Raw genomic sequence first — 72,089 nt, 5'->3', positions numbered from 1 at the left:
CTCCAAAGCATCAAATTTATGTACAATTTAATTAAATTGAGATATTAGTACACATTATTATTGAGATTAAATGTATGAATAACTCTCAACCTAACATTAAAACTTAACAAAAATAATACCAAAAAAACTTACTTAAAAAATAAGAAGATATAGTTTAAACTTACACTCATTTCAAGACAATGTTGGATTAGGGAGAAGTCCGTGACATAATTGAAAGGAATCAAATTCCCACAGGGGAAGCGTATGATCGCTAGTGTCAATGAATTTGTTTTGGAACTTGTTTAAACAGAGAAAATACAAAGAACGAGAGGATAAACATTCATCACCTAAGCATGCTCTTCTACTTAATATAGAGAGAAAACGGAAATAGATACAACTAATCCTTGAAAAACTTTTCTTCTTATTTTCCTCTCCGGCAAGATCACAAACTCTTTTGTGAAAAATCGAACTCCACGAACAACAAAACTCCCACGAACTCAGCAACTCAGAACTTCTTGGACACCATCAATAATGTCTTCTTGACTATCCTCGAGGTGAGATTCCAGGCAGAGTGGTGAGCTTGCCTTAGATTTTCGTGAGGAGATTGTTCTTGAGAGAAAAGTTACAGAGGAAGGGGATTGCCTTAGATTTTCGCAGAGAGAAGTTTTTTTTTTTTAAAAAAAAAAAACTCAAACATCGGTATCGATCTCCTACAATCTTCTCTGCCATCTGCCAATATGAAAGATGAGGGAGTTATCTGATAACTCCCTCTTAATAACGAGAAATAATTCCTAAGGAGTTATTTTTCAAATTTTAAATTAAATGTAATTATATAACATCAATATAATTAAATACAACCTTATATTATATCATATATAATATATAACTTATAGTTTATGTTATATCACATATAATATAATTTATAGTTTATATTCTCTCATATAACCTACAGTTTATAAATCATATTTACATTAATTTTATCCTATAGTTTATATATGAATTACATTTATATAATTAATAATTGAATCATACTCAAATATTTACTTCTTCTATTAAACTTTATATTATAATGTATCATATACGTTATATTAATTATATCTCATACAATTCAATCTCTTTAATTAATTTAAACAATTCAAATTAATCCAAAAATTAATAGATTCTCATTAATTCCTTATTGAGCTAGCAAGAGGACCTTATAGACCTACAGATTAGAAACTCAAATGATACGAGATTAATTAATTAAACTCTTTAATTAAATTAATCAATATTTATCAATTGTCGATCACTGTACTAAAGACCGACAGCTGCACTCTTCGCATTGTAGATATAGTTCTATGTCCATTAAATACAACCAATCAACAATGCGTTGACTCTTCATAAATTGCTCGTAAGTACAGTTGAGTCAAAATTACCGTTTTACCCTTGTAGTTACATCTAACTCCTTAAGTACCACTGATCCCTCTAATGAATAATTAGTCATAGTCCAACTATGACTAGACCCCTCTCTGGCCAGTGAGAGGGTGAGGGCTCTCATTGTTCAAGACTCGGAATTAGCCCTTAAAAGAGCAATCTACTTACCCCAATAAAAGGAAGTAGTGAATTTAATCTTGTGTAATTGAGTTCCCAGCTCCCCAATCAGATGAATCCCCAAATTGGTAGGCATATTGAGTCGGCAAAACTGGTCATTCTCGCCCATGCAGATCAAAGGACCACCACATAGGTAGGAGTTCACAACTCACCCAGGTTTAAGATCAAGTCACCTATGATCATCCTAGTGAAATGTAAGTCTCTTCAAGCAACAATATTATAAAGAGAGATTAATCATTTCGTGGTCTGGTCTTATACAAACTCTTTGTATAGGATACCTCCACTCACATGTCTCTATATGAATGATCAAGATTAGAACATTTGTAACACTTTACAACAATTGTATGGATCGTATCTGTAGTGTCATCAAGATAAGGCACCCAACCTTATCCATTTACTTCAGACCATTTAGGCTATTACTTAAACATGATCCACTTGTATGTCACCACATATATGTTTAAGTTACATAAAATAACTTAGGATCTTAATTTATTGGATTGAGTTAATGCACATATAAAATAACATTTATTTTATTAATTACAATTTGTTTATACAAGTTTGCAAACTAGAGAATAAAGAGATTTAGGACGCCAATCCCAAAAATCTCCCACTTGTCCTAAAGTTAATGGAGTAGTGTACAATACAAATAAAGTATACAATACAATAATCTAGGACATTTATACTCAGTAACATCTCCCACTTGCCCTAGATAATGTGTTGCATATCGCATAGACCTAGACTTCTAGATGACCCTCGAACACTTTAACCGTGAGAGCCTTCATAAACGAATTAACAGTTATGCTCCGAAGCTATCTTCATGACTATCACATCCCCTCGTTGCACAATCTCTCAGATCAAGTGATATTTCGTCTCAATGTGTTTTCCTCTTTTATGACTCTTAGGTTCCTTTGGATTTGCCATAGTACCACTATTATTATAATAAAGTATGATGAGCAAAGAAATTTTTAGAACGACTTCCAAATCAATAAGGAACTTCCTCAGCCAAATAACTTTCATAGCAACTTCCATTATAGAGTCAACAATGCACCTTTATTTGATGCTTCGTTAGACAAAAGCTCCTCCATTAAGAGTGAACACTGATCCTGATGTGGATTTCCTAGAATCCTTATCAATCTAAAAATCAAAGTTCGTATATCCTGTAAGGATAAAATCCTTAGCTTCATACACAAGCATATAATCCTTCGTTCTCCGTAGATACTTAAGGATTGTCTTGACCGTTGTCTAGTGATCTAATCCTGGATTGAATTGATACCTACTAACAATCCCTGCTGCATAGAAAATGTTAGGTTTAGTACATAACATTGCATACATAAGGCTACTAACAGTCGATGCATGAAAATTTGTCTCATTTCCTCAATTTCTTAATGAGTCTTAAGACACTATTCCTTATACAAGAAAATTCCATGCTTGGAAGGCAATAATCCCTTCTTGGAATTTTCCATCGAATATCTAACGAGCATCTTGACAATATACAATGCTTAAGACAATTTCAGGTTTTGTTCTTAAGATGCCTGATGATATGGATCCCTATAACAAACTGCGTCTCACCCAAATCTTTCATTTGGAACTGGACGGCTAGTTATTTCTTTTCATCTATCATACATCTGAGTAGGATATTATCTATATATAACACAAGGAAAGCTACTGAGTTGCTGATGATTTTCTTGTAAACACAAGATTCATCAACATTCTGATCAAAGTTATAAGATTTGTTCGCATCCTATATTTCAAGATCGAGATGCTTGTTTCAATCTATATATGGACCGATTAAGCTTGTAAACCTTTTGCTTTTGATCTTGCTCAATGAATCCCCCTGGTTGTTTCATGTAGATGGTTTTTTCAAGATTACCATTCAAAAAGACAGTTTTGAAGTCCATTTTCCATATCTCATATGTGGCTATCGACAAGAGAATTCAGATAGACTTTAGCATGACAATAGGTGAGAAAGTTTATCCATAGTCCATTCCCTCAACCTGGGTATAACCCTTTACCACTAGTCTAGCTTTAAAGGTTTGTACCTTTCCATCTACACCATTTTTTCTCTTGTAAATCCATTTACAACATATAGGTTTTACCCCATCAGATTGATCTATAAGCTTCAAGAGAAATTGAAATACATAGCCTTCATTTCTTGATTCATGGCTTTAATCTATTCATCCTTGTCAACATCTTTCATTGCTCACTTGTAAGACAATGGTGTTGGAAGGTACCAATGTGCAGCGGAAGAAAACAGGATCCATAAGCACTCTAATTCATTAATTTTGGCAGAAAAGAAAACATACCTCAACAGGAAAAAATGAGTTTCATGACATACGTTTGAAGAACTTCCTCTAAGCTTCGATTCAGCTGTAAATCTTCACAAGATCTTATTGTAGACCACCTCAAGATCTTCTCCACTATCCTTTTGGAGCTCAAGATTGAGTAGTGGGACTCAAAATAAGTTTGAATTAAGGGAATTTGGAGAAGCTCACAGCAGCAACCATGTAGAAGAACACCCTTCTTTTCTCAAATTTTTCTCAAAATTTTTGTTCGGTTGCTTTCCTACAAAACACTCCAAAATCTTCTACATATTGTAAACATTCATGCAAGGAAGCTTGCTGCATGAGATGCATCTCATGCTTGGAGTTAATGAAGAGTTAAAATGGATTGTTGGTGAGCTAGTTCATGAAGTAAATGGAAAATCAATTTTTCCAACTTTGTGTTTTTCTTTTCTTTTTCAAATTTATCAAAACTGGTTTCAAAAATCAATTTTATTTAATAAAATTGAAAATATTATTAATTTTACAAAATTAATTTCATAAATTAATTTTCTTTAATAAAATTAATAAATAATTATTTAAACAATTTAAATAATTCTAATTAATTTAATATCAAATATTAAATTAATTTTTTAACACAATTCCATCTTTAAATATTTAAATCATATTTCTCTAAATTCATTTAATTCTAATTTGAACACTTCAAAATAACTTATCACGTTATTCTAGAGCTTATCCATTTATGAGCTAGTAGGGGGACCTCGCAAACCTACAGATCATGGGCTCCAACGATCTGAGATTAATCGGCTAAACTCATTAGACCGATCTAACCCCCATTCGTTAACTAATGGGTGATTCCACTAAAGCCTATAGCTTAACTCCCCTCACTGTAGATATATTATGTCCACTCGATATAACCATGATTAGTAAGTTAACCCTTCACAGGTTACTCGTAATAATGGCTGGGTCAAATCTCTGTTTTACCCCCAAAATTAACTTTTGTTCCTTAAGTTCCATTGATTCCTTAATGAACAATTGATTTGTGATCCAATCAACAAATTGAATCCCTCTCAGGCCAATGAGAGGGTGAGGCCCCTTGTTCAAGACCCAGAATCAGCACTTAAAGGGAACAACCTCTCTATTAATCCTAATCGGATAGGAGTGAATTCTCTCTTGCACCTTATGTTCCCAACTATTCATCCGGTCTTATCCCCAAAATGGTAAGCTTATTGAGCAGAGGAAATTGGTCTACTCTCACCGTTTGCAGATCAAAAGGATAATCCCGAACAAACAGAAGTTCATAGTTAGCTTAGGATTAAGGTTAAGTTACCTAGGTCATCGCTTTGAAATAGTCAGTCTTAAACACTAAACAATGTTATAAAGTAAGAGTGACAAGTTTCGTAGTCCGATCTTGCACAAAACTCATTTGCACAGGACACCCTCACTCCTCATGTCTCAACATGCACGAATCAGAATCACTTCGTATGTATCACTTTACAACTCTTTGTAACAACTATAGAGTAGGCCGCATCCAATAGTGTTACCAGAATAAGGTACCCAATCTTATTTATATACTATAGATCATTTTGACTATTTACTCGAACCTGATCCACTTGTATGTCTCCATATAAAGTTCAAGTACACATATAATAGTCAAGGAACTTAGGTTTATTGGATTTCTAAAATATATTCAACAACAACTTTATTGAATTCTCAGAATAAGTTCTAATGTTTACAAACCACGAGTTTTAGGACATAAAACCCAACAAATGGATCCTCCCCATCATCAAATATTATGTCTTGGACTTTTGTTAAACCTATGTAGCAAACAGGTGGGTTCATAACCCTCCTACTACGTCGAGGCAATCTCAACTCTTGATATGGGTGTGCTTGACTAGATAGATCGCTTGTTGATGTACTAGCCTCTTTAACAACCCCTTGTTAAAATCTCAGTAGTTTCATTGAAAATTTTACTTAATACTATTTTACTTCGTGGTTTGTGGTCCCTCATGTGGTATTTTTCCAAAAAGGTAGTATTTGTCGATACAAATACTTTATTCTCTTTAGGATCAAAGAAATATCCACATCTCGTTTCCTTGGGATAGCCTACAAATAGGCATACTCTTGAATGAGGTTCCAACTTTTTGGGATTTGTCATTAGCACTTGTGCCAGACATCCCCAAATCTTGAAGTGGCGTAAACTACCTCTACGACCTCTCTATAGCTCAAAAGGTGTTTCAGAAACACTCTTTGACATTCTTGCATTCTTTTTTTTCAACCACTATAAGATAAGACAATTAGAAAAGCCTAAAGTGCTTTTGGAGAACAATTTTAAGCAATTTTTTGAAATAATTAGATAAGACTCATTTGCAAGCATTAAATTTTTGAAAGAAACTTCCATGAACCATTTATAGATTTTCAATTACTAAATCAAAGTAGATCTATCACTTTCTAAATCTAAGAATCACAGCTCAACAAACTTGAACATAAGAAAAATAGGAAAACCCTAACCTAAATCATACGAAAAATTAAAATGAAGAGAAACTTACCTCTAGACGATCGGATTTGGCTGAAATGAAGAGGCGAAGACGATAGGGAGCTGCGTTAGCCAGAGACAGAGAGAACGGAGACGAGATCGACAGAGAGGTAGCGCACAGTCGTTACCCTAAGTATTCAATGTCACAGGTCTGCAAACTGATTGTAGAACTAAGATTGGGGATTTTAAAACCCATCTCCCACGGGCCATCGAGACCCGTTAGGAAATATGTCAAACTCCTGACGATCTCATTAATGCATCGAGAGTTTGGTCACGTCTCTTGCACCTATTTACTATCTGTCGAAAGTTGTTCATAACTCCCGACGAGGGCTATACGACGTCGAGAGTTAGTGAATACTCTCGACGCTCACTTTATAGAGTGGGAAAGATCTTCTTTCTCTCGACTGTTCATCTCCCAACGATTTTTTTGGGCATTCGGAGATTTTGTTTTTCTTGTAGTGTCGTAGTGGAACGTACTATTTTGGATTTCTTCCGGTGCAAGGTGTGTAGGTAGAAATCTTTTAAATCCCATATTTTAGACTTCTACCAACATAAAGTTGGTCAACAAATAGGCATTTAAAAACCCTACTCCACTTTCTTTTTTCCCCCTCTTTTTCAATTTCCCTCTCACTCCCCCTATTTTCGATTTCCTTCTTACCGTTCCCTTATTTTTCAATTTTCACTCATACTCACACTCTCACTCTTAGTCGCACGTTGCTTATGACCACCAAACACAACTGCATCATCGATATGCTCGCTTGTCACCGCCTCACGCACTCGCTCATCGCGATCGTTGTTACACGTGTTTTGCAAGCGGTCGCATGCTCTCAGCCTCTCTTTGCCATCGGTTCTCAAGCAATGGTTGGAGTTTGGGTGAGTTCTCTTTAGACCTTTCTTGATTGATTCACGAATGCCCACTTTCCATTTGGTCTAAATTTACATATAGTTTGAAGCAACATAATTTAAAACTCTCCCTTTTTTCAAAGGTTTTCCTTTTCTTTTCTTTCCTATTTTGGCTAATGAGATAAACAATAATTTATCGAGATCTATACTCAAGATCTATTTTCTTATTGGGTTTGGAATTTTCACTACAAGAAATTTGGGCTTTAATGTCGGTTGGAAAAATTAAAAACGGATGTATAATGTCGGTTTTAAAATAAAACCGACATTAAAGATTTGTTTTAATTAGGCCACAATGTCGGTGGATACCAATTTATTTTTTTTCCATTAGTAAAAGATCCCTTCTTTCATTTCTCCATCTTTTTTCTCTCTTCTCTCTCACTTCTCTTCTCCAAACCCGAACCTTTGACTATCATCATCGTTCATCATCGTCATTCGTCGTGCAGATCTCTTCGCCATCATTCATTATTGCTCGTGCAGGAACCTCGTTGTCAACTCATTCGTCAGCTTGTGGAGGTGCAGCTTGTGCAGGTTCGTTCGCTCGTGCAGGTCAGATCTGTAGCATCGGTCAACTCGTTGTCTTGTGTAGGTTCGTTCACCGTTCAGCTCGTCGTGTAGGTTGGTTTGCCATTCAATTCATTGTCGTTGTTGGATCTACAGATCTGGTCATGGATTTTTCAGATCCGGTCATCTATTTGTCCGATCTACTCGTGGGTCTTCCGATCTAGTCGTTGGCGTGATGATTCTTGAAATTTTTTACACGATTCTTTCGATCCGATGGTTGTGGGTTTTTCAGATCCGGTCGTTCAACTCGTCATGCAGGTTTGTTGCCATCACTCACTTATAACTCGCAATTACTACAAACTGTCTTCTGTAGAATCCCTTGTAGTGATTGGTAGACTTTCACTTCATTGAATTTATTGATATAAGAGACTTTTACAATTGCAGAATCTTTGAGAGAGATTTGTTTGTGAGTATATATATTTGTGAAGGAAGACAATGGAATGGTTATCGTAATTTGCTTTAATGCTTATATTGATATCTCTTTTCACTTCATTGTTTTATTTAATTGAATTCTAAACTCCAAAAGAAAAAAGAAAAAAAAACATTTTGTTATGTCCAAATCTGGCCGTAGATAGAATTTGTTTTTTTCTTCTTTTTGAAAAATATCATTTTATATATATGAAGTTTTGCATTTTGTTTAGGAAAATCTTGTGTGAAATTTAAAATTATATCAATTAAACTCCTAAACTTAAATTGATTTTTTCTTGTGGATGTGAGTAACTGGATGTTGTTTTCCAATTTTGGATTTGGGGTTTGTTGGTTTATGTTGAATTTGTTTTTCTCGTTAAGGCCAAGTCGTTGTCTTTGTTGAGTCATGGTGAGAAGAAGAAGGAGGAGAAGAAGAAGGAGGAACATGTGATTGTTTTTTTATGTGTTGCGTTTACAATGATTTTAGATTATCGAAATTTCTTTGATTTACAGGCATTTCATTAGATTTTTTTTGTTCTTGGAATTTTGTTTGGCGAATCTAAGAGAAAAAATGCCTAGACTTATGGATCTATTTGGGGTTTTTTCCAGGTTCTCTTTATCTTAAGGTAATTGATTCTTTCAAATTAAGTGACTTAATTTGAATCACAGGGTTGTCCACCATCCTCGTTATTATATACTTCTTGAATATCTTTTTTGCATAGTAAAAATCTAAGGTTGAAGCATCATTCACTATCTTAATACAATTGTCATCTTAATCATAAGGTAGTATGGTGCTTTTTTTTTTCTCGCTTGATTAATTTCACTCCTAACTCGAATTTCATAAATTCTCTTGTGTGGGGTAGGTTGAATTCTTATTATGTGTTGTTTGTCCATTTTTCTCTGCTTGCAAGAAGTTCTACTTTGGATTTGGATATTTGTGGTGGATGGTGAAGATAACATAACGAATGAGCAATTGAAAGATTATTTTTGAAAAACACTATATAAAGACAACAAGTGTGTGTGTGCTTTTTTTTTTTTTTTTGAGGGTAGTGTATATTTACAAAGTTTTAGTTTGTATTTTGTATCTTAAAAGTAAGTTCTTCCTCTTTTTCTTTATACTCTTTTTCTTTATACACTAATAAAAGTTGTTTGTATCTAACAAAATTTTAATTTCGCTATGTAACCCTTATGAATTTTAGTAATTTGTCGATTACCTTGGTTTTAAAGTTAAATTATCATCCAATTCCTCTTTTGTGACTTATCATCAAGGATTTGTGAAAGAAATTATTTTTTTGCGACTTATGTAGAGTAGTAAAGAATATAATTTTTACATTTAATTTTTTCAGTGACAAAACAATGACAGACATTTGTTATCAAACAATCACTAATAAAAAGTAAGTGAAAAACTGACATTGAAGATAATGTTCAATGTCGGTTGAAAACGGACTTTAACTGGCATTGAAATCTTAGTCATCTATAATGTCGATTTAAAACCGATATTAAGGATCTTTTATAATACAATCTTTGATGTCTGTTTTCAACCAATATTGTATCCCTATAATGTCAGTTTTAAAGCGACATTAAAGCTCAGTTTTATAGCAGTATTCATTGCCAATATCTAGTATGAGATTTTTGTAAATGTGAAAATTACAAAGATAAAGAAAACATTATTATGAGTGGCTTCACTTCACTTTACTTCATTTCCAAACTTACCAAACCAATCTCGATTTATTTACTCGTAAAAATTTACAACAAAGATGCCATAGTAAAGGGGATATAAAGACAGCTGCGGTTAAGAACAGACTTGAGAATTGAAAGGAACATCGATAAAAAGAAATAGTCATAAATTTTGCTGTCTAAAACACCAAATGTTAAGGTTACGTTAGAAGTGAAAATTCGTTCGTCTTTTTTTCTTTATTTTTTATTTGTTAGAGACTTTTATATTAGAAAGGGAATTAGCGAAATGAAGAAATTCTCAATCCAGATAGGTTACTTATTCTTATCATTTTCTGACAAAAAAAAAAAAAAATTCTTAATCAAGTTGTTTTAAGAGTTCGAATGTCATTTGGACATTTTTTAATAACTTTTTAAGTTGGTTTTGAAAATGAAAGTAACATTTAATTATTTTAAAGTTATTTTCAGAATTAAAATATCACTTATACACCTTTTAAAAAAAATTTAATTGATTTTGAGAATCAAAGTGATTCTCAAAAACTACTTAAATTGTTTTGAAGATCAAAATGTCATTTAGACACTCAGATATTTATATTTAAGAACTTTTTATATTGATTTTGAGAGTAAAAAGGATATTTAGACATTTTAAAATTATATTGAAAGTTAAATTTTCACTTACATATTTTTTAAAAACTTTTTTGATTTTTTAAGAATTAAAATATCACTTTAAACACATTTTTAGAAACTTCTTAGGTTCTCAAAGAAAAGAAATTTTCCTAATTAATTAGACTTGAGGTTTTGGCAAGAATGTGATTTTTCTTACTCTCTATATCATTAATTGCAATGGATTAGTTGCTAAACAAATTTCACGCCCAATTCTTTCATTTCAAGATTGCCAAGATGCCATTATTTTCCTTCTCAAAGAGTACTGTTATTCTTAGTCCTCAACATTACATAAAGTACCATCTTAATTTACATATACACAATACATTAACAACAAGAAAATTGATCCCTCTCACTCATAGTCTCACAGCTCCTGCCTGGCCCCGCCGGACTTGTTCAGCTCGCCGGCCGGCGGTTGTTCATCCAAAATGCCGACCACTCTCGGACCCTTAATCTTCTCCGGCGAAAGCTTCGACAAAGTGACCTTAAGAACCCCATTCGAAAGCTGAGCTTTAACAGACTCCATATCCGCATTAACGGGCAGCCGAAATTGCCTCCAGAATTTTCCATAGCTTCGTTCCATTCTATGCCAATGATCACTCTGTTTTTCCTCTTCCCTTTTCCTCTCTCCGATCACTTTCAAAATCCTGTTCTCCTCGTCCAATTCGATCTTCAGTTCCTCCTTGTTCATTCCCGGTACATCCAGCATGATCTGGTGACTCTCCGGCGTCTCTTTCCAGTCAACTCTCGCCGGTGGGAGTGGCTGCATCTGCTGCTGTTGTAAAGCATCTCTGTTTTCGTTTTCGAGTAACCCAAATGGGGTTTGTTCAAGAATCCCAAATGGGTCGATAAATGGAAGAAGGGAAGGTTGGGATGAGGTAACAAGAAAAGAAAAGATGAAGATTATTGAGAATAATGCTTGTATCGCCTTTGATTCTGCCATTTTTGGTGGTATTTGAGATCGGTGAAATCAGGGGATTGCGGAGTAATTTATAAGTGAAAAAGAGGGAAGAGGGGAATAGGATTTATAGCTTTTTTTTGTTGGTTTCTGGGGAATTCTAGGGAAGAAGAAGATGGAAGGTTCGGGATTTAGTTCGAAATTTGAACAGAGAGAGTGCGTGGCCGATTCCCTAAGGCCGTGAGTTCTCCGGTTTCTTCTGGACATTTCTGATCCTATTTCTTGCATTGTAGAGGACAAAAAGCAAACATATCAAGAAAACATATTTTTTAAATAACACTTTCATCCTACTTTAAATTTTATTTTATATTTTCACCCAAAAAAATATTTGCTTGCTCGTTGTATTTATCTTTGGTATCCCATCAAATTATTTACTACATGTCAAATTCTTTTTACCTCTTTTTTTTTATTATTATTTTTTGTATGTGATAAAAGTGTAATACATAAAAATGTGTGCATCTTGACATTTCTAATTTTATTAAAAATTAAAACACTTTTAAATTGACTTGAAAAAGGTGTTTTTTCTAAGTATTTTCTATTTAAACATTTTTTTTATAAAATATGTTTAAAATAAAAATATTAATGTGTTTGGTTATACTTATTTTTATATACAAATTTGTTTGATTTGCTATATATTATGCTTTTATTAATCCCAAATTATCTAAATTTACACAAATTCTCAAGGTGCAAGTAAAGTAATTTATTATCGAAGACCCTTCATGGTGATGTTATTGGCTAAGATTTTGTTTGAGATTATTGTAGTTTTAAAAATAATTACTATCAAGTGTATTTTAAGAAAAATTAATTGTGAAAGAAAGTAATATAATGTTTGATAAATTTTAATTTTAAATTAAAATATTAGTTACGGTGTTTGATAAATTAATATTAAATTGGTGTAATTTAGTTATATAAACCAAAATACGCTCATTGCTTTGATTATTTTCATATTGATAGTTACTTTATAATTTATTATAATATAAATTTTATGATTTCAATTTCAACTAATTTTGTTCGATCTGAATTATTTGATAAAAATTTGAGAAAAATAACTATTACAAAAAATCAAATTAGTTAATATTTGAAAATATACGTGACAGTATATATTAATATAGAAGGATATTATTATAATATATTTATTTAAACCATTAACAAAGTAACAAATTTTTAGAAAAGGATATGAGCTTTTATGTGTTAATTAAAATTTTAAAGTGATTCTAGAAGACTAATTAATAATTTGATTTACCAAATAAGTTAAGGAATGCAATTCTAGACAATACCTAAATAACTGATTTTAAAAAGGTATGAAATAAACGTTTGATTTAGAAGTGATTTTAATGGATTTAATCAGAATTTATTTTACCAAACAAAAACTGGTTAAAATTCTTTTATAATTATTTCTATTTCTCCCAAAATCAATCTCAAGCACAATCTAAGTGGCAGAGAAGAAAGAGTGATTTAACCTAATTTACTACCTTTATAGTTTTTATTCTCTTTCACACACCAATTCACCTATTGATCTTTAACATATTGAAAAGAATGAAGAAGAAAAAAAAAATTGTAACTCTATTCATTTACACAAAACGATAGACGACGTAAGTAAGATGGTTAGTTCCCATTTGGTAATCGTTTATTTTTTATTTTTATTTTTAAAAATTAAGCCTATGGACAATACTTTCACCTTCAAATTTCTTTCTTTGGTATCTACTTTTTACCAATTATTTAAAAAATTAAGCCAATTTTTTAGAAATAAAAAAAATAGCTTTCAAAAAGTTATTTTTGTTTTTGAAATTTGGCTAAGAATTTAACATTGTACTTAAGAAAGATGTAAATCATTGTAAGAAATGTGAATGAAATAGACTTAATTTTTAAAAACAAAAAAAAAACCAAATGATTACGAAACGTAGCCTAAGTTTTTAGGATAACTAAACAAATCGCTAAATTTAAACATAGGTTTTGAAAAATAGACGATCAGTCTTTTCTTTTTTAAATAGCAAACCAAATAACCAATCGTTTTTTTTAAGTGCAAAATATACAAAAAAATACCTCAAATTAAAAGGAGAAAAAACAAAGAGTACAGTATATTTGAAAAAAAAAATAGATAACTCATTTCATGAAAGTAAATAATACGCAAACTGTGATGACATAAGAAAAATATGAACAACAAAATAACAATAAAAGCAAGGCAAGAGAGAAAACTAGAAGAGAGGAAGTAGATAACTAATATTGAACTCAATTGTGGTGTCCTCTACAAAAGCATCTTACAGCCCTATTTATAGAGCATGATGGAGTATATGTTACAAGGTAAAAGTTAATGGGGGAGGTTATGAGATTGGATAACCTATGAAGGTTATGAGTTTGTTGAGCATAAATATGTTACGGATATCTACAATATTATATTTACAATACTCCACCTTAGATATCTAGTATGTAAAATAAATGTCTCGTTAAAACCTTACTAGGAAATACCCAATGAGATAAAAACCTAGTGAAGGAAAAAGAGTATATCATTCATATACTTTAATAATTGTCTCCTTAAAAACCTTGCTAGGAAAACCCAATGGGACAAAACCATAGTCAAGGAAAAAAAGTGCAGCACATTTACTTCCCTCATGAAAACATCACTTGATATTATTGGTTGTCACATATAAATTTCGTGTGTTAGCTTCTCAAATGTTATTGCTGGTAACACTTTCGTCAATAAGTCTCCTAGGTCGTCTTTTTTGAAGAAATTCGTTGAATAGTGATGTTGGTAATTTATGCTTTATCATCTCTTCATATAATAACACTATTGGCTAGCCTTGTACATCATCAAGATTTTAACATGATTAACATAGTTGTTATGATCTGCTTCATAAACTATCATAATACAAAAAATTTTCTCTATGTACTAAGTAACCTTTTTAATATCTATTTCTTATAGGTTAGATAAGTAACTTACATATTCACAATCAACTAGATCACAGTTAGATTTATGAGAATTCATATAAACTTATTCTCAAATAAAAACATAACATATTTTTAACTCTACTTCAATATCTTTCTTTAAAGGAATATTATATTTATGCTACAACAAGTAGCATATAAATTAGTCAAGATATAAATGCACTTATTTCCCCAAAATTATGATTCTTTGGGACCTAAAGTTCATTATTTTTCTGACATCAGATGATATAAATATTTCATACCAAGTGAATGGACCATCATAGGAATGTTCAATAGTGGATAGTCCATATAAGATCTTATATGTATATATTGATGTAATTCTATTTGCTTTATGCCTTATTTGTAAGCTAAGACAAAACTTATCATCTCAATTTATTTCTTAAGAAATTCTGTTTGCGTTTGAAATCTCTTCAGGAGTTTATACTTAAATTATCAACATATATATAAATAATATGTACATAATAAATCTTAGGTTGTGATTTCTTTACAAAAGCATATGGACAAATAGAGGTTACTTTTATACCCTCATATCAACAAATATTTAATAAAATGATTATACCACATTCTCCAGGAATGTTTTATATATAATTCTTTAATATTTGAATTATATGAATTTGGTACCTCTAATCCTTAAAGGATATAATTATTAAGAGATTCATATAAATGTATAATGACTATATCCATAAGATGTATATTAAGCTTTTCATACACAACCAGATAAATTTGATATCTCATGGTATTGTATCCTCTATAAGAGAATATGTATCATTATAATTAATACTATTTCTTTGCAAGAATTATTGTGGAACTTGTCTTGCATTATATAATGTAACCTCAATCTATTTATTTTTTTACAAATATTTACTTGTATCCCACATGTTTGGCATTCTCTAATGTTTGTACTAGTTCTCATGATTTGACAAATAATTCCTATTAGTTCGTTTTTTTCCACATAAGTCAATCATTTCTACGTCATAATTTTTTTTTTCAATATACCTGAGTATATAATACTCGTTTTCATAAATAATATGGTGAGCAACATTGTATGCAAAAATGTTATCGACTTATTTAAGTATGGTTCATCCTTTTCTTGTCATGATATAAAATTTATCGAGAACACGACACCATGATAAGTTCAATTTCAATTTTAGTTAGAGAGAGTTTGATAATTAATCTCTAGAGAACACGACACCATGATAATTTATTAGATGGAAGAATCTTCTAGTTCTTCAATGAATGTCAATGTATATTTTCAATAATTATTTTCACTATTGGCCCAAAATGACTCATCATGTCAAAGGAAAATATATTTGGATCAAAGAACTTCAGGTTCATTGTTACATATATTTCAACTACACAAATATGTGTAAATCGAATTTAGAAGGAAAAATTAACTTTTCTATATGCACTTCCCATAGAAGACAATAGATATAGTATATAAATACAATATATTATTCTTATTATTAATCTTCTTAGATGCTATCTATTACAACGTATACCTTCCAAGTTTAATAAACTTCTCCTTGATTTACAAGAGAATAAAGTATATCAATTGTCAATTTTGGCAAAATATTATTTTCTTTTCTAAAATCTTTAATCAAGTCTAAGGACTTAATTTCATATTTGATTTTTTGCTTCAAGTATTTGAATTTTGGAAAACATAAGTATAATATGTAGAGATGTACTATATGTAAAACATAAATATTATTTGTTCTTATTTTCTTTAAGAAATTTAATAGAAATCCAAATATCTCACATACAAATGGGTCAAAAACAATAATCATCTCTCCAAGAATTCTAAGAAATTTGTAAAATCCAAATAATATCATATTTAGGGTTAAAAAGATAAGTTATAATCTCTTCAAGATATTCAAATGAACATGCTTATTAGTTTATAAGCATTTATTAATTTAAAATATGTCCAATTTCAGGTGGAAGACAAAAACAATGAGCATTAATTGATTTAAGCAACTTCAGGTGTATTAAATCAAAATTAGCTTTAAGAAGAATAATTAGCTATTATGCATAACTTTCAAACTCCGCCATAAAGAAATTCAGTCAATTATATATATATTATCACTAGAGGTGTTCATGGGTTGAGTTGGGTTAAAAGACTTTTTAGATCCAATCTAATTATTCGGATTGTAAATTTTTTCAACCAAAATAACTCTTATTAAAAAATGAACCCAACCCAACCCAACCATGAAATATTTGGGTTAGGTTGGTTCGGGTTAATCGGGTCATTTATTTAAAATTTTATTCTAAAAAGAAGCAAAACGTAAATATGTAAGAATCTAATTTATTTATTTTCCTATATTGAATACTCAATTTAAAACCACTTTAAAGAGTTGTTGAAGAATAAATTATTCAAAAATATTTGAATTAAATAAAATTGAAATCGATATATGTATAAATAATTGTGTTATAAGTAATAAAAAATATATGTTTTAAAGTTAATAATAAATTCGAGTTGATTCGAGTTGGTTTGGGTTATATTAGGTGAACCTATGAACCAACCCGACCCATAAAATCTTCATTTATTTGAACCCAACCCAACCCAAATGAGTTGATAACCCAACCCAAACCGCATGGGTTGGGTTGAGTGTATCGGTTTTTTCGGATCATCGGTTTTTTGAAAACCCCTAATTATCACTATATATAAATTTCAAAAGCTCATAACTTTATCCATATGAAAATAATTTAAATATTCAACAATCAAATAAATTTCAATTCTAGTATAGCAAACAAAAATTGACTAATTCAACTCCCATGTTAGTTCCCAGATAGAGGTATTCCCTCACAGTTAGATTAAATATCTCAGTCTGGCCGAACAATCCTTGGACAGAGTTCTCTTAATCAATTTTTATTTCTAATTCATTGATCTTCTAATTAAGAGTTAATTAATAGATTAATGAATCTAAGTGCATTGTTAATTTTATTAAAACAAATTCACTTTAAGAAATAATCTTTAATGTTTTGAATTTTTGCAAATAAAATTAAAGATAATTTTAAATATTTACTCATATTTGAAAGATAAAATAATATTATTAGAAGATAATTTTAATGAATAAAATATAATATTATTATGAGAGAATTTTACCTTTATTTAAAAGAAACTCAAATCTTATTAAGAAATTGCAATCCAATTAAGGAAACAAATATCCTAATTTAATTTTTCAAAAATAACAATTATATTTTAACATATAGAAAATATAAACTAATTAGAAAAATATCTCAAACAAATCTTTCAAATATAAGAAAATTAAGATTCATGATTTGCAATCTATAATAGAATTTACATACATTACACAAAAAAATTGATGCATGATTTATAATCGGTTGCAACATCTATTATATCATAAACAGGATAAGAACAAATAAAAGAATCTACCTTCTAGCAAAGGAATAAATCTATAACAAATTACACATGTTGAATCCTACCCCAACAAAAGCATTGATAAAATATTGATATACACGTCATCGACAAAACTATGATATCAAATGGCTAACAAAAGTGCTACATATGCCTCTTGGAGTATTTATAAAAAATCAAATTGAATTTTAAAAGATGGAGATTGAAAATACGATGAGAATGTCAATAATTATATATATACAAACAGTTGGTAAAGTAACAAACTGAGTTGAGGATAAAATTCAGCGTATTTCGAACTGCATTATGTGCACGTGATATAGATTAAAAAGAGATTTGCACAACAACTCATAAGTTTTGTTTAGATCTCTTACTTACAAAATCACATCTCCTTTAATTTCCTAACTCAATTGCAAAACAAGCAACTAAAGATTAATTATAATCTCAAAGTGGAAAAAAAAAAGTTGAAAAACTCGCAAGTACTTTAAGACACATAATACTTATATCAAGTTTACAATTTGATCTAATCAAATGTAAAATTTAATATCAAATATATCTTAACAATCAATTCACAAACATATAAATCACATATATGGTTTAAATAGAGTACTCGCCTTCTTTAAACTTTAGCTTTAAATACCTCAATAATATGTAGGGTCTTATCGTTCTTGGTATTCCAATTAATCAACTCTAATCTCCACAAAATCTCCCAAGTGGTAGAGACTCATGCAGTGAGATGAAATAGGAAGAATATGAATAATAAATAATAATGAAAGCAAGAGAAGAGATAAAAGTAGAAGAAATGAAATAGGAGCTAATATTGAACTCAATTGTAGTGGCCTCTACAAAGGCACCTTACAACCCTCACTACTACAAGTACCCCTTTTAATAACATTTGAGGATAGTTGTTTATAAAAATCGCTATTGAAAACAGGAAAAGAAAATCGGGAAGTAAATTTAATTCGCCCGCCCAAATAACTATCCTTTTCTCTAATTACATATTTCCCTCTATCATACGTTTCAAGAACCAAATTTCTCCAATGTCATGCGATCGACTTCTCTCCCTCTCTCTATTTCTCTCATTCGTTCATTCTCTTCTCTTTCTCATTTACAAGCTTCAGTTTGTTTCAACATCTCTATAGGGTTCGCATCTACTCCATCTTTGACAAGCTTCTTCTTCATCTCCATCAGCATCCTCGTCTTCATCTCTACCATCATGCTTATCTCCTACGTTTGCATTCGCGTTAAATCCACCCACCCTTGCCCTTACATTTTCCCTAGACCCTCTATCTCTCTCCCCACTTGTCATACCCCCTCCCAGATTAACCTCTTAACCTTAAAGAGAGTGTGATGATAATAGTTACCAACCCTTTATGTGACACTTATGTTGGATCAACACCAGTACGCAGCGGAAGGGAACAAGATCCATAAGAATTCTAATTGATTAATTTTGGCATAAAAGAAACATGCTAAAATAGAGTATAATGGGTTTCATGAACATGCCTTAGCTGAACCATCGAAATCTCTATTTTCAGCTGCAAAATCCTTCGAATCCTTGTGTATACCACCACAAGATCTTCCCTACTATCCTCTTGGTGCTCTAGATTGAGTTGTGGGACTCAAAATAAGTTGAAATCAAAGGGAATATGGAGAAAACTCACTGAACCAACCCATTGAAGAACACTTTCTTCATCCAAATTTTTCAGCAAAAACTCAATCGATTCATCAACTACTCTTCACTCCAATCTCTTCAATATATTGCAAACTATTATGCAAAGAGATGTGTTGCATGGGATGCAGCTCATGCTTGGAGTAAATCAAGGAAGAGGTGGTGGGTTCCTAGTGAGAAAGTTGAAGATGAACTTGAAAAACCCATTTTTCAAGTTTGTGTAATTTTCAATTTTAAAAAATCCAAAATTTATTTTAAAATTATATTTTATTTCTAAAATAAAAATTTATTAATTTCATAAATTAATTTTTTAATAAAATTAATAAATAATTATTTAAACAATTTAAATAATTCTAATTAATTTAATATCCAATATTAAATTAATTTTTACACAAATTCATCTTCATATATTTAAATATATTTCTTCAATTTCATTTGATTCTAATTTGAACGTTTCAAATTAACTTATCACGCTACTTAGAGCTAATCAATTTCCAAGCTAGTAGGGAGACCTCATGGACCTATAGATCATGGGCTCCAACGATCCGTGATTAATCGGCTAAACTCATTAGACCGATTTAATCCCCATTCGTTAACTAATGGGTCACTTCACTAAAGCCCATAGTTGAGCTCCCCACACTGTATGTATATTATGTCCACTCGATATAACCATGATTAGTAAGTTAACCATTCACAGGTTGTTCGTAATCACGGCTGGGTCAAGTCTCTGTTTTACCCCTAAAATTACCTCTTGTTTCTTAAGTCTCCACTGATCCCCTAATGAAAAATTGTTTTGTGATCCAATCACAAAACCGAGTCCCTCTCATGCCAAATAAGAGGGCGAGATCCCTTATTCAAGCCCCAGAATTAGCACTTAAGGGAACAACCTCTCTACTATCCCTAAAGCGGGTAGGAGTGAATTCCCTCTTGCACCCTATGTCCCCAGCTATCTATCCGGTCTTACCCCTGAAATTGTAGTCATATTGAGCCGGCGCTATTGAGCCAACTCTCACCTATGCAAATCTAAGGACAATCCCAGATAAACAAGTGTTCATAATTAGCTCAGAATTAAGGTCAAGTTACCTAGGTCATCGCTTTGAAATAGTCAGTCTTAAACAGTAAACAGCGTTATAAAGTAAGAGTGACTCATTTCGTGGTCCGATCTTGTACAAACTCTTTTGCACAAGGACACCCCCACTCCTCATGTCTAACATGAACGAATTAGGATCACTTCGTTTATAGCACTTTACAACTCCTTGTAACAACTACAGAGCAGGCCGTATTACCAGAATAAGGTACCCAACCTTATCTATATACTATAGATCATTTTGACTATTTACTCGAACCTGATCCACTTTTATGTCTCCACATAAAGTTCAAGTACTCATCCAATAGTCAAGAGACTTTTAGGTTTATTGGATTTATATTCAAGCAATAGATATATTAAATAACACCTTTATTGAATTTTCAGAATAAGCTCCATTGTTTATATACCACGAGTTTTAGGACATAAAACCCAACAAATTACTGCCTAGCTAAACCTGTTTAGGAACCCTGAAAATCATAAATAATAATCAAGAACTAACAGAACTTCGAACATTAAGACAACTTTAGAGTACCATTCATAGCAACTTATAATATGTACATACAGAAGCAAGGTTTAGTGGGTCCACACACTCAGAACTAATCCCTAATATGTAATACATATGTACAAATATTTATAACTTAACCACCTAAGTTTCCTTCAACTAATCTTTGAATGGCAGAGCAGCAGCGTAGTTAATTTCTGAGGAGTTGACGGCTACCTGGAAAGGAAAACATTTAAAAACGGGTGAGCTACTAGCTTAGTGAGTGACTAAATTTAAAAACATAAGTATCATGTTTTAAACTGAAAGCAATGACTGAATGTTGTAAATTGTAAATTGAAAACTTTGCCAAGAAAATATTTACATAAAACCTTTTAAATGTAACCTCCCTGGAAACATAATTGAACTGATCCTCAGTCGAGAGTGGCCATTCTTTTTTGGTGAAAAAAACAACATATCAAATTGATAGTAATGTAACAACATATCTTAACTGAACTAATACTAGGTTGAGAGAGGGGATCATTTTGTGCAACTCTCACTATAATTTAGGCTAAGGTGTGGACCCTTTTGCCATCACCTTATAACTAACCTTCATGTGAGGAAGAGACCCTTTTGCTCAGTCTTCCATGCTGATCTTCTTTTGAAGGAGAGACCTTTTTGCTCAACCTTCCATCCTAAACCTTTATACTTCACATACGTGCACGTATAGCTAACCTGGATCCCGTTGTCAATGATCATAACTAAGCTCAGATACCTTCTTTTAGTACTTCAGTATTGAATTGCTCATACATCATAACATTCATGAGAACTTTGTTTCTAATGCATGCTCATAACATTAAAAGCTCATTAACTGAAATCATACTTTATATCTTTATAACCTAGCAATGTGTCGAGCTCATCATAACTTTTAAGTAAATATTTTCATTAACAAACTTACTGAAGTCATGGTATCATAGAACATAACAACTAACACATGTTTTATATAACCTAGTACATCACTACTTTAAACATATTTTAGAAAATCTCTCCTTTAGAATTAGCATGCGATAGCATCCTTTCTAGACTTAGTTTTCTTGGAAAACTTACTTTAGAATAAGCTAGCATGGGAATAAACTTTTAACTAAAAGATTCAAGACATTTATGAAATGTTTATAGTTACTCACAGCCTTGGTCAATCCTACTAGGGTTGATAAGCTTCTCTGGTGTCAACCCTGAGAACATAACAACATACTTAGCTACTAGCTATGGTCTCCCTTTTGAGACTAACTTCCATAATTAACTCATAATCTTTCTCACATAATGACCTTACCTTCCAATGCCAACCCCCCTAGGCATTGAACACTTAGAATAATTTTAGAAGTCAAGCTTGGCTAAGCGGTAGTCTCACACATCACCACCGCATACCATGCGCCAAATGCATAGCCTAGGCGTTCCTTCAGCCACACCTCAATGCACAGACTACTCTTATGTATCTAGGTCCTCAACAAATGCCCACACACCTCGTCGCATGGCTCAACGCATAGGCTAACCCTTGTGCCAATCACACAACCTATGTGCCCAATTTGATGCACATCAATGCATACTTCTTCCCTTGGTGTCTAAGTCACCTATGGTCACCCACAACCTCATGCTTAGCCCAAAGTGTGCTAATGCTTGCTACTGCCCATGCTCGTGCACTCATCTTAGAGCTGTTAGCTTGTTCATCCCAAGCAGCTGCCTGCTTGTTCAAAAATTCCAGATTTAATTTATAATTTAAATAACTTAATTTCTTTACCTTTTCTCAAGAAATTTACTTCTAAAAACTTGTTCAGAATTGTCTTAACAAGCTTACCTTAAACTTTAAGCACATAATTCTTCGTGGTTTGGCCGAAAACCGCAAATCTTCAGCAATGGCCCTAGATTACCCGAGAGCTCAACCTTCTTGCAATTTCTTCAAATTCTCAACTCGTTCCCATTGGATTCTTCTTCTGGCAGCCTACCTTATCAACTAGACTCCTTCAGCTTTCAGATGGCATTGGAATCTCCTTAATTTCTTGAGTAGTTTGCTCAAAATAAGCTCTTGAAATTAGCCTTTTTTTTTATACTTGCGTCTGCCAGCCATGCACCATTTAATAGGCTGCCACATAAACCTCTAAGTGGGCTTGATCCACTAAATCAAGACAACTGGCCTCCTAAACCAGTGCTTAATGCTGATTACCTTCCCTTTGTCATCAACACAAGCCTTTGCCTTCAACTAGTTTCAACGCACAACAACCCTACAATGCATGCCATACCAATGATGCATGCCTTATGACCAACACTTGTGTCATCTCATGCCTCATTCAACATCTTGCTTAAAGTTGATGCCTTGGCCTCTTGGCCTGCAACACAATCGCATCACCTAGGTCCTAGCCTCGCAAGAGCTGACCAATGCATCTCCTCATCATCGCATGTCAAGCCTTTGGCCATTGCACAACACCTAGCTAGCACCCAAGCCATCGCCTCATCATGCTCACGTTCAAGGCTTTGCCTTGCCATCGCATCTCTTAGTTCCCTAACCTCACAAGGCTTGATCATTGCATGCCCCCTATCAATGCATGACAATTTCTTGACTATCGTCCAACAACCAGCTTAGCGTCCATGTCAACGCCTCAAGCCACGCCTTGCTTAACATCGCATAGCCTGTAGTCGCACGCCTCAACACACACCCAGCGCCTTGGGCCCACATTCATGCTAACTCATGGCCCTCTCGGCCATCACATGCCTTGGCATGCCTTTCCTAAGGCCAACGCCTCACAACCCCTTGCCTAGGGCCTTGCTTTGCAGCATGCGCAAGCTTGTGCGCTAACCTCTCATGGTCTTTGACTAGCACATCATCCATGCTAACGCATGGCACCCTACTCGGCTAACACTTTGCCTAAAAATCAACCTCTTCTTCCTTGCTTACCATGCGATCTACTAAGCTCTATTGAGCATGGCTTCCCCCCACAAGGCCTTATGTACCTATGCATTATCTTTCCAAATGCAAGGCCCATTTTGGCTTCCATACTTAGCCATTATTTTATTTCTTTTGCCTACCACCAAGTTATCCAAGAACAAATCTTTCAACACTTAGAATTTTCTTCCCTCACTCTTCTTATCTTTTTAATTTTTCCCTACAACCTTATCTTAACATAACCTTAATCTTAATTAACATATTTATTATCTACTTAAGTAGGAAAACTAAGGTTCGGGATTTACACCTCTCATACTACAGATAATGTGGTGGTTCTCATGGTTGAATTAGACAGCTCCATCATCGAATCCTACCCTAAAATGGTCCTCAGAAAGAGTTGTCATCTTTCCGCTTCTGACCGTGACCTTTAATCCATTTTCTTCTTCGGTTACAAGCCCTACGATTCGCTCCACTGCATTCTCAATTGTCACCATTGTTTCAACTTGGATGACATCGATGGATGGCTTCTCATATGAGTGCTACTTACCCCTTGTGTCGAAATTCCCCTGCTCCAACCCCTGTTGCTACTCCTCTCTTTGAGTTTGTGCCTCTGGCTTCCAAATCTAGGTGGCCTTTTTCTTCCTCTTCACTACATTTTTTGGGTTAAGACTTTACAATTTTTCTCTATAAATTTGTGTTTTTGTTTACATTTGACTATTAGTTTCTAATAGCTATGGGAACTTCTTGGATTATCTCTTGTGTTTGTGCCTGTATTTAGTCATATAACGTTGGAAAAGTTTCTAATTAATCTTGACTCATATGCTTAATTTTGTGTCTAATAAATTATTATCATCAGTTCTTTAACGCTTACCTCTCATAAAAGGGTATAATTGAAGAGCATGTACTTGAATTTTTGTTATAATCTTTCTTTAGTGATGTGCCAAGTGAGATTTACCGGAGCTTGGATGTAGTTTAGGTGGACGAGAGAAGTGGTGGGAGGTAAACATTCATCACTTTCGACTTTGAGATTTAAAAACTGATTTTTATCGTTTCATTCCTTGCTTTGTTTTTGCAAGCTATGGGGCTACGAAGCTAATTTTAGCTCATATTAATATTTAATTGTTGGAAGAAGAACTGGGGAATTTATCTTCTCTTGTTATTAAATGTTAGTCATTACAAACTTTGTGAATTACCAGCTGCAATTGGAGAGTGAGTTCTAGTTTAGTATTTTTCCTTTCTCATTTCTTAAACAAAATTTTAAGATGGCTGTATTTTGGTAATACTTATGTTGTTATTAATTCACTTTTGCAAGCTTCTTGGATAGTAGGTAAATATTTATGATGTTTCCTAGAATGTCCTGCGGGTACTTTCAAGAATATCAGTGGATCTGATAGAGCTCTTTGTCAACAATGCAATCTTGATGAGCTTCCACATCGTGCCATTTATGTATCTGTTCGAGATATTTTCTTATTCATGTTCTAATGGTCAAAATTCAGTAAAGAAATTGTGGCTAATGGATTTAATGTTTTGTGGATTTTGAAAGTGGTTTTATATTTTGCGTGCAGAAATAACATGTTTGCCTTAATCTATGAATTTTATTCATATAACTTTTATAGACTGATTTTATGATTCAAGGATAATCTCATATGCAATGTCCTATTTATAGGACATGATGAAGTATATGTTACCAAGTAAAAGTTGATGGAGAAGGTTAGGGGATTGAATAACCTATGAAGGTTATGAGTTTGTTGTAACATAAATATGTTATGGATATCTACAATATTACATTTACAATACAAACGATAATTTTAAAATAAAAGGATTATTAGTTCAAATTATTGGGATCAAATTGAAAAAAAATCTTTAAAGAAAACAACCAATTGAATCAAATGCCTCTACAAAATAGATTCAGGGGTTTCACTCTAGTAATCGGAAGAAAACGTATTAAAAATCATAAGCATAATTTGACCAAAACTCGAACTACACTTGCTTTTTCTTCTTCCTTCCTACACAATTTTGGAGAGCAAATCAAGCTTCAACCTAGACAATTAAAACGTATTTTGAAGATTAACGAATTTTCTACTTTCTTCAAGCACTATATGAAAGTTTTATGTCGTATAAATCATAAATTCGAAAACTTCAGGAACAAAATCCAAATTGGTTGCTAAACACATTTATTGACTCAACGAATATGAAAACATTTTAATCAAGATTACCAACCAAAATAATTTATGATTATTTAACTAAACACAATAAAATCTTTAGGAAAAAAAATGCTTTTAATAGGTTAAAAACAATTTTCACCCTGACAAAAGATCCTAAAACTAACCCTCAAGTCTTCATACATAGATAGCTCAACTATCCAACTGCATCTCTTATATAATTGTAGTAGAAGAAAGCTTTACAAAACTGTGAGGTCTTTCGTCAAATCCCTAATTCATAGGCCATTAAGTTGAACTTGAATTCTAGCAGAACTATCAATAAAATATACAAAAGAAAAGATAGTTTTCAACCTAGCAGCTAAGAGAGATTACAGATTTGCCTACAAAAATATATATATATATATATATATATATATATATCTAGTACATTGGTAGTATGAACAAATTTTCATATTACCTCTCTATTCATTTAAGCATTGTGTAGGACCTACAATTATGTGTCAAGATATGTGAAACCCCAAATGTTTATCTATGTAATTTAGATTAAAGCTTGGTTAATTAAGAAGCTTGTAGGGGAATATAAGAAAAGGTGAATGCCTTAGAAATTGGAAAAATGAAATAAACCTAAAGGACTAAACATTAAAGTGGAGGTTTTGGGTAATAAAATTTGACTAAGTGTTGAAACATGCAAACACCTAGTATTGATATGTTACAAGCGTCAATTGAAATTTAAGTGTTGAAACATGCAAACACCTAGTATTGATATGTTATCAAGGTCAATTGAAGTTTAAAATATGCTACTTGGCAAGGCCCATGTCGGACGCATGAAGGCCGCATGCGTTGGTAAGAGGTGTGGCTTAGCTAAGCGTCATACGTTGAAATGTGATGATTGGCAAAGCAAAGTGTGAGCACCGGGTAGCCATGCGATGACATGAGGGCACTGGCCAAGTGTTGGCGTGAGTGGGCTGCTCATGCAGTGGAATGTGATTGGACGTTGGCAACAGTTTAAAGCAAAGCGATGAGTTAGGCAGGCGCTGGTTTAGTGGCATGTGGACAGGCGAGGTGTGGGCAGATGCACACGAGCGGGCTGGTTGGCGCAAGGCGATGTGCGCAGGAAGTGAGTGCTCGGTCGCACGCATGGAGTTTCACGAGCGGGGGCGCAAGGCGCCGAGTATGGTGGCATTGGGGCGTTGCACAGGGAGTAAACGCATGGTTGAGCGCAAGATTCTAAGTGAGTGATGAAGTCATGCGATGGCCAGTTTGTTTTAAGGTTGGGAAAACCACCTGAGCGCATGCAATAAGAGTGGCCTAGGCATGAAGGTTTCCATTTGGATGTGTGGTATGCGACAAATTAGGTGTAGGGGTTGAGCGCATGAGTATGCGATGAAGGCCATCGCGCACCAAGTAGAAGCCATTGTGCATCAAGAAATGGCTATCGTGTATCAAGTAGAGACCATCGTGCATCGAGTAATAGCCAGACGCAAGCGAGGAAGCAGTTGGTTATTTTGTATAAATCTTGAGAAATTCAAGGTTTTAAGCTGTTAAATTGTGATTTGAGGGACAAAAGGTAGGTGATGCACCAACTAAGTGTTGGACAGAGTGAAACTAGAAGCTTTCAGCTGAAAATTTAAGGGTGGAATGGAAAGAGTTGAGGTGGGCGTACGAGAAGACATACCAAGTGAAGCATATACGTCGGCTAAGGGAAAGAATTGTGGTAAAGGGTTGGCGTGAGCAGCACGTGGTGAAGGCACACTGATATGCAATTAGGCTGGAGGGTGTCAAACTAGGAAGAACTTTGGACGCCTATAAATAGGGCGGGTTGGGACAAAGAACTCTCACAATCCACTAGTGCCATTGGTATGTAAACAATGGAACTTATTCTGAAAATTCAATAAAGGTATTATTGAATAAATCTATTGCTTGAATAGAAATCCAATAAATCTAAAATTCCCTTGACTATTTGATGAGTACTTGAACTTTATGTGGAGACATAAAGGTAGATCAGGTTCGAGTAAATAGTCAAAATGATTTATAGTATATGGATAAGGTTTGGTATCTTATTCTGGTAACACTATTGGATACGGCCTACTCTGTAGTTGTTACAAGGAGTTGTAAAGTGCTACGAACGAAGTGATCCTAATTCATTCATGTTAGACATGAGGAGTGGGGGTGTTCTAATGCAAAAGAGTTTGTACAAGATCGGACCACGAAATGAGTCACTTTTACTTTATAACGTTGTTTACTATTTAAGACTGACTATTTCAAAGCGATGACCTAGGTAACTTAACCTTAATCCTGAGCTAACTATAAACTTCTATTTATCTGAGATTGCCCTTAGATTTGCATAGATGAGGGTTGACTCAACAGCGTCGGCTCAATATGACTGCCATTTCAGGGGTAAGACCAGATAGATAGCTGGGGACATAGGGTGCAAGAGGGAATTCACTCTTACCCATTTTAGGGATAGTAGAAAGGTTGTTCCTTAAGTGCTGATTTTGGGGCTTGAACAAGGGATCCCGCTCTCTCATTTGGCATGAGAGGGACTCGGTTTTGTGATTGGATCACAAAACAAATGTTTATTAGGGGATCAGTGGAGACTTAAGGAACAATAGGTAATTTCGGGGGTAAAACAGAGATTTGACCCAACCGTTATTATGAACAACCTGTATGTGAAGGGTTAACTTACTAATCATGGTTATATCAAGTGGACATAATATATCTACAGAGAGGGGAGTTCAACTATGGACTTTAGTGGTGTGACCCATTAGTTAACGAATGGGGGTTAGATCGGTCTAATGAGTTTAGCCGATTAATCTCGGATCTTTGGAGCCCATGATCTATAGGTCCATGAGGTCCCCCTACTAGCTTATAAATGGATTAGCTCTAGAATAGCGTGATAAGTTAATTTGAAACGTTCAAATTAGAATCAAACAGAATTGGAAAAAATATATTTAAATATGATTTAAATATATGAAGATGAATTTGTGTAAAAATTAATTTAATATTGGATATTAAATTAATTAGAATTATTTAAATTGTTTAAATAATTATTTATTAATTTTATTAGAAAATTAATTCATGAAATTAATTTGTAAAATTAATAAATTTTGATTTTAGAAATAAAATATGATTTTAAAATCAAAATAGATTTTGAAAATTGAAAAATTACACAAAATTGAAAATGGGTTTTTCATGTTCATCTTCAAGTAGCTTACAAGGAACCCACCTCTTCCTTTGGTTTACTCCAAGCATGAGCTGCATCCCATGCAGCACATCTCTTTGCATGATAGTCTGCAATATATCGAAGAGATTGGAGTGAAGAAAGGGAGGATGAACCGATTGAATTTAAAATTCGGATGAAGAAGGTGTTCTTGAATGGGTTGGTTCTGTGAGCTTTATCTATATTCCCTTTGATTCCAACTTATTTTGAGTCCCACAACTCAATCTAGAGCATCAAGAGAATAGTAGAAAAGATCTTGTAGTGGTCTACACAAGGATTCGGAGGATTTAGCAGCTGAAAATAGAAATTTCGATGGTTCGGCCAAGGTATGTTCATGAAACCCATTAAACTCTGTTTTAGCATGTTTCTTTTAAACCAAAATTAATGAATTAGAATGCTTATGGATCCCGTTCTCTTCCACTATGTGCTGGTGTTGATCCAACAATCCCGGGCTACCGTCTCAATTGAAGTCCTGAAGAAAGAGGAGGTTGCGTTAGAAGTCCAGTGGCCAGTTGATCGCATAGGCCTATCATCTAGCCCTGTCACGCGTCCTTGCCAGCATAAGCGCTCGTGCACACACCCGCGCTAGACGCATCCAGACAGATATGTATACGAACGCATTTCGCCTGTCACGCGTCCTTGCCAGCATAAGCGCTCGCGCACGCACCTGTGCCAGACGCATCCGGACGAACATGCGACAGCGTATACGGATGCATCTCGACGCACGTTGCATGCATCTCGCCGCCCAGTGCTGCTCTGTGCAAGGTCTGCCGCCCATCTTTTTTTGTCCCTGCCATTTGCGCCCCCAGACACAGCCACCCTATAGGCCAACGCCTATCAGCTTGCCAAAATAACCTCCAACAAGCTATTTTGGAAAAGTTAAGCCTATTTTTAAAGGGTTAGCTGGTCTTTTTAACTTTTAAAGTTATTTGTGAATAAATTGGAATTTTTGGAGGAATAATAGACTAATTTAATATTTCTTTGAAAGAGGACGAATTCAAAAGAAATAGGGCAAGAAGCTGATTAAAGAATTTTCTGAGAAACTGTGAGTGGTTTATGTTGTTGAATGGTTGGATGTATTATATATTTGTACTAATTTGGTAAATTTGGCATGATCTAAAAATATATGTTTTCATGAATCATCATTATTGTTCTTTTATTTGGATAACTGTTTACTCTGTGAGTTTGGTTTGGATGTTTGTTTGTTTTGGATTGGTTGGAAATTGGAAATTGTACCCAGGTATTATTAGCATATTTCGTGGACATTGGACTGAAATTGTCAGTATGTTTGACTATGATTATCCATATACCCGAGTATGTCTGACAAGAATAGTTGACATGTGCACATTCGATGAGTTGTTTGGAGTATTGGAAATTGTTTCCTCAAACCAATTTATGGGATTTGCTATGTATTTGAAGGATTATGTGATCATGCCAACCTTGCCTAATTTATTAACTGTATGTATATATGTTCGATGGTCATTTATGTTGTGATATTACTTTCCCAAAAATGTTTGAAAGTAAATAATATTTAGTTTGAACCTACCACTCATTGAGCAGTCTCGCTCATGTTTTTCAAATGTTTTTTTTTTATATCCTCTCCCCCCCAAGGTGTCAAAAGAGGGTGATGGAATTGGCTTAGAACTAGTCGACGGGTGATTGTGGAAATCATTTTGTCTTGTATAGAAACACTCTTGACTGAAGTAGCATCGCTATCTTTTGTGTTTTTAGAAAAATTTAAAAGTGAAATAAGAAAAAAAAATTCCTAGATAGTAGATGTTCTTAATATCTGTGGTTCTCACACTTCCTTTCGCGTTCGAGAGGTCGGCTGGGGAGAGGGTGTGACAAGTTGGTATTAGAGCATAAGTTTCTAGGAAACTTAAGATTTAAGGAAAAACTTGGGGGAGGTAGATTCCAAAGGTTTATATAATACCTAGAAGGAATAAGTGCATCTGGAATTATGAAAACTAGCGAAGTTAAAGTTACCTTGAAACCTAGAAATGAGGGATTGAAAACTCATAAATTCTCTAAATTAATTATATTTTTCTTTTGGGAGAAACAAAGCAGGAAGTTATAAAATAACCATGGCAGAAGAAAAACGGTGATACTGTTGGGCTCCAATTCTGTACATGGCACCCGAGGAATGGGAACAGATTAGACAGGCGGTCGTTCCAGAATGTCGGAAGTGTAAGGGAAAACATTTTGGACCCTTTCTAACTACGACCATAACTTGTTTTGAATGTGGGAAAAGGGAACACATGCGGAATCATTGTCCTTATACTAGGAAAAAGGGAAAGCAGATACAATTGGAAATAAAGTATATACCTCCACGTCACTGAATTGATGAACTTCAATTAGACGAGGAATTTGGACTACAATTAAGAAAATTTCATATTATGGGAGAAAGTAGTTAATCAGCAAAAGATTGTATACTAATGATTGACGAAGATAATAACAACATGGATGATATAGAAAATCTGTCTGAAGAAGATGCTGATACTTATAAGCCTTTCTATTTCTTTTGTTTACAATCAGGTCATGCTTTAGAAGATTGCGTATGGAAACCAACAGCAAAATTTGAAATGTTAGGAAAAGGGAAGAAGAAAATAGGAGAAGAGTAAGATAGGGGATCTTAGAAAGAAAAGTAGGATGTAATGTATTATGTAATATTATGAAAAAAATAAAATAATGTAAATAGTTGAATATAAGCCACAAATCTAATTTTGTTTTCCTAAATTTTGTATAGAAAACATGTTGAGGAATGAAAGTCAAAGATCTCAACCCAGAGTCTATGAAGGGTAGAAATGATGAAAGTAAAGCTAATTACTCTCAGGAACAAGTTATGTTGGAGGAACAGTATTTGGATAGGTTTGCACAACGATTGATACATAATCTTTGGGCAATACAGTTAAACTCTGAAAAGAGATTTGGAATTGAACGACTTAAATCCTTAGGAGCTGATACTTTTGAAGGAACTACAAATCCCGCAGATGCTGAGGCGTGAATTACTCAAATTGAGAAATATTTTAGAGTCTTGGGAAGTCCCAAAGACCGAAAAGTCATTATAGCAACCTTCTTATTGTAAAGACAGGCAAAAAATTGGTGGAAGATGATTGAAAATAGAAGAAGATGAAATAACGAACCCACATGGATAGAGTTTCGAGAAGCTTTTTATGAAAAATTATACCTGTGTTCATTTCGTGATATGAAACAAAATGAATTTTAGCAACTTGTCCAAGGGAACACAATTGTAGCAGAATATGAGTAGAAATATACTGAATTGTCTCGTTATGTATTAAACATTATAGATGATGAAATAGAACATTGCAAGATGTTTGAAGCAGGATTACAACAAGAAATCCGGACTCCGGTAACAACCTGCGCTGCTTGGAAAAAATTTTCTAAACTTATAGAAGCGGCTATGCGAGTAGAAAGAAGTTTACAAATGAGAAAGAGTAAGGAGGAAGATATTATGATAAATAAACAACAAAAGAAATAAAGAGGTGAGAGGTCTACTCTAGGAGTAGCAAATAAAGGAATATTTAAACAGAAGAATACTTCAAAATTCGGAATAGAAAGTACAAACCAACACTACTCTGAATCAGTCACTAGCTATAATAGGAGGGCCTTGGTGTACAAGATGTAATCAGTATCATTAGGATAATCAATGTCCAGAAAACACAAATGTTTGTTTCAATTGTGGACAAATTGGACACTTTAGGAGAGAATGTCCTCAATTAATGACAAACGTTGGGAAGACAACCTCTCACATAGTTAATCAAGAAGGTAAAGGACGACCAAAGGATTGGAAGGAAAGGGAAACAGGTGAATTAACTTGAAAATCAAGAAGAATGTACGCCTTCACTCAAAAGGAACTAGAGCTGGAGGACAAAGGGAAGGCTTCAGAAATATGAAATTGCATGCATTTTTCAAATACTTAGAATAAAACATCTTTTCTTTGCTTAATTTATAGATTGGTTGATTATGAATTTGGGAAAAATTTCGAGGACGAAATTTTCTCTAAGGAGGTAGTAATTGTGAAACCCCGAATGTTTATCTATGTAATTTAGATTAAAGCTTGGTTAATTAAGAAGCTTGTAGAGGAATATAAGAAGAGATGAATGCCTTAAGAATTAGAAAAAAGAAATAAACCTAAAGGACTAAACGTTAAAGTTGAGGTTTTGGATAATAAAATTTGACTAAGTGTTGAAACATGCAAACACCTAGTATTGATATGTTACCAAGGTCAATTGAAGTTTAAAATATGCTACTTGGCAAGGCCTATGTTGGACGCGTGAAGGCCCCATGCATTGGTAAGAGGTGTGGCTAAGTTGGGCGTCATGCGTTGAAATGTGATGTTTGGCAAAGCAAAGTATAAGCATCAAGTAGTCGTGCGATGACATGAGGGCACTAGCTAAGTATTGGCGTGAGTGGGCTGCTCATGCGGTGGAATGTGATCGGGCATTGGCAATAGTTTAAAGCAAGGCGATGAGTTAGGCAGGTGTTGTTTTAGTGGCATGCGGATAGGCGAGGTGTGAGCGAACGCACCCGAGCGGGCTGGTTGGTGCAAGGCGATGTGCACAAGAAGCGAGCGCTCGGCCGCACACGTGGAGTCGCACGAGTGGGGGCGTAAGGCGCTGAGTGTGGGGGCATTGAGGCATTGCATAGGGAGTAAACGTGATGACATGCAGAAATGCATGTCATTTTAGGTCTTTTATTTAGAATTATGAAGGCTATTAAGCAGAATATGGGGGAATTATGTTAGGAATTCATGAGAAAATGAGCTTGCGGCGTTCAATATTGAGAATCTCGGCTAACCCATTATTATGCGTTATTATGCGTTCAATTGTCTATTTTTGTAGCTAACATAGGAAGTGGACGCAAATACGAAAGCCGGGCTACCGCATAGACAATCGCATGCGGAGAAATTCTCCATCGCAAACGCGAATGCATACGATCGATGCATGGGTGTTGCGGTAATCAGCCGCATGCGTCCATCGCATAGGAGTTGCGATCGTCAAGCGATTGCGGTCATCGTGTAGAAGTTGCGGTATTAAGTGAATGCAGTCACTACACGATAACGCATAATAGAGGGATCAACGCAAGGTTGGTGGAATGAACGCATCAACGCATCTCTTGGGAAAATCAAAAGATGATATTGACATTTCACCTACCATGCCATTAGCAGCAGAGATTCAGAAAAGGACTAACACGCCGCGAATATCAGAATCAGAGCAGTCCATAAAGGTTGTCGGTGATCTAAGTTCTATATATAGAAGCCGCTGAGCAGAAGTCCAATTTATCCAAGGTTTTTGCCTGAGGTTCGCCTTAGGGTGGATCCTTGTGATCCAAACAAATGCGTGAGAAGAAAGCTTGAGAGTTCTTTATCTCCTTCTTCTATTCCGAGTGACGACCGGAGCCTTCGACCAGAGCTAGACCTCGAGAGAGTCAGCTCCACCGCCCATCCATGGCACCATTGGCAGCCTTGACGCACATCTGCTAGAAGCAAGACATTGTTTCCAGCTAGTCATTTCATTTTCTCTTCTTTTCTTGTATTGTATTATATTACATTTTGTGATTAAAGAATTAATACATGATGTGTTCAATGCATTTCTGTGTTTCCTTCGATTCCATCTCCATCTTTCTTTACTTAGCATCCATAACTTCATTGCATCACTTAGTGAGATTGCTAGAGTATCACACACTTAGTCATGTGGATTAGGGATATGAAGCATGTAGTAAACCACCGAGAGGTGTGCGTTGCGTAAGTGTGTGAGTAAACCTTATTTGCTTAGTATGAAGCTAACGCAGTGCTTGTCTATGAGTAAAGTTAGCAACAACTAACTGTCCGGGAGGGTAAGTCGTTGGACGCATCAAGCAATGTAAGTTATTGTTCACTAGAGATAGAAATAATCTTATGTCAGCAAAGTTCATGTGGTTACCTTGTCTTATGAGTGCATCATTCATCATTTAGGCATACTTGAGAGAGTAGTCTAAAATCCAAATCTAAGACTTGAGAGAGCGGATTGGAATGCATAAGCAAGAATGGGGAACTTAGAGATAAGCTTCGTTTGCTATCACACGACGTATGCACCCTATGGAGAGGATATTGCATGCGTCCAGGAAGTAGGATACGGTGGTATGTGGTGAGAGCACATGAGCGGGTTATGGAGGTTTAGGCAGGCATAGGCTTCCCAACACTATCGCATATACATCGCATACGTCCTAGAATTAGGCTCAAGTGTGTGTAGCATGATCGTATAGCTTGCATTGACTAAGGTTGCCCTTGCAGTCACACTTAAGGGCTGCAATGAAGACATCTCCACATTTTATCTATTTTTTCATCCATTTACTCCCTGTCAATGGTTGTCGTGTCTCTACCTCTCATTCTTATTCACATTGCATTGTCTGTTACTTAGGAGTAGGAGTAGTGTTAGCGTAGAAATCCCTCCATTATTATTTTATTCAACCGCCGCATGTACATTACCACATTCGTCTAACTACAAGTCCCTGAGTTCGACCTCGGATCACCCGAGAAACTTGCGTTCGCGTTATACTTGGCGTGAGTGCAAGAAAACTTGTGACAGGAACGCATGGTCATTGCATACATTCGTTAACGCATAGTTCATTCTAACGCATAACCACCAATGCATGATAATCAACGCATACTTTAAGAACATGCATTCATGGAACTTTAGTTATCAAGTCCTCGACAATTTGGTAATCTTAAATTTTTGTCATCAAAACACATAGTTGAGCGTAAAACGATGAGCGCAAGGCGTTGAGCGAGCGACAAAGCCATGCGATGGCTAGGTTGTTTTAAGGTTGGGGAAACCTCCTGAGCGCATATAGCAAGAGTGACCTAGGCGTGATGGTTGCCATTTGGATGTGTTGTATGCGACAACCTAAGTGGAAGGGTTAAGCACATGAGTTTGCGATGAAGGCCATCGTGCACCAAGTAGAAGCAATTATGCATCAAGAAATGGCTATCGTGTATCAAGTCGGGACCATCGCGCATCGAGTAATAGCCAGACGCAAGCAAGGAAGCACTTGGTTATTTTGTATAAATCTTGAGAAATCCAAGGTTTTGGGCTGTTAAATTGTGATTTGAGGGACAAAAGGTGGGTGATGCACTAGCTAAGTGTTGGACGGAGTGAAACTAGGAGCTGTCAGTTGAAAATTTAAGGATGGAATGGAAAGAGTTAAGGTGGGCGTACGAGAAGACATACAAAGTGAAGTATATACGTGGCTAAGGGAAAGGAAGACACTTCAGACCATTGTGGCAAAGGGTTGGCGTGGGCAGCACGAGGTGAAGGCACATTGACATGCAATTAGGTTGAAAGTGTCAAACTGGAAAAAACTTTAGATGCTTATAAATAGGGCGGGTTGGGACGAACAACTCTCACAATCCACTTGTGCCATTTAAGTAATTTTGGTAAGAGATTCCTCAGAAGAAAGTATAGTGAGAGGTCCCTGGCTGCCGTCTCAATTAAAGTCCTAAAGAAAGAGGATCTTGCATTAGAAATCCAATGGCCAGCTGATCGCATAGGCCTAGCATCTAGCCCTGTCACGCGTCCTTGCCAACATAAGCGCTCGCGCACACACCCGCGCTAGACACATCTAGACGGACGCACTACAGTGTATAAGGACGCATTCCACCTGTCCCGCGTCCTTGCCACCATAAGCGCTCGCGCACGCACCCGCGCTAGACGCATCCGGATGGACACACGACAGCGTATACGAACGCATCTCGACACGCATTGTGTGTATCTCACCGCCCAGTGCTGCCCCATACGAGGTCTGCCGCCCATCTATTTTCGTCCTTGCCCATTTGCGCGCCCAGACACGGCCACCCTGCAAGCGAACGCCCATCAGCTTGCCAAAATAACCTCTAACGAGCTGTTTTGGAAAAGTTAAGCCTATTTTTAGGGGATAAGCTGGTCTTTCTAACTTTTAAAGTTATTTGTGAATAAATTGAAATTTTTGGAGGAATTATGAACTAATTTAGAATTTCTTTGAAAGAGGAGGAATTCAAGAGAAATAGGGCAAGATGCTGATTAAAGAATTTTCTGAGAAACTAATAAGGAGAAATTGTGAGTGGCTTATGTTGTTGAATGGTTGGATGTATTATATATTTGTACTAATTTGATAAATTTGACATGATCTGAAAATACATGTTTTCATGAATAATCATTATTGTTCTTTTGTTTGGATAACTGTTTACTCTGTGAGTTTGGTTTAGATGTTTGTTTGTTTTGGTTTTGTTTGAAACTGAAAAATTGTACCCCAAGTATTATTAGCATATATCGGGGACATTGGACTGAAATTGTCAGTATGTCTGACTGGGATTATCCACGTACCAGAGTATGTCTAGCAAGAATAGTCGACATGTGCACATTTGATGGGTTGTTTGGGGTACTGGAAATTGTTTCCTCAAACCAATTTATGGGATTTGCTATGTAATTGAAGGATTATGTAATCATGTCAACCTTGTCTTATTTATTAACTGTATGTATATATGTTTGATGGTCGTTTATGCTGTGATATTGCTTTCCCAAAAATGTTTGAAAGTAAATAATATTTAATTTGAACTTACCACTCATTGAGCACTCTCACTCATGTTTTCCAAATTTTTTTTTTAAATTCATGAATCATCATTATTGTTCTTTTGTTTGGATAACTGTTTACTCTTTGAGTTTAATTTGGATGTTTGTTCATTTTGGTTTGGATGGAAACTGGAAATTGTACCCTATTTTGTGGAAGTTGGACTGAAATTATCAGTATGTCTGACTAGGATTATCGACGTACCCCAGTATGTCTAGCAAGAATAGTCGACATGTGCACATTCGACGGGTTGTTTGGAGTACTGAAAATTATTTCCTCAAACCAATTTATGGGATTTGTTATGTAATTGAAGGATTATGTGATCATGCCAACCTTGTCTTATTTTTTAACTATATATATATATATGTTGTATGGTCGTTTATGCTGTGATATTGCTTTCCCAAAAATGTTTGAAAGTAAATAATATTTAATTTGAACTTACCACTCATTGAGCACTCTCACTCATGTTTTCCAAATGTTTTTTTTTTTTAATTCCCCCTCTCCTTAGGTGTCAAAAGAGGGTGATGGAATTGACCTAGAACTAGTCGACGGGTGATTGCGGAAATCATTCTGTCTTGACAGCTGTATCAAGAGGGTTCAGACACATGGTATTGAAAGTGTATAATTTGATGATCATTAATGTATTGTATAAAAACACTCTTGACTAAAGTAGTATGGTTATGTTTTGTGTTTTTAGAAAAACAAAAAAGTGAAATAAGAAAAAAAAATTCCTAGATAGTACATGTTCTTAATATCTGTGGTCTTCACACTTCCTTTCGAGTTCGAGGGGTCAACTCAAGAGGGATGTGACAAGATATGAGTGAAATAACTACATACTACGGTAGAACTAAAAATTTTCCAATGCCTATTAAATGGCCTGATCATTAATTAGTAATATTGTACTTACAAACAGACTTGTTTAGCGTCCACCAGAAAGGCTGAAATAAGAAATAACATCATCCATAAATGATACAAAATCTCTCCCTTTTCACATAAAAGAAAATGTGATTATCCCCTCCAAAGGGCATCAAAGGAATAAAATCGAGCCAAAAAATTTCAGCCTTCTACAAATGATACAGGTTCTTTGTAACTCATCAAAAGCATTGATACAAAATAGTCTCCCAGATGGAATACTTCACCGTTGAGATGTCAATTCTTCAAACTTATGCACTAATAGATCTCCATGAACAACTTGGTAGACATAACTAAAACAGTCACATACCTTTCAACTTCATAGAAATAGCTCACAGTCATTAATTTGTTCACAGAACTCCAAAAAATCTTCTTCGGGCAATTTTATCAACAGCAATTGAACTATACTACTAGCTTCTATGCTGTGAAAGGGTCAACTCAAGCATATAAAGAAGGCACAATTCATTCAAAGTTGCTTGCATTGATCTCTAAGCCTATCAATCAATTGCCTCCAATTATTGTCCTTTTGTTTTGCACCTGTTGTCAATTGTGCTTGTAGTACTTGGAAACAATAGCACAGATCAAGTTTTAGAATAGAGAAGACTTCTTTCATTAACCTTTTTTTTTTTTTTTTTTTTTTTTACTGACCTCAAAGAAGACTGTGCCATTGAAAGGAGAGGAGCTCGGTAGAGCTTGACGATCCTCTGTGGTTCGACTTTCTCATATGATAAATTGTAATTACCAATAGCATTAGAATGAAATGTAGAAAGTGCTCCAATCTGATGTCAAATCGTCATTTTCTTTTTTACATAAAGCTGATCATACTTTCTAAGGTTTTGTATATTTGTTCTGCACTGGGATGTGTCATGTCAAAAGAATAGAACTGATAAATCTGATTATCAACCTCAATCCAACTGCAACCTGGTGTTTTATAAGCGTTTTGCTCCTTCAAAAGTTTCCGAACCTTGCGAACCTCATCCCACTTTTCAAGCTCGGCATATATATTTGCTAGCATAATTCTATAACCGCCGTTTTCTGGATCCATCTCAATCAACTTTTTCACTGAGTATTCAGCTAAATCTGGACGGCCATGGATTTTGCATCCATTTAGTAAAGAACCCCATACGACCTCATCTGGTTCAATATTCATGCCTCTCACAACTTCCATTGCTTCCTCAAACCGCCCTGCACGGCCAAGAAGGTCTATTAAGCACCCAAAGTGTTCGATCTGAGGCTCGATGTCGTAATCCCGCCTCATCATTTCAAAGTATGAGTACCCTTTTTCAACTAATCCGCCATGAGTACAAGCATTCAACACACCCACAAAGGTAACCCCATCTGGCTTTACACCATCCCCACATTGAACCAACTCTACAAACAAATCAATTGCACTTCCACTATGGCCATGGAGGGCAAGACAATTTATCAAGGAATTCCATGATGTCAAGCTTTTTAAACTAATCATGTCAAAAACTCTCCTCGCAACTTTCAAATTGCCACATTTCCCATACATATCTAGCAACGCATTCGAGATAAATGAATCCTGACCAAAGTAATTTTTGAAAACATAACCATGAATCCACTTACCAAGATGAAGCATCCCGGTATGTCCACAAGCTGATAGTGCAGACGCGACTGTGATCTTATTCGGCTTATTTTCACGCTCGTTATTATTACCCTCCAGCGCCAGTGAGACCATTCTTTTGAATAACCAAATTGCTTCACAGAAGAATCCATTTTGAGCACATCCAGCAATAAGAGCATTCCAAGCAGGAACATCCCTCTCCGGCATACTTTCAAACAGCTCTATTGCACTATCAACGTTCCCAAGCCTCGCATACCCCGAAATCATGGCCGTCCAAGACACTACACTTCTCTCAAGCATTTCGTCGAACATTTGTCTTGCATTCCCAAGATCTGAACAAAACCTTGAATACGAATCAACAATGGCCGTTTGGACAACTGGGTATTGACCAAATCCAGATTTCAGGACCTGGGTATGAACCATCTTCGTGCCATTGGACTCCAAAACCTCAGGGCAAGATTTAAGGACATGGGGGTAGATAAAATGGTTGGGTCGAGGGGCTCCATGGCGGACCATATTACGGTACAAAAGAAACGCGGCTTTAGGATCAGGTTGTGAAGCATAAGCTGTGATCATTGCAGTATAGAGATAAACATTTGGGGAAGTTAAATGATCAAAAATGAAGCGAGCGTAACATAAGTCAGCAAGAGTAAGGTTACAGAAGCGAACGAGCTTGAAGGCAAAGAATTGTGTTCGTGAATGACCAAGAGAAATAAGAAAGCCTTGGAGTTGCTTAAGGTGATTGAGTTGACTGCATTTTTCAAGCGCTGCTAGAACCAATTGGTTCAAATGGGGTTGTATTGGAACAGACGACATGTTTCTTTCCTTGATTTAACAAACTAGTTTCGCAATAATTCTAAGCATTTGATGCATATAGAAAAGAATAGCGTCAAGTCTAAAAACAGAGAGAACATGCTTTAAATAGTTTTTTCCTTGAACATAATATAATATGTTTCTCAATATTAAAAACAGTGGGATTTATTGGATTAACAGTAGAAATAAATTCAGACATAAATTAGGAAAAATCCACAATCTCACCCATTTGAGAACTGAAATTTAAGAGTGGATGAGCAGTTGAATAAGATGAGAGTTTGTCCTTGAAACTCTCCCAATTTTATGTTCCTCGTTCACTCCTCTCCCAATTTTTACATCTAACCTTGCTGCAGACAGAAGATAGATGTATGGGAAACGAGAAGACAAGAAAAATATCGATGTAAAGAAGACAAGGAAGTGAGTAGCATAAAGAGGTCGAGAGTGATGAGCAAAATTTTCGAAGAAAAAATGTACAACACCAACTATTACAACTAGCAACAAACCGATTGTGGTAGGTGACTGAGAAAGTAAGGTGATGGAGGAAAATTTCGTAAAATAACCCCCCAAAAAAAGCAAAAACTCTTCTATGTATGACCTCTTTCTAAAAACTTATCTATGAGTGACCTTTTGTCCTTGTAAAATATCAATTTTATCCTCAATTTAAAAAACTCTTCAAACTTCGCTATGAAGCATTGTTCACCCCACTTTTTAGCTTACATCTTTTCTCACTGTGCGATTTTGACTCTCGTTTTTGCTCTTGTACCTGACTCGTCGTCTCCCATCTTCATTCGAGTGTTTGGCCACCTTATCGACAGTCGTTTTACACATTTTCCACCGTCATCGATCTTTGAAAGATATGTGACTCTTCTCCTTGAATGCATGTTGATATTCGTTTAGTATTCTCGTCGGTCACTTAGGGTTCACAAAGGGTTCGCATATACCATTTGTTAAACGATCTCTCAGCTTTTGTTAAATGATCGTATAGTCGTTCTTAAGAGATCGCTTAAATAATCCTACGCGAGCGTTTAGTATTCTTTAAATGATCGATTAGAGAAATGTATACGATCGTTTAGAAAAAATGTGTGATCGTTTAGTGGTATTTACGCAATTGTTTAGGTTTTTGTAATACGGTTGTTTAGTTGTTTGTTACACGATTGTTTAGATATTTGTAATGTGATCATTTAGTTGTTTGTTACGCAATCGTTTAGGTATTTGTAATGCGACCGTTTAGTTGTTTGTTACACAATCGTTTAATTGTTTGTTACGCGATTATTTAGGCATTTGTAATGCGATCGTTTAGTTGTTTATTATGTGATCGTTTAGTTGGTTATTATCCAATCGTTTTGTTTTATGTTACACGATCTTTTAGTTATTTGTTATGCGATCGTTTAGTTTTTATTATGCGATCGTTTACTTATTTTGGTAATGTATGTGTTTGTTACAGATTGCTAAGATGGTCGTCCCTGCTGAGAAATATTTTCCTATTATAATTTCTTGCCAAGTCCATAAAACTGCGTCCGTTATTAAGAATAATTTGACAGAAGAGCAGATGAGAATGTTTAGGACAAGGGCCTTTGGTCCACTGTTGGATGTAGATCTTGTATTTAATGGGCATCTTTTTCACCATTTTCTGTTGAGGGAGGTAACGGATGCGAACTCAGACGTTATATCATTCAACATATTGGGAAAGAAGGTAACATTCTCCCAAGAAGATTTTAATTTGATAATTGAGTTGAGGTAGACCAAGGAAATTGTAAAAAGAGAAATAAGGGCTGAGAGACTGCAACAACTCATTTTTGGTCCAAAGGACCCAAATGATAAGGATAGTTCTTGCAAGGACATGGAGAATACGTTCGAGAAATTCACTTTTACAAATGATGAAGATGTCGTCAAGGTTACATTGGCATTATTCATCGAAACAGTGATGATTGAAAAAGACAAGAAAACCCAATTTGATGTGAAGATATTTGGGATTGTTGATGACCCTGAAGTCTTTAGCCATTATGACTGGGCATCTGTCTTTTTCAAACATACCTTGAATAGCATGAAGACTATCATGCGGAGGAAGAAGAAGGCACATGAGATAAAAATAGCAGAAAATGCTCATCATGCCTCATATTATTGTATAAAGGGATTTGTACTTGCATTCTAGGTATGTATTTTTGTTTCCATTTCATTTTAATCTGTGTGTTAATACTGTATGTGTAATAAAGGCTCCCATATTATAGGTTTGGGCTTACGAAATTTTATCCACGTCAAGTAAGTTCATAGCCACCAAAGTCAGCAAGGTTGCAATTCCTAGAATTCTTAAATAAACTTATTCTTGTGCTTCATCTTATAAACTGTTGAGTAAGAATGTGTTTCAGCTCAAAAAAGTAAGTAATCGGTCGCTTAGTAATTATTTGCATTTATCATAGTTTCATGCATTCTAACTTACTCAATCACTTATGTACAGACTATTGTTTTGACGAGACTTGTACTAAGTGCAGAGGAGATAAGGTACAAGGAGGACCCATTGGAAGGAATAAGGATTGAAGAGGTGATCCATGATGTCGAAGGAAGTAGGATTGAGAAGGTTGAGGGGCATGATCACTCTCTCGATACCTATGAGTCCTTCGGGAGGGGGGGAGAGGAGAGGGGGAAGGGAGCACGATGGATTGGACCAGCATATTGGGGAGCAAGAAAACCCTCTATCTAATGGACTCCATGTTGGTGAATAAGAGCAGCATGTAACTTAGCATCGTGCTATGGAGCCCAATCACGTAGGCCGGTTCAAACTAACTAGGAGAATGGTAAGAAATGACAAGATGAATCATCAAATATGCAACATAAGTCCTCCAAAAATCACCATTTCAAATCATACAAAGTTCTTAAGGAGGAAATTAAAGAAGTTCAAAAGGATTTGGCAAACTTGACTACCATGGTCTATCAGATGGGTGATACCTTTACTATTCAACATCATCTAATAGGCTAACAGCTGAACGAAATAAAGCTGCTAGTCTTGAAGGAACTCTTATTCAAGATTACCTACAAGCGGAAGCGGATCTTTCCAATTTATTATGATAGAATTATCGCATATACATTTCAGATGAAGAAATCATACTAGATGAAAATTTCTTCTTCACAGCGAGTCTGAGGCCCAACCGTCTACCTCAAACAGTCACCTCTCAGACAGAAGCAAACGAAAAAGACAACACCACTTAGAGCCCTTAGTATTCTTGTAGTGAGAATCCAAAGTGTGGGCTTTGTTCGGATTTGGTAGAGGGAAGGAGGAAGAGAGACCGTACACAACGATCAAGTAAGTGGGAGAAGAGGTCGTCTATTGCATAGACATGATGCTTGATCGTTTAGGTGAAGTATACGATCGTGTAAAAAAAAGTAAGCGATCGTCTATATGATCGTGTAGGAAAAGGTAAACGATTGTCTAAACGATCGTGTAGGAAAAAGGTGAGCGATCGTCCGAACGATCGCGTAGGAAAAACTAAGCGACCGTATAGACGATCGTTTAGTAAATACCGGGAGCTAAACGATCGCTTAGGAAAAAGGTAAATGATCGTTTAGATAATAGCGCGCAACGGTGTAATTGGTATGCGATCGCTTAGCAATATCGTATATGTAAGCGATCATGCAGTCACTATCGTATAGGCACTGATTTTCTAAACGATGACATATATTTATATAGTAGATTTGAGAGGGGGGAAGGAAAAAGTGTCATAAATGTGAAAATTCACATTTTTGGTAAGAAAAAGCGGAAGTTTTCGATTTTCTTATAATTCGTGACAGTTTTAAAATGTCATCAATTAATGACATTTATTAACTGTCACTAAGTATAATTAATAATTAACTTTTTTGATAAAAATATACTAAAACCCTAATTTAACATTATTTTCAAGAATTTGAAGTAGACGTTTCCCCTACCCTCGTCGGCCAGTTGAACTGCAAAGCCAAACAATTAGCCTCGACATTTCTTCGTTTCCCTATTTCCATATCCATATCGAGCATTTCCCCTACCCTCATCGCACATCCTCGACGTTTCTTCGTTTTCCTATTTCTATATCGAACGCTTTTCAGTGAGTCGAATCAATCAGCTCCACGAATGCTTTTCAGCATTTCTCTGTTTCGCTCATCGTTCTCCGTCGATACTCGCTGGTCATCCTCCATCGATACTCACTGTCGTTCACCACTGATTTGGGACGGTCATAGTCAAATAATCGATTTCATACCAGAGTTGCCACTTTCGGAGCCAAACAGTTGTGGTGAAGTAATTACTTTCATTTTATTTTAAACCTTTGTTTTTATATTTTAGTCAATACTCACCATCGTTCACCACCAGGTAATGTGTTTTCGATTGGATGATATTATATATGATAGTATAGATTATTTCTAATGTTAAAATGTGTGATAGAAGAAAGTTAAGAAGTTCTCAAAAGATCTAGAAATCTACGTTGTTTGCTTCGAGAACTTGAGTATATTAAGTCACCAATCCAGATGAAAGTACCTATTGGCATATTTGGGATCCAAGTAAAATTTTGCATATTGCTTAACATGCTCCGTGATTTTTGCTGTATGTGTCCAATATCAACACCTTGCCTCGATGTGTACATGATGTAAGTCACATTATTAATATAATACTATCTTAGGATTACAAATTGGGTTGAATAATTATTCATTGTGATTATTACATTCATAGGTACTTATACAAAATTGTTGACAAGTTCAATAATCTGCATTTGTACAAGTTCTTGGACGTTGGTTCTATTTCAATATCTACTTACAAAGAATCACATGTGCAAGTGTTGAATGCTAGATTACTATGAACAAATTGAAATCAACTTCTCATATTTTCTTATAATTCGGGGTATGTTGTGTAGAAATTGGGCATACATAGTTTAGTATCATTAGTCTAACAACTTCTATGTTTATTTAAACATATAGCAATTACTGGAGTTTGTAGTTGTTGATTACACAAAAGGTGTTGTATTCTGGATGGACCCTCTGAAAAAAAATAAGAGTTATTTTATTTTGCATTTACTCATATCCAATAAACAAAGATCCATGGTTATTGTATGTAAACTTAAGCATATATATGAGATATACAAGTGAACCATGCCTTAAGTGATAACCTAAAAGGTTTGTACTATAAGGATATAGGAGGGATCTTATCCTGGTGACACTACGGATACAGCCCGCTTTGTAGAGGTTTACAAGTGCTGTAAGCTACTACAAATGCCCTGATCCTGACCATTCATGTAGAGACACGCGAGCAGGAGTGTCCTATACAAAGAGTTTGTATAAGACCGGACCACGAGATGATTGGTCTCTTTATATAACATCGTTGATACTTGAGACTTACATCTCACCTAAAGGATCATAGGTGATAACCTTAATCCTGAGTGTTTTGGGAACTCCTACCTTTGAGGGGCGGTCCTTTGATTAGTATGGGTGAGAGTGGCCAGATTGTCAACTCAACAAGCCTACCTTTTTGGGGATTTGTCTGATTGGGGAGCTGGGAACTCAGTTACACAAGATGAAATTCACTCTTTCCCTGCAGCGGAAATAAGTAGATAAATTGCTCTCTTAAGGGTTGATTCCGGGCTTTGAACATAATGGCCACATCCTCTCTTTGAAAGAGAGAACTCAGTTATAGTAGGATTATGACTTATGTTCATTAGAGGAATCAGTGGTACTTAAGGAGTTAGATGTAACTACAGGGGCAAAACGGTAAATTGGCTCGGTTGTACTTACGAGTGATCTGTGAAGGGTTATCGCACTGTTGATTGATTGATATGGACCCAAAATATATTTGTAGTAAGGAGAGTGCAGCTGTTGGTCTTTAGTGGAGTGCTCGACAGTTAACAGATTGTAGATCCCGTGACTAAAGAGTGTGGTCAATTATTCACGTATCGTTGGAGCTTCAAGCTACAGGTCCATAAGGTCCCCTTGTAGCTCAATGGATTCAAGTTAAGAATCAGTTCTTGGTGTTAGTTTGAATTGTTCAAATTGACAAGAGGAAAATCAATTATATATGATATAATTGGTGAGATGTATGTGATACATCAAGTGGAGGATTAATGTAAATATGATTTACATTAAGTACCAAAAGAACTATAGTTTATATGTTTCATGAGATGAAATATTAAAACTATAGGTTATAAATATAATATGGTAAGTTGGTTATCATATTTATTTATAATAATATTTATTATTTGATAATTATCATTTTTTCTCTAATAATTAATTGAGTGAGAGATTATTGGTAGTTTTGTGGTAAACGTGAGATAAAAGAAAAAACAAATTCCTAAAATTAGTAGTGACTCGATTCAAAAAGAAACTCACGGAAAAGCTATCAAGAGAAATTGTTTCACTAAGCGATAGCTCATAGAGAGACTAAACGATCGTGCACATTTTGACTATACGATAGTTCATCAGCTGGTCGTAGCTAAGCGATCGTGTGGCATTGTCTATACGATAGGCTGCTATTTACTACACGATCGAGCATTCGTCTATGCGATAGACTGTGTCATCTCCTACTTACTCGATCGTCTACATGATCATTGTCCTCTTGTCTCTTCCTCTAACCAAGTTCATACAGAGCCCACAACTTCTAGATTCTCACATTGAGAATACCAAGGTAACCATTGTGGTAGTATCCTCACTCAACTCGATTGATTTTGAGGATCTGGAGGTCGTTCTTTGGGTTCGTGTTCATTGTGTTCGTGCTGTTGATCGTGTTGTGCACCGGTCATTGTGTTCGTGTTGTTGTGCTATGAACGCTTGTAGATTGTTTGAGGGAGTTTGAAGATTGGTTCTTCAAAGGTACACATACTCTATCCCTTGACATTCTTAAAAGCATGTTGTAATTTCGTTGTGCATGACCTGTTAGTTTCCGTTTTGTGACTGTAATTATTTGTGTTCAATTTCGAATAGAATTTGGAACGATCCTTCCACTGCTCATGGAAATCCTCATGTCTGGTTTCCTTCAGGTATGTACTGTAGAACTTCAAATAATTTGAACTAGAAATTTAGTGGCATAAGTTAAGTGTTGGAAGTTACCAATGTGCAGTGGAAGAAATCAGGATCCATAAGTACACTAATTCATTAATATTGGCAGAAAAGAAAACATGCTTCAATAGAAATAAATGGGTTTCATGACATACCTTTGAAGAACTTCCTTTAAGTTTTAAACCAGTTGCAAATCTCCACTGAATCTTGTAGTAGACCACCCAAGATCTTCCCTACTATCCTTTGGTACTCAAGATTGAGTAGTGGAATTCAAAATAAGCTGAAATTAAGGGAATTTGGAGAAGCTCACAACAGCAACCCAGCAGAAGAACAACCTTCTTCTCTCACGAATTTTTCACAAAAAATTTTTTGGTTGCATTACCTTCAAAACACTCCAATCTCTTCAATATATTGCAGACATTCATGCAAAGAGATTTGCTATATGAGATGCAGCTCATGTTTGGAGTTAATGAAGAGTTAAAGTTGGTTGTTGGTGAGCTAGTACATGAAGACAATGGAAAATCAATTTTCCAACTTTTATGTGTTTCTTTTCTTTTTCAATTTTATCAAAATTGATTTTATAAATCAATTTTATTTAATAAAATTGAAAATATTATTAATTTTACAAAATTAATTTCACAAATTAATTTTCTTAATAAAATTAATAAATAATTATTTAAACAATTTAAATAATTCTAATTAATTTAATATCAAATATTAAATTGATTTTTACACAATTCTATCTTCAAATATTTAAATCATATTTAAATAGTATTTCTCCAATTTCATCTAATTCTAATTTGAACACTTCAAATTAACTTATCACGTTATTCTAGAGCTAATCCATTTACGAGCTAGTAGGGGGATCTTGCGAACCTGCAGATCATGGGCTCCAATGATCTGAGATTAATCAGCTAAACTCTTTTGACCAATCTAATCCCCATTCTTTAATTAATGGGTGATTCCACTAAAGCCCATAGCTGAACTCCCTTCACTGTAGATATATTATGTCCACTCGATATAACCATGATTAGTAAGTTAACCCTTCACAGGTCGCTCGTAATAACGGCTGGGTCGAATCTCTGTTTTACCCCTGAAATTACCTCTTGTTCCTTAAGTCCCACTGATCCCCTAATGAACAATTGATTTTTTATCCAATCAACAAATTGAATCCCTCTTGGGCCAATGAGAGGGTTAGGCCTCTTGTTCAAGACCCAGAATCAGCACTTGAAGGGAACAACCTCTCTACTAACCCTAATAGGGTAGGAGTGAATTCCCTCTTGCACCCTATGTTCCCAACTGGTCAGTTGGTCTACTCTCACCGTTTGCAGATCAAAGGATAATCCCGAACAAACAGAAGTTCATAGTTAACTCAGGATTAAGGTCAAGTTACCTAGGTCATCACTTTGAAATAGTCAATCTTAAATAGTAAAAAGTGTTATAAAGTAAGAGTGACTGGTTTCATGGTCCGATCTTGCACAAAACTCATTTGCACAGGACAACCCCACTCCTTTTGTCCCAATATGAACGAATTAGGATCACTTCATTTGTAGCACTTTACAACTACAGAGTAGGCCGCATCCAATAGTATTACCAGAATAAGGTACCCAACCTTATTCATATACTATAGATCATTTTGACTATTTACTCAAACCTGATCCACTTGTATGTCTCCACATTAAGTTCAAGTACTCATATAATAGTCAAGGGACTTAGGTTTATTGGATTTCTAAAAAACAATATATTCAATAACAACTGGATTGAATTTTCAGAATAAGTTTTATTGTTTACAAACCACGAGTTTTAGGACATAAAACCCAACATTAAGATCCACTTTCTTGTATACAGATGAAAGGTGCACCATCTACTTATACACAAGATAACATTGATTGTGTGTGATCTAAATGGGTTGAGTTTGTAGGATCGCACATTGTTTTTTTGGCATGATATGTGGTACTTGCTGTTTTTTGTTGCTTTTGGACTACATTTTGTTGTAAATGATTTTTTCGAGAAGAAATACATGTACATTCACACAGTAGGGAGAATTAAGACCAATAAAGTGGTGAGTTTAACACTTGAATGATATATAAGAACACTTAGATTGCTATATATGTAGACCAATTGAGTATTGACTTTTTATTCTATGAAGAATTTGTGATGATTATCCAAAGAAATGTATAGGTTGACGGGATCTCTTTTGTCATTTTTCGACAACTTATTGGTGCTCAATAGGTACGTGGCTGTTTTTACATTTTTCATTTGTATACCCCCCTCCCCCCTCCCAAGAAAATAATAATAAGAAGAAAAAGAATGATACTATTTGTTGTCGAGTATTACATGTTTACTACCATTTTGGAGAATTTTGTTGAATATTGTTATGATTGTTGACATGGATGAATTGCGAGTATAGGATATTATATCAGTGTTGTATAAAACCTTTACCCAATTTGATTATGGGTGTTCATACTTATGGATATAGGTTATGAACTCCATGTTTTGGGCAAGATCAATGTATTGGAAAATTGTTAACATTGGAAAGGTAAAACCTTGTTATATTGTTATTATTATCAATATTGATGGGTAAAGTTGAACTCTAACATGATTTTTTAAAAATTTTCTTAACAGGTTTTGTAAGAATTTATTGGAGAAAAAAAAAACATGGAGCATTGATATATTTATATGATTTTTTGTAGGGTTAAATAGCTAAATTTTGATTGAAATGTAATTTCATGTGGTTTATTGTAAAATTTTTATTAATGGTTATTAGTTGATCATTTGTGTAAAAATATTATCAACTTTATGCTAATTTTCTATATATATGAAAGTATTTTATATTTGTGTTCTTGGAGTTGAAAAGCATTAATTCATTATGAAAATCTTATATGTAATGACAAGGTTAACAGAAATAACAACTATAAAAAAGTGCATCTTACTGACATTACAAAAGTGTAAAAATGTTAAATTCCATGATAGTTAAAATATATCATGATATAATATTTTTTGACATGCAAAATTTGTCTTGATTCAAATTTCAATGACACTGAAAATTGTCATGGTCCATTTATCCTTGACAATAGGTAATGATCACAGTTATAAAATGTCACTATATATTCCTTTTAGATATTTTATAACTATGATCATTACCTGAAATCCTACATAAATTAACTAATTTTGAGTTAATTGATGACAATGATAACATGTCATATTAAACTTGACAATGACGGTTTATCATTGTTAGTAATTGTTCACTAGTGATAATTATTTGTTGCCCTTTAAAACTCAATTATGACATTTTTTGAAAATTTTCATTGACATCATATCTTTACAGAGGATACCACGACAAGAAATAACTATCATGAATTCTAAATATAACAATTTTTAAATGTCATGGTATCACGGTTTTCTTGTAGTATGACCATCACATTAGGGCTACAATAAACATGGTAATCCTTAACGCAATAAGTTATAAAATGCGATAGTGCGTTTTGACAAAAGATTTTCTGTGTATTGTGGGGGATGGTTCATCAATCATAAAGACCCTTATGAAAAGGTCAACCGTACAAAAAAAAAAATTTAAAACATTTAATTTTAAATGGTGGTTTCATTCGGTTTAGTTAGTTTTTAAAAGAAATCGTAGACCGAACCAAAAAACATGGTTTTTAAGAGGTTAAATCAAAGAACTTATAAAAATTAGAGTTGGTCTTGGAGCTGCCAGTCAGAGGTAGTCTTTCCTGGAGTTGGTTGTTGGAGTTGGTCGTTGGAGATGATCATCGAAATGAGTTTGCCAAATTAGTTGTCGACGTTGACTATCAGAGTTGGTCGTCGGAGTTAATCCTTGGAGATAGTCATCAAAGATGGTCACCAATGGTGGTTGTTGGTGGATGTGGTTTTCTTAGAAAAAAATGTTGATGAAATATAAAATAAAATTTTATATCCAGTGGAAAACAACCATCTAGATTTTATACTCGGTAGATATGTGAATTTCTTATTAAAAAGGGGTCAAATGGATCAAGAACATATTAAATACAAATTTGAAAAATTTAGACATTTATTGGATACAAAAGTTAAATTCTAAGAATCTATTATATATACACTTTTAAAATTTCAGAAACTTGATCGACATAAAGTTGGAAATTTAAAAATATAGACATTTTTTTTTGCTCAAGTTCTCAAGGTTCAAGGAATTTATTATTGGAAAGACTTCATGATAATGTTAGAGGGCTTCTTTTTTTTTTTCTTTTTTTTTTTTGAAAGAGAAGAGAGGGTAATTTAATGTAATTTGCTCTATTTACATGCTTTTGTAGTTTTTTCTGCAAATAGCAGAAAAAGAGAGTGATTTAATGTAATTTACTGTTTTTTTTATAGTTTTTGTTCTATTTTCAAATTTGTAAGTACACACCAATTCATCTATTATTTTTGACATCTTGAAGACATCTTGAAGAGAGTGGAGAAGAACAGAATTGCAACTTTGAGTCGTTTAAACAATGTGATATCATTAAGAAGAATAAGTTTATAGATAACTAAACAAATCGTTAAGTTTAAACATAGGTATTGAAAAATAGACAACCAATTCTTTTTTTTTTTAAAAAAAAAAGATAATAACAAATTATTAATCGACCAATTTTTTTAAATGAAAAGTATACAAAAAATAGCCTCAAATTAGAAGGAAGAAAAATGAAAAATACGGTATCTTTGAAAAAAAATTAGATAATTGATTTCATAAAGGAAAAATAAACAAACAATAGTTTTGAAATACAGAGATTGTTAGTTCAGTTTATTAAGATCAACTTGATAAGATCTTTAAAGAAAATGACTAACGGATTTAGATTTGTAGGTGAAAATTCAAGTTTTAAAAGAAAAGAAAAAAAAAATTAGTTGAGAATCCCACATTATTTAATTTTGAAAGATGATTCTCCTTCTTATATTCCTACCTTGGGTTATGGGTTTGGGCCCCATGGGGTACCCATGTTTTAGAGAGAGTGAGGAGATAGCCAAATATTAGTATGGTGGACATCCCACACGCACACATTGTCGTCCGTCCAAGCAAGCAAAAAAGAAAAATTATTATTATTATTTTACTTTTTATTTTTATTTAATTCTTCATTCAACAGCTCCACGTGTTGCAAGCAGAGGGCACCAGTCAAGACTTCTGTGCATTTTGTACAACTGCACGTTCATTGGTCATGCGTTCTGTGTCGTCTTCTAATGACCCTCGAGACTTATAAAAGGTGCAAGCTTTTTGGCATTTAGACACAATTCAATTCTTCATATTCTCTCTCACCCCCTTTCTTTCTTCCGTTCTCATTTTTAGAGCAAGTCAGTCTGAAGGGTGTGAGTTTTTTATCGGTCACGGTGCTACTCTGATCGAAACAAAATTATCTATTTTGTGCTATTTTTGTTGGGGATGATGCCCTAAAGTCTCGTGTCCTGTAGTTTGTAAACACATTTTGTATGAACGCTTGTGATGTATAATATTTGATATTTTCTTCACTACTTGACTTTGCACATTGGATGTTTTATTTGCTTTACCACAAACTAATAAACTAAAATCCTTGGTTGTCATTATGTAACTTAAGCATGTATGTGGTGACATACAAGTGGATCATGTCTTAAGTGATGACCATAGGTAACATGACCTCAATCTTGAGTGAGTTGGGAACTCCTGCCACTGAGGACGGTTCTTTGATTTGCAGGGGTGCGAGTGGCCAGGTCGCCGACTCAAACCTACAACTTTGGGGTTCATTTGATTTGGGAGTTGGGAACTCAGTTACATAAGATGGAATTCACTCCTTCCCCGAAACAGGGGTAAGTAGATAGATTGCTCTCTTGAGGGCTGATCCTAGGGCTTGAATGATGTGGCGCCACACACCTTCTTATGACCCGAGAGGTGTCCACACATAGTTGGACTATGTTGTATTATTCATTAGAGGGTTCAGTGGTACTAAAGGAGTAAGATGTAACTATAGGGGCAAAATGGTAAATTGGCCCAACTGTACTTACAAGCATCTGTGAAGGATTATCGTACTGATGATTGGTTATATCCGATGGACACAGAAATATATCTGTGGTAAGAAGAGTTCAGCTGTCGGTCTTTAGTGGAATGCCTGGCAGTTAATGGATGGTGGATCTCATGGCTAAAGAGTTTAGTCAGTTATTCACGTACCGTTGGAGCTTCAAGCCATAGGTCCATAAGGTCCCCTTGGTAGCTTGGATACAAGTTGAGAATCAGTTTTTGGATTAGTTTGAAATGTACAAATTGACAAGAATGAGTTCGATTATATATGATATGATTGAACTGGTTAATTATATATGATATGGTTGACTTGATGTATGAGATACATTAATTGGAGGAAAATGGATATAAATATGATTTATATCTAGTGGAGGAGAAAACACTATAGTTAATATATAATATTAAACTATAGGGTAATGAATATAATATGATTATATTCATTATTTTTTAATTGGACAGTTATGGGATAATTAGTCGCCGTCTTCTCTGTAACCATGCGTTAGTGGGAAGTTCCATTCGATTTTCGTAACTGAAGAATAAAATGAAAATTGTTTTCATTTTGAAAAGGACACGGTTAATTGCTCACGGTGTGTTTTGCTTTCTATCGCTTAGTAAATCAGAGCCTATATAATTGCTTGTGTTTACTAGATGATCGCTTACACACGCGCGTGCATCTACTATACGATTGCCTACCTTTTCTTAAACGATCACTTAGTGTCCAAGATTTACTCGTTTATCTTTTCCTACACGATCGTGTACTTCGCCTAAACGATAAAGTATCTTGTCTATACGATAGACATTGCCTTCTCCCACATGCTTGATCGTTGTGTACAATCTCTTTTCCTCCTCCCCTCTACTAAATCCGAACATAGCCTACTCTTTGGATTCTCACTCCGAGAATACTAAGGGTTCCAAGTGGTGGTGTCGTTTCCTTTCTTCATTTTTTCGTGTGGAGTCCATTCGTGGTAGACGATCGGGTATTACTGAACGATAGCTTATCGTTCCAACGAGAGCGAGAGCACTCTTTCGTAGAGAGAGCAAGATTTGCTGAGAAGAAAGTCTTCAACTGGTAAGTTTCCTTGTTCTCGTGTTTATTTATCTCTAAGCATGTGATAACGGGCATAAATGCACATTATCATAGTGCTAAATTCTTAAACAATGTTGGATTGCGTTGATGAAATATGATTAACTTGCATCCATTAAGCATTGTTTTCATGATATTGCGGTCGCATGCATTCAGCGCATTAGAACAGTTGATTTTTGTATTTTTGTGCAAAATATGCGTTAACGCAATGGAAAGATTGCGAACATAGGAATTCATTGGTCGAGTGCAACTTCACTGCAAGGCTTTGCGTTGATCATGCAAGCAAACATTCGCCCAAGAAGGATCGTTGTAATTTGGTCAGCACAACATGGTGGGCGCATCTGGGTGAAAGGCCAATTAAGAGTGATGGGACAGAAAGCTGATGACAGTCGAATCCAAATTAAGTTGACAATCGATAACGGTCACAAAGTACATTCAACTTTATCGATGATAATTATTCGGCGTATCAGTCAGGAATTAAAGTTGTCCCATCTGTACAACTAGGAGAGAGAAGCCGCCTTTCACCATGGATGCTCTATAAATACCAAAGGCATTCTTCAGAGAAGGGGTTAACCAGTTGATCAGTTCACGAGTTTAGCAGTTAGAAATTTCATACTTCAGTTCGCACTTCTTTAGTTTTCTTTCATTTTAAGGCGGACGTGAGGGAAGAAGTTGTGCCGGCAGATCGTTCCGATAAGCTTAGGAGAGCGCTGGAAGCTTCAAGGACAGAGAGAGGGCCGACGCCTATAGAAGCGGGAATATCTTTAGATCAGAATAGAGATTTCAATGTAAAAAGATTCGATCAGTAAGGAATTGCTACCAGGCTCTCTACCTTTACTTTCCATTGTCATTTTGTACTTAACTCATTTATAAAAATGGAATTTCCTTCTCTATATTTGTTCACTCTCTGTTATTCACGCATGAGTAGCTAAATTAGTTGAATGGATTGAGAAGCATTTAGCTAGCATAACTAGGGAATCTTCATTCTTTGCAATTATCTTGTTTATGTATGCTTCATTCGTCCATTAGAGATACTCGGGAGGGTAGTCTAAGGACAGGATCTAGACTTGGGAAGGTCAGGTTAGAATCTAGACTCGGAAGAGCCAGATTAGAACGCATAAACAAGAGATAGGCGCTTAGGAATGAGCACTATTTATTATCAACGCATCACATGCATCCTAGAGATAGGATATGATTGTATGCGGTTACCTTGCTTTCATGCATTTTGGATCATCGCATAGGACAAGAGTAGAGACTTAGGGATGAGCTCTATGGACATTTTGCATTCAACACATGCGTCCTAGATTTAGGAGCATCGCATTTACATTGAAAAATAACTTGTTCTGCATGGTTGTAACATGATCGCATAGTCTGATGCATTCCCAAGTAACGCTTGCTAAGGATCTTCTCAGCCCATTCATCGCATACTCATTGCATCTATCAACGCAACTGTCTTTTCTCAACTCCACCGCATTTGTTTATTTCTTTTTCATCAACGCAAACAACAAATCCAACACTTTATTTATTTATCCAATTACCGCAAAGTTCTTCATAAATATTACCAACGCAAACTGTTTTCACAAGTCCCTATGTTCGACCCTGGACTTACCAGGAAACTCAAAGGAATTTACACTTGGATTTCGCTGGGGAAACTTGAGTACACAACGCAATTCCATCAACGCGTATCATCCATATTTCCATTTCATAAAACCAGGCATCAAGTTTTTGGCGCCGTTGCTGGGGACTTCGGCAAAATAGAATGCTCACGGTAATTTTTTTGATTTCTTTGCAGACTCTCAATCTCTGACAAATTACGACTCGGAGATTAAGAGGACTTTTAGACGAAGATTAAGAGACCTCCAACAACAATAAGAAGGATCACCAAGAATGGCGGAATAACTAGCAGAAAGGGTCGCGAATGCGAACAATATGATGGCCAACCCCATCATATTGCGGTAATTTAGTAGTTTAATGCATATCTGTATTTGTGAATGTAAATGTGGAAATTCTGTCACATTGAAATGACTATGAATGCATATCTTAAGAACATGCATCGCATACTGCGTCCAAGGGATTTTAGTTATTGAATAATTTGACTTCTAATTTGCCGTTTCCGGGGACTTGGCAGCTAATTGTTTGTTGAGTTTGTGTCTCTACATAAAACTTTTTATCTTGGGAGTATTGCAGCTTGTGCGGCCAGGTTGCAAACAATATTGAAGTATAGGCGATGCGCTGGAAGTCAGTATTGACCCCAAGGTAGAAGGGCAATCGGTCGCAAAAGAGCTAAAGGTAATTCTAAGAACATGGTGGCCAACATGCGCCCAACAATTGTCGGAAGTTCCAAATTTCAGGGCATGATCCTTGACCCAAGCAGTTGAGAGCAATCTCTTGCATGGAAGACTCCTTACAGTGACAACACTCTTATTTTTTTTCAGGGACGTCTTCTACTCTATCTTTACTTTGCTTTCTTAGTATAGGTTATTTTTTATTTTCATTGTTATTTTGAATATATGGCTGCTTCCTTGGTTGTGGTACGTTTTCTCTTGTAGGTGCAACAATAATTCTCCTCGGTTCGTAGTTCAACAAAAGAATTCCTTTCACCCTTCAATGCATGACTTCAATCGCATGGATTCCAACGCACGAGTGCATGTGTTGTTTCGCCTAAGGTCTTTTCCTATTATCTTGTATGCTTTATCCTTTTGAAATTATTTCTTTCCCGATTGCATTGTTGTCCGATGTTTCTACGATGGTACGTATAGTTCACCGCATATTCTAACTAATCAACGCAAGGAATTCTTTACTTTTATTAGCTTCTTCAAATTTTGAAAGTCTTAAGTTTTATTTTATGCAAACCTTTGTTCAAACATTTATTATCGTATTCTTGTAATTTTGTTTTTAACTTTGCAGTCAGAACGCTGCCAACCTCTAAGTTTGGGGGTGACAGCGGTCTCGGAGAATTGCGTTCATTACATTGCGATCATTTGAAAAATAAAATTGAAGCGAGTTTTTGAGAATAATAACTCCACTGTCAACGCAATGGGGAAACCCATGTTGATAAGAGTTAAGCTGTGAAAGGCACTTGCTCGAAGTTGGATGCCCATATGACACACGTGTGGCAAGCCAAAACGAAGGCAAGTCTCCAGGATCAGCACAAAAGCGCAACTCCTCTGTCCGGCGCAAGCCAAATCAAACGAGACAAGAGTTGAGTTGAATATGAAACGCAACTGAATTTGGATGCTCGCATGACACACGTGGGGGTAAGCTAAAACAAGGGGCGTAACCAGGTTCAACGCCACATTTGAATAAGTCATCGCAAAGTTTTGAATTATTTTGACTAACGCATTCTCAAAAGCTAAACGCAAAATTGCGGTGAATGAATAAAAAGTTTTTGAGCAAAGGTTTGCTGGATCTAAAATTAGAAAAGATCTTTTTGAAGAAGCAGCCAAAGTGGAGGAGAGCTTTGCAGCGATGGTCAGAGGTGTGTGTAAATTATATTCTGAGAAGCTGGTCATCGCAAAGGAAAGCATGAAGGTAAGTTAGAATTTCTTGAGTATAACGCATGCTTGAGGACAAGCATGATTTTAAGTTTGAGAGTGTGATGACATGTAGAAATACATGTCATCTTAGGCCTTTTACTTAGAATTACGAAGGTTGTTAAGCAGAATATGCGGAAATTGTGCTAGGAATTCATGAGAAAATGAGTTTGCATCGATCAGCATGTTGAATCTCATCTAACCCGTTATTATGCGTTCAATGTTCTATTTTTGTAGCTAAAACAGGAAATGGACGCAAACGCGGAAACCGGACCACCGCATAGACGATCGCATGCGGAGAAACACTCCATCGCAAAGTCGAACGCGTCGATCAACACATGGATGTTACGGTAATCAATTGTATGCGTCCATCGCATGGGAGTTGCGCTCGTCCAACGATTGCGGTCATCGTGTAGAGTTGTGGTATTAAGAAAATGCGGTCATTGAATGATTGCGACTACGCGACAACGCATACTAATGGGAGCAATACAAGGTTGGTGGAATGAATGCATCAACGCATCTACCTCGAGAAAAACCAAAAGATGATGTTGACATTTCACCTACCACGTCGTTAGTGGAAGAGGTTCAGAAAGGACTAACACACCAAATGTCAGACTCAGAGCAGTCCAATTAATGTTGTCGGCGACCCAAGCTCTATAAATAGAAGACGACGAGCAAAAATTCAAGTTATCCGGGGATTACCCCTGCGATCCAGACAAAATGCATGAGAAGACGTTTGAGAGTTCTTCACCTCCTTCATCCATTCCGAGTGACGACCGGAGCCTTTGATCGAAGCTAGATCTCGAGAGAGTCAGCTCCTCCGCCCATCCATGATATCACCGGCAGCCTTGACGCACATCCGCTGGAAGCAAGTCTTTGCTTCTAGCCGGTTATTTCGTTTCCCTTTATTTTCTCATATTGTATTGTATGACATTTTGTGATTAAGGAATTAATGCAATTTATTTTTCAATGCATCTCTCTGTCTCCTTCGACTCCATCTCCATCTTCTTTGCTTAGCATCTTTACTTTCATTGCAACACTTAGTGGGATTGCTTGGGTATCGCATACTTAGTCATGTGGATTAGGGATATGAAACATGTAGCAACCCACCGAGAGGTGTGCGTTGCGTGAGTGTATGAGTAACCTTATCTGCTTAGTGTGAAGTTGCAGCAACGCCTGTCTATAGGCTAACGCATTGCTTGTCTATGAGTAAAGTCAGCAACAACCAACTGCTCGAGAGGGTAAGTGGTTGGTCGCATTAAGCAATGTATGCATTGGTCACTAGAGATAGGAACAATCTTAGGTCAGCAGAGTTCATGCAGTTACCTTGTCCTATGAGCGCATCATTCATCATTTAGACATACTTGGGAGAGTAGTCTAAAGCCCAAATCTAAGACTCGAGAGAGCAGATTGGAACGCATAGGTAAGAATGGGGATCTTAGAGATATTCTCTATTTGCTATTACATAGCATATGCACCCTACAGATTGGATATTGCATGCGTACAGGAAGTAGAATAAGGGGTTATGCGGCAGCCACGCTCATGTGCCGAGAGCTAGTGAGCTGGTTATGGAGGTCTAGGCAGGCATTGGCTTCTCGGCAATATTGCAGATACACCACATACGTTCTAGAGTTAGGTTCACGTGTGCGTAGCATGATTGCATGGCTTGCGTTGACTAAGGTTGCTCTTCCGGTCATTCTTAAGAGTTGCAATGAAATCATCTCCACATTTTATCTATTTTCCCATTCATTTATTTCATGACAAGAGTTGTCGTATCTCTACCTCTCATGCATATTCTCATTGCGTTGTCTATTAGATAGAAGTAGGAGTAGGGTTAACTTAGCAACCTCCCTTTCATTCTTTTATTTAAACCACTGCATGCACATCACCGCATTCATTGTGATACAAGTCTCTGTGTTCGACCTCGGATCATCCGAGAAACTTGCGTTCACATTATACTTGGCGTGAACGCAAGAAAACTTGTGACAAGACGCATGGTCATCGCATACATTTGTTAACGCATTATCATTCCAACGCATGACCATCGATACAACTATTAACGCATATCATAAGAACATGCATCGCATACTACGTCCAAGGGATTTTAGTTGTTGAATAATTTAAATGAGGGAGGGAGTTACAACTCCATTCCCCCTCTTCTTACGTGGGGTGGTTGCTGTATTTTGGTTTTTGAAAAGAGAGAAGAGAGTCTTCTTCTTAAAGTGATACACTGTAAGAAAGACAGAAATTATTCTGTGAGTTTTGGGTTGTTAGTGAATAATCTCAACTCTTCCTCCTCTCTACTGAAATCTATATTCCTTCATTCCAAAATAGTCAGAGCCCACCATTCCTGGGTTCTCTGCCTAATAATACCGAGGAAACAATCGTTGTAGTGTTTGGATCTTGATCGAGGGATACTTGAAGAAAGTCTTCAAAGATAAGGGTTTCTGAAACCCTATGTCTTTTTTTAACTTAGCATACTGTAATTTATGTAAATGCATATCTTGTTCTTTCTTTTCTATAAAAATTAATTTCTTTAAAGAATGGTGTTTGGGATGATTTGCTTTCATTCAAGATTCCCTTTAATATGGGTTCTATCAATTGGTATCAGAGTCAAGTTTGTTGGTTTACTGATCCCAAATTTCATTTCTTATTGAATCAATTTCACAAAATGGTAGGCTTATTGAGTTGGCAATTTGGCCATTCTCACCCATACAAATCAAAGGATCGTCTTCATGAGCAGAAGTTCAGAACTCACTTGAGATTCAGGTCATGTCACCTATGGTCATCCTAGTGAAATGTGAGTCTCTATTATTAACGGCGTTATATAAAGAGAGTAATCATTTCGTGATCGGATCTTATGCAAACTCTTTGTATAAGATACCCCGTTCACATGTCTCTACATGAATGATCAGGATCAGATTATTTGTAGCACTTTACAAGACTTGTAACACCTACAAAGCGGACCATATCTGTAGTGTCACCAGGATAAGGTATCCAGCTTTATCCATCGACTACAGACCGTTTAGGTTATTATTTAAACAAGTTTCACTTGTATGTCTCTACATACTTGTTTAAATTATATAAAATAACCTAGGATCTTAGTTTATTCGATTGAGTATATGTTTATAAAATAACACTTATGTTATTAACAATAATATGTCTAAACAAAGTTTACAAACTACGAGATTACAAGGAGATTTAGGACACCAATCCGAACAATCTCCCACTTGTCTTAAAGCTTAGAGAGCCTAATGTATAATACAAATAAAGTACAGAATCACAATAAACTAGGGCATACACTATACCCCAGTAGCAGGGTTACCTTAGGTCATCGAATTTAAATAGTCAGTTTTAACAATAAATGGTCGTTATAAAGAAAAGTGACTATTTCGTGGTTCGGTCTTATGCAAACATCTTTTGCATAGTTTTCCCCCACTCACATGTTTATACATGAACGACTTTGAGATCACATTATTAGTATCAATATACAAAGCAAGCTGCATCCATAGTGTCTCCAAGATAAGGTACCCAACTCTATCCATATACTTATAGACCTTTTTGGCTATATACTATAACTTGATGCTCTTTTATGTCTCTACATAAAGTCAAAGTTTTCATGTTACAGCCATGGGTTAGTTTATTAGATTTGCAATTCAATAACATCTTTATTGAAATAAATTCAATAATATCTTTATTGTGAATAGAATATTTAATGTTTACAAACTGTGAGTTTTAGGACATTGCCAATAGTTTTTTAATTGACCTCAATCTAACTAACTGCATCCTCAATCTAACTATAACCTGATGTTTTATAAGCATTTTTCTCCTTTGAAAGTTTTTGAACCGTGCGAACCTTGTTCGTTGGTTTCGTGATGCAAGCTTAAGAGTGTATTGTATAAAATAATTGGAAAAATAAGTGTAAATGTGAATGATGCGTGATGCATTTATGATGCGTTTATGATGCGTTATTTGCGCGTTGATGCGTTAATGATGTGCAACAGGACGCATGTCACTCCTTTATAGGGATTCAAGTTTTCCTGAATTAGATCCAAGTATAAATCCAACTCAAGTTCCTGGTAAGTCCAGGGTCGAACTCAGGGATTCAGATTAAAGCTAACACAGACCTTGCATTGTAACTGTTGTAGAACTGTCCTAAGTGAATGTAGAAATGAGTTATTTACACTAAGCTGTTGTGTGCGTGCAAGAAAATACAAAAGGCTCAAGTAGAGAATAAGGGGTCGTGTGAAAATGGAGTTTGATGTAAGTGATATGCGTCGATCTAAGTTAGATGTACACGAACAAGAATATTATGCGAATGAGATGAGATGTACACGAACAAGAATATTATGCGAATGAGATGACTTGTTTATCTCCGTTTATACGTTAGACTTCTATTCGACACTTCTCAATGCGAATGTCATACAATATCTATCTCTAGGATGTATGCGTTAGTCACAGGATGCAATAAAACACTAGTGCATTTATCTCTAGATGTACTAAACGTTTCTAACTTGATGCTGGCTTACTTATTCTCTCGAATAATTTAAGCTAAAGCTACTTTTACCAATTGATTTTGTTGGCTTAAGCATTTCGAAGTGGAATTTTGCATGAAGTTATAGATGCATCCAATATAAAACAAGAAATAAACAGTGGCGAAGTATGATAGATCAAATATGTGAATTTATAAAGAAACTGATTGTCTTTACAAAACTAACACTTAATCAAATGAGAAGATGAAAACGATAAGTAAGATGAAATGAAAGGAGTCAAGCCGCAGAGTACAATCTCTTATCCTCTTTGGCTCAATTCTAGTTCGTGTACAACCACTTGTGGAAGAATTGGAAGAAAGTTCTCTCTTGAGCTTAGCTTTCTCCGCTCCTTGATCGGCGATGGTGGTGGTTCTCTTCCCTCTTGTTCTTCTCGTCACCACAGCATAGCTCTAAGGTCTCAAAATTTCAAAATTATGCAATGAGCTAAAAGATCCGTTCATCTGGTGGGATTTCTTTTATTTATAGGCGTCGGTCTTCTCCAATTTGATGATGGGCAGCATTAAATTCCATACCCTGGTCAGCCGCCTGACACTCAGAATATTTGTTGAGATCCTACAATATCATGTATTAGTGTCGCAGTATTTTAGCAATAAACATTCTTTTGCATGAGTTTGATAGTGTTCGAGTAATTCCATGCGTTTTCTCTAAAAAAGATGAGATTTTATCATTAAAGACCCTAATTGTTCCAACTTTTGAGCCACAATAACTTGTATTTCTACAAGTTATCAAACCTCATCCCAGTTTGTTAGATATTATGAGATTGACAATATTTGTTTTTAGGTTCACATATGTTATAAAAAATGTCATTGCATTGGTGGTTTTAGCAAAGGAATGTTCTTCGAAAATGCAGATTATGCAAAATACTTTCTCATCGGGATTTTCCTTCTGCAACATTACTTGTCGATTCTTTTCTTTTTTTCAATGTGCGACTGTTAGGGAAGTTAGGGTTGCTCGTATGGAAGATAGTTTTGGTCTTAGGAGGAGCTTAAAATATTCTTCAATGATACTACTACTTAGGGGGAACCTAAGTTTCCGTGAAAGAGAGTCTCAAACCTAGGGAGAGCTTACTTGTACGATTGAGTGATAAAGTTGTTTGAGAGTCCCTGTAATTGTGTTATCATTACAGATAAGAATTGTGTTGTAATTGCTTATCATTGATATTAGTGAAGTTATCTTTCTTGGACACACTACCCCCAGACGTAGGTGATTTACACCAAACTGGGTTATCAATCTTTTGTGTCCATTTATCTCTTGATTATTTCTTGTAATTGTTATGTGGAATGTTGTAAAATTGTAGGTAACATAGTTATCATGTAGTAGTCAACTCCTTTTTTTGTTGTTACATTTTTTAATCTCAACATATATATTTGCGAGCACAGTTCTGTAAATGTCGTTTTCTAGATCATCTCAATCAACTTTTTCACTAAGTATTCAACTAAATTTGGACGACCATGGATTTTGCGTCCATTTAGTCTAAAAAACCCATACAACCTTATTTGGTTCAATATTCACCTCTCACTACTTCCATTGCTTCCTCAAACCATCTTGCACTGACTAAAATGCTTTATCAAGCACCCAAAGATTTAGATATGAGGCTCTATATCATAATCCCACCCCATCATTTCAAAGTATTAGTAACCTTTTTCAACTAATTCTCCATTAGTACAAGCATTCAACACACCCACCAAGGTAACCTGTCTGGCTTTATGCCATCTCCACATTGAACCAACTATGGAAACAAATCAATTGCACTTCCACTATGGCCATGGAGTGCAAGACATTTTATCAAAGAATTCCATGATGTCAATCTTTTTAAAGTAATCATGTAAAAAACTCTCCTCGCAACTTTCAAATTGCCACATTTCTCATACTTATCTAGCAATGCACTTACTAAGATAAAGCTATTGAGAATTCTACCCTAAATCTCGTGGTTTGTAATGTATAAACGAAATTCATTTATTTAATAAAACAAGGAGTTATTTGATTTGGCATTTAGATTTGCATAACTTAATCCAATAAACTAAGATCCGAGGTTATTTTATGTAACTTAAACATGTATGTGGTTGACATATATGTGGACCATGTTTAAGTAATAACATAAATGGTCTGTAGTATATGGATAAAGTTGGGTGTCTTATCCTTATGACACTACAAACATGACTCACTTTGTAATTGTTACAAACGATGTGATCTTAATCATTCATGTAGAGACAAGTTAGTGGAAGTATCTTATACAAAGAGTTTGTATAAGATCGGACCACAAAATGATTTGTGTATCTTTATCACACCATTACTTGAATAGATTAACATTTCGATAGGATGACGATAGGTGACTTGACCTCAATCCTGGGTGTGGGTTAAGAACTTCTTTCTATGAGGGCAATCCTTTAATCTGTATGGGTGAGAGTGGCCAGTTTTGCCGACTTAATAAGCCTGCCATTTTGGAGATTTATTTGAGTAGGGAGCTGGAAACATAGCTACACAAAATGGAATTCACTCCTTCCCATCTTAAGGGTAAGTAGATAAATTGCTCCTTTAAAGACTGATTTCAGGTCTTAAACAATGAGGCGTCTCACCTTCTCACAAGCCTGAAAGGGGTTTTGTTTATAGTTAGACTATAACTAATTGTTCATTAAAGGGATCAGTGGTACTTAAGGAGTTAGATGTATCTACAATGGTAAATCAGTAATTTAACCCAACTGTAGCTACGGAAGTTTTGTGAATGGTCGACTTACTATTGATTGGTTATATCCATGGACACAGAAATATATCTACAGTGTGAAGAGTGAAATTGTGTGCCTTTAGTGGAGTGGTCTACAGTTGATGAATGTTGATTAATTAATTAATCTTGTATCATTGGAGTTTCTAATCTATAGGTTCAATAGGTCCCCTTGCTAGCTCATGAAGAATAAACACAAGGAATAAATTATTTTAGAATAATTTGAATTGTTCAAATTATTTAAGGAAAACTTTATGTTAATACAAATAATATAAAGTATAATTTATATTGATACAATATTATACATTGTTAATTATAATTATGATTTATAATTAATATTATGTATAAGAGAAATAAATATATATATATTATAAATTTATAGCCGGTGTTGTTTTTATTACAAAAAATAAAAAATAAATATATAGTCTTTTTAAAAACTATTTTCATATATAAACTATTTTCAAAAATACGTTTACCTTTTTTTTTATTCCTAAAATAACCTTTTTCTCCCCTGTCTTCATCATCATTCTTCTCCCCCTTCTTCTTCATTGCTTTCTTTATGTATTTGTGTTTTTTCACCGTGTCGCTTCATCATCGACGTATTTAGTCTCCCGCTTCTTCTACATCTATCTCGAGCTAATGTGCGTTTTCCACGTACATCTTCTCTATTCTTCGCTGCTCGATTCTGAGAGGAACAATTGATCAGTTTTCTACTTGCGATTTCTTTTTTCTACGTTCGATTTGGTATTTCAAATCATGATTGGTATTTCTTACTCGTGATTTTATATTGTTTCATCCTTTTCTTATATGATTCTTTCTCCCATGTTTAGATATCCTTCCTCCGTTTTTTATTCGATTTCATCCAGGTTTTTAATTTTTTTTCCTTTGTCCTTTTTTATGTTTCATTGATTTTACTTGAAATATGCTCAGTTTTTTATTCGATTTCCTCAGTTTTCTCGTTTGATCTACTTTAATTTTTTATTTGAGTCTTCATAACTTAATTTCTATTTTGTTTATATTTAGGTTTTTTTTCCAATCAATCATAAACTTCCTATCACTGATATTAGTAATCATAAACCTATCACTGATATTAGTAATCATGAACCTATCACTGATATTAATCTAATGATGATAGATACATATCATAGTGTATCAATGATATTAGTCTATCACTTATAGATATTGTTTTCTATTTATTCTACTAGTGTAGAATGTCATGAGTTTAATTGTTGTTTCTTGCAATGATTTGTAAATATGATTAAACTTGCAATACTGGTGTTTCATAGTGGACAATGGGATGATAAACATAATTACTTGAATTACAAGACTAAAGGTGTATTGGTCGATGAGGTTATGTGTTTTGAGAGTTTTGTGAGTTTGATATTAAAGGAAATTCAATTGGATGCATCTATTTCTTCAATACAATTATTGATCTTATTGGATTTTGGTATCAATGGAATTCAAACTGTGGTTGAAATTCATGAAGATAACGATGTTGCTTGGTTTCTGAATTTAGTTAAAGAACAAAGTACAAGACATCCATTAGTTGTTCATGCCATTGATATTCTTTTAGAAGGAGTTTCCAATAGTGGATTTGATAATTTTTTATGTGTTGTGTCTTCTTCTTCTCCCATTAGTGATGATTTTAACATCCTAATGGATTTTCATATTAGTAGCTTGTCTTCTACATTTGATTTGAAAGAGAATGATATGTTTGCTAGTAAGGAAATAGTATCAAAGTCTTTTTACTACTTAACTATAAAGAACAACTTTGAGTTCAAAACTGTGAGATCAAATTCTAAAGCAATTGTGTTAAAGTGCTCCCAAGAAGATTGTCAATGGTACATTCGTGCATCTCATTATAAGGGTAGGGAACTATGGAAACTTAGGAAGTATATTGCTAATCATAGTTGTTCTATAAATGCTATTTAAACTTCTCATAGACAAGCATCTTCATCATTGATTGATGATTGTATGATAAAAGATTTTAGCCATTGTGACCATTTGATTCTGATGATATTATGATTCATATGCGTACTAAATTTGGGGTAAATCTTAGCTACTATAAATCTTGGAAGGTGAAAGAATATACTATGAAGTCATTGAATGATGATGCAAAAAAATCTTATTCCTTAATCCCATAATTTCTTACGAAGCTAAAAGAAATGAATCCAAGTTTGTTTTTTTATCCTATCCTTTATATATCATCAATCAAGTTTTCAATGAGTATGTAATCAGTATTTGATAGACTTGTTTAACTGATATAGTCTATCAATGATATTGATCTATCAATGATAAGTCTTATTGTAACTGAGTATATCATTAGTCTATCACTGATATTTGGTCTATAAGTGATAGATCCATCGTAAAACGGAATGTAATTATTCTTTGATGTATCTTTTTTTTTATCTTATTGCAGGTTCGTTCACTACTTATGAAACTGATTTTGAGGTACATTTTAAGTATTGTTTTATGACAATTGGATCATGTATTGAGAGGTGGAAATATTGTGGGCCAAACATATTAGTTGACGGCACCTTTTTGAAATGTAAATATGGTGGAACTCTTTTGATGGCATCAACAATGGATGGTAACAATCAAATTTTTCCTCTTGCCTTTAGTATTGTAGACTCCGAGAATAATGCATCATGGAGATGGTTTTTTGATAATATAAAGAGAAGTTTAGGGGATCGATAAGGTTTAGTTATTATATTTGATTGACATTTAAGTATTCCAAAAGGTGTTCAAAACGTTTTTCCAACGGCTAAATATTGTGTTTGTTTGCAACACCTTTGGAGAAGTTTGAAGTTGACATGTACGGACTCTTCTATTGATAATATAAATTTTAGATGTGGAAAAGCATATACTAATGTTGATTTTAAGCTGAATATGAGATGGATGGAGGCTATATATCCTTGCATACAAGATTACCTTAGTAATGTTGGTTTCGAGAAGAGGGCTCGTGCATATTGTAGAAGGAGAAAATATCAGATGATGACTACAAACATTTTAGATGTTGGATTGTATCAGCAAACAGCGGAAGCAACAAGAATCAATAAGCACTCTAATTCATTAATTTTGGCAGAGACTAAAGCATGCTCTTGCAGAAACAAGTAGGTTTCAAGTCATACTTTTGTAGAACTTCTTCAAAGCTCGATTCCAGCTGTAGATTTCTCCAAATCTTGTTGTAGACCACCTCAATATCTTCTCCGCTATTCTCTTGGAGCTCTAGATTGAGTTGTGGGACTCAAAATAAGCTTGAATGAAATGGAACTTTGAGAAGAACTCACAGCAGCAACCCACTTGAAGAATACCTTCTTCACCACGAATTTTTCAGCAAAAATTATATCGATTGCATGCCTCAATTCCACTCCAATCTTCTAAATATATTGAAGACTATCATGCAAAGAAGATGGCTGCATGAGATGCAACTCATGCTTGGAGTTATTGAAGCCAAAGTTTATGGGTTTTGTGTGAGCTACTTTGAAGATGAAATGGAAAATCCCATAAATCCATTTTGTGTTATTTTATCTTTTTCAAATTTTTTTAATTGATTTCAAAAATCAATTTGTTTTCTAAAATTGAAAATATTATTAATTTTACAAAATTAATTTCATAAATTAATTTTTCTAATAAAATTAATAAATAATTATTTAAACAATTTAAATAATTCTAATTAATTTTACACAAATCCACCTTCATATATTTAAATCATATTTAAATATTAATTCTCCAATTCCGTTTAATTCTTAAAATTAAACATGTAATTATATCTCATATAATTACTAATTCATTTAATTCTAATTTGAATGTTTCAAATTAACTTATCGCGCTACTTTAAAACTAATCCATTTACGAGCTAGTAGGGGAACTTCGCGAACCTACAGATCATGGGCTCCAACATCCGAGATTAATTGGCTAAACTCATTACACCGAATTAACCCCCACTCGTCAACTAATGGGTCACTCCACTAAAGCCCATAGTTGAACTCCCTTCATTATAGATATATTATGTCCATTCGATATAACCATGATTAGTAAGTTAACCCTTCATAAGCTATTTGTAATAACGGTTGGGTCAAATGTCTGTTTTACCCCCAAGATTACCTTTTGTTCCTTAAGTCCCACTGATCCTCTAATGAACAATTGATTTGTGATCCAATCAACAAACTAAGTCCCTCTCGAGCCAATGAAAGGGTGGGGTCCCTTGTTCAAGACTCATAATCAGCACTTAAGGGAACAACCTCTCTACTATCCCTAACAGCGGGTAGGAGTGAATTTCTTCTTGCACCCTATGTCTCCAGCTATATATTCGGTCTTACCCCTGAAATGGGAGTTTATTGAGTCGGCGCTATTGATTCAACCCTCACCTATGAAAATCTAAGGATAATTCCGAATAAACAGGAGTTCATAGTTAGCTCAGGATTAAGGTCAAGTTACCTAGGTCATCGCTTTGAAATTGTCTGTCTTAAACAGTAAACAATGTTATAAAGTAAGAGTGACTTATTTTGTGGTCCGATCTTGTACAAAACCCATTTGCACATGACGCCACAACTCCTCATGTCATAATATGTACGAATTAGGATCACTTCGTTTGTAGCACTTTACAACTCTTTATAACAACTATAGAGTAAGCTGCATCCAGTAGTATTACTAGAATAAGGCACCCAACTTTATTCATATACTATAGATCATTTTGACTATTTACTCAAACTTGATCCACTTTTATGTCTCCACATAAAGTTCAAGTACTCATATAATAGTCAATGGCCTTTTAAGTTTATTGGATTTCTCATAAGTAATACATATATTCAATAACAACTTATTGAATTTTCAGAATAAGTTTTATTGTTTACAAACCACGAGTTTTAGGACATAAAATCCAACATTAGAATGTTTAAATGTAGTTTTAAAAGAGCTTAGAGATTTACCTGTGCATCACGACTCGATTCAATTAGAAAATTACTTCAAAAATGGTTTTATGATAAAAGTAATGTTGCATATTGTATGAAATCTGTTTTAAGTAACTAGGTTGGGGGGAAATTAAGAATACGTCATCAGATATCAAGAAGCTTCACGGTAAGAGTTACTTGTTTTCATGGGTAATATTGCACATTTGTCAGTGATTGAGTTCTATCAGTGATACACTTCTATCACTAATAGACTCAGATAGTTGGATCTTAATTAATTTCTCATCTATGTGTCATTTTTCTCAGGTTAATGCAATTAATGATGTCGAATTTCAAGTGATTGATGGAAGCAATCACTTTATGGTATATTTAGATTCCAAATCATGTACCTATCGTGTTTGGGATCTTAATGAAATTCCATGAACCCACACACTTGCTGTAATTCGTGGATGCAACATGGATACTTACTCATTTGTTCATAAGTATTTTTTTACAAGTACTTTGATTTAGTGTTGTGCTGATTCTGGTAGTTCAGTTGGTAATGATGCTAATCGAAAGCCTATAGGGATTGACATGAGTATATTACATCCAGTTGTTAAGCATCCAGTAGGCTAACCTAAAAAACAAATAATATTATCAATTGGCAAGGAAAAAAGTCAGACAAAGTGCAATCGTTATCGTCATGTTGGTCATAATTGTAAAACGTGTAAATTTCCACCATTTATACAATGATGCAACATTTACCAACAATGTGATCTTTATAAATGTGAACATGTAGGTTGCCAACATTTTTAGAATGTCGTAGGGTTTGTCATTTTTACCATTGGTTTGATTGTTATATTGTTCATACGAACATAACATTCTGCTTGGGAAATATAGAAGTTTTTTTTTTCCATTTTTTGTTAATAGTATATATATTCGATTTTCTTCTCATTCAATGTGAAGT

General features: G+C 34.9%; 2 protein-coding genes and 1 pseudogene across 2 annotated transcripts; 1 reads left to right on the top strand and 2 right to left on the bottom strand.

Annotated features, from left to right (window-relative positions):
* Positions 1–10,778: 10,778 nt before the first annotated feature.
* On the bottom strand, positions 10,779–11,762 carry LOC150035337 (22.0 kDa class IV heat shock protein-like). The gene has a single exon (XM_090314532.1). The coding sequence runs from the start codon at positions 11,534–11,536 to the stop codon at positions 10,958–10,960; it is 579 nt and encodes a 192-aa protein (XP_090170658.1). The 5' UTR covers positions 11,537–11,762; the 3' UTR covers positions 10,779–10,957.
* Positions 11,763–38,873: 27,111 nt separating this feature from the next.
* On the bottom strand, positions 38,874–41,848 carry LOC120079328 (Pentatricopeptide repeat (PPR) superfamily protein). The gene has a single exon (XM_090314515.1). It carries the CDS (start codon positions 41,330–41,332, stop codon positions 39,737–39,739), a length of 1,596 nt encoding a protein of 531 aa, XP_090170641.1. The 5' UTR covers positions 41,333–41,848; the 3' UTR covers positions 38,874–39,736.
* A 25,639-nt stretch (positions 41,849–67,487) lies between these two features.
* On the top strand, positions 67,488–71,244 carry LOC150035336 (uncharacterized; annotated as a pseudogene).
* Positions 71,245–72,089: the final 845 nt, after the last annotated feature.

Source organism: Benincasa hispida, chromosome 6, assembly GCF_027475165.1.
Source record: "Benincasa hispida cultivar pf3 chromosome 6, pf3_genome.v1.1, whole genome shotgun sequence".
In the NCBI taxonomy this organism is placed as follows: domain Eukaryota; kingdom Viridiplantae; phylum Streptophyta; class Magnoliopsida; order Cucurbitales; family Cucurbitaceae; genus Benincasa; species Benincasa hispida.
This window is presented reverse-complemented; position numbering and strand designations above follow the sequence as displayed.

Coding starts and splice junctions, on each gene's coding strand:
- LOC150035337 (XM_090314532.1), bottom strand. CDS start 11,536: ATGGCAGAATCAAAGGCGATACAAGCATTATTCTCAATAATCTTCATC.
- LOC120079328 (XM_090314515.1), bottom strand. CDS start 41,332: ATGTCGTCTGTTCCAATACAACCCCATTTGAACCAATTGGTTCTAGCA.